Below are 69,826 nucleotides of genomic sequence, written 5' to 3' on the forward strand. Positions count from 1 at the left end.
TGTTGACAAGTACAACAGATTGGCAGATTGTCGACCCAGGTTCCGGTTCCAAAGCTAGCTAAACGTTTGGGTACGAACTACCAAGGAGATTAGGAGAAGGTGCTGACCTTCTGCAATGGTGGCGCCGCGCGCTGATGGGAGGGACCAAGGAGACAGCCGATCGACCGGCGTACTACGGCGTGGCCGCGTAGGAACGGGCGAGCTCTCGCCGGTGACGTGTGGAACAGCGGAGAGAAGTTGCAGAGCCGAGGCACCGCTACGGTACCACCAGCATGTCCGCCCATGCTGCTTGTTGCTGATTCGTCGTCGGCCATAACGTCCGCAAACACTCTGGCCATGAAATTTGGTACGCATATACTATACTGCAACAAAAATACTTGTGGCGTGCGTGTGTTTGGCAGAGCTGAGCCCCGGCCAGATGGATCGACTCGTCAGGGACGATCGGAAGCAACGCCAAACCATGGCCCGCTCATAAAAAATCCCGCCCTATCGTACTACGTAGGAGGAGGAGACCGCGTCCGGGGTCCGGACTCCGGACACGCGCGCTGGAGTCCTGTAGAGTGGAGACCGCACCGGCGATCCACGCACGCAAAAAAGATTCTGCCACGGTCCCGGCGGCTCCCGGCTCCCGTCCCGCACTCCCGCGCTAGCTAGGCGCTACGCGCCAGGGACCCGTCAGCCTCGGCACGGAGCGTATATGCAGGGAACAGCTGCGCGCCAAGCGCAAGGCGACGCATCGCAAAAGCTGGCCCGCCCCCGGACCCGGAGGCGTGCAGCGCGGGTCGCCGTCGCCCCGATGGGTGCCCGTCGCGCAGCACGGCTCACGCGTCTCAGCGCACGCCATTCCCGTCCAAACGATGCACACCCGGGGCCGTTAGCTTCTTCGTCGCCAGACCACATGATGAGTCCCCCCTCTCGCTCCCTGTAGGCTCTAGTGTAATGCATGGTACTACTGCTGCGTACGTGCGGCGTGTAGCGGGTACCGCCCGTCCTCTCGATCGGTCCCGGCCCCCGGAAGCAGATCATCCATCGTCGCTGCGCCTGCGCGGGTTGGATCGGAGGGGACACCGGACACTCGCTAGTCGCTGCCGAATGCACGCATGATTGCGCCCTGCCCACGGAGGTGATGATGCCTGACTCGTCGAGTGACGGTGCGATTCCTTGCTCTGCTCGGCCGGGAGATATATGCATGCCTCATCAGCGTCACCTTTTCCTGTGGAACAACAGCACGCTGTGCTTGGATATGGACATGCAGGTCGGCAGGGGATTTTCCTCCAGGCAAGCAACAAAGCCACACGGGGAATTTGTATCAATTTCGAGGCGAAGCATATTTTCTTGGAAGAAATTTGTGTGGTTGGCTGTCTCCGAGATTGATTAATTAAATAATGGGCATAACATAAGGGTCGTGGAGGTAGGTGTGTCCCGGTGACACGGGCGGGGGGACACCCCTTGCTCTGCCTCTGCATGCGTCGACGAACTAGTCTGTGACTCTGAAAACGAAGTGGGCCTGTTGGACACAGGGCAACAGCATGATGAGCGCAGTGGTACTGTTACGCTTACGCATCACCGATGGCCATCTCATCTGTATCGTCGTTTGGTTTATGCACCAAGATAAGGCTCAACATATCTTATAAACCGTATTTTTTCTGCCAGCCAACAATGTTTTTCACAATACTTTCAGACTTTATGTGTCTCCGGCTTCGTTTCATCCTCATCTTTGTCCTTGCCCCGCCGTTTGCCGCCGTCCTCCCTTAATCGCAAGGACAACGAGCTTCGCCGATGTCATCCTCATTCCAGTCTCCGCCTCGGCTTCCACCACTGGTGGCACCTAGTGGCTCCCGCCACCTCGCCATGCCACCCACCTTTGGCCCTTGCTCTCCCCTAATCACATGGACGGTGAGCTCCATCAACGTCATCCTTGCCCTATCCCCAGCTTCCCCCACCTATGGCCAGCGGCTCCTGCCGCCTCGCTGCGCCTTCCGCTTTCCGCCCTACCCCTTGACCTCACCCTCCCCTAATCATAGGGTAGCTCGCTGACAAGCTCTGCCACGTCGCCGTCTCACCCGCCTCTACTGCTGTGCCATGGCCGCTGCCCCAAAAATCGGTGGGGAATAGATCATAACAACAAAGAGGTCCTCGTCTCTGATACTAGCGGCAGGGTAGTGTGGGAAGGAGGGCGGTAGCGTGGACTGTCCACACTTCACGCAATGGTCCCACAGTAGATTTTGCGTTGGTTTATCACTCTCATAACCCTCAAGTAAATAAAAACTCATGTGTGAGGTTGTGACTTCTAAGGCATATTTTCCCCAAGGAAACTTTAGCAATGCATGGGATCCTATATGAGATCAGTAATGGCAAAGGAGTGACGCACCCATGCATATACATACACCCAATCGGGTGTTGCTTTGTAATATTCGTACGGTGCCATAGAAATGACGCATTATTTCATCCGAGAATTTCATTTCATGATCACCCCCACAGTACAACTAGTCTTGTTGTTTCAGGTAGTTTCGTTTCAATCAATCAACCAGGGTGGTACGATCAATGATAATGTCGATGAAACTAACGACCTGTGTTGAGCATCTTAGGCCTTGTTTAGTTTCTAAAATTTTTTAAGATTCTCTATCACATTAAATCTTGCGGCATATGTATGGAGCATTAAATATAGATAAAAATGATAACTAATAACATAGTTTACCTGTAATTTACGATACGAATCTTTTAAGCCTAGTTAGTCCATGATTAGATAATAATTGTCAAATAAAAACGAAAGTGCTACAGTAGCCAAATTAAAAAAATTTCGTGAACTAAACAAGGCCGTATCATCAGGACTTATTAAACCCGATCGCCTTGGGTTTGCTGTGTGCAACACATGCTACGCACGCAATCACCAGGACATCAACACGGGCTTCAACACACTGACCATGCACAGAGAATCGTTTGCGCTAGCTAGCTTGATCTGACTCTATGGATCAAATGCAATATCAAATCTGATTTATCCTCTATTACCTACCTAGCTAAGCTTAAGCTAGCTAGGTACACAAGCTAGTGAAGCGACTGAGCTGAGACACCAGCCACATGTATATATAAATTATATGATTGAATTTGGACACCTACGTGAGATTCGATCAGTCAATATAATCAACCCGGTCATCGATTACGACCTTGACAATTGTATTTTGTGTGGTTATATATGTTATACAAATAAAAAGGAATACCGATGGACGATGCATGGAGCCACCAGCAGCCACGACAAGATATATAATTGAGATGCATGGATCAGCAAGTTATGACATGACACGTCCCTTTCTGACAAACAGTGACGCAAACCTTCATTTGACAACGAAAAGGAGCAAGCCTGCCTAAACATCCACACATGCACACACATGTACGCCCGTGCCCACACGGCCAGAGCGCACGTAGTACAGGTTATTAGTGCTCTGGTAAAGTTAAACCAGCTAGTTTTGCAGTAGGAAACCGTAAGGGGTTGCTTTGATATGCTTACAGGTAGCACTGGCCAGAGATCATGCATAGTCTGTAGTGTTTGTTTTTTCCCATCTGGCTGTCTGGCATAACGTACATATGATGATTTGGGCCTACGACTCTTGCATGCATACTTGACCTCATTTTTAAAACACCGTACCATACATAGAATATATAATCAGGTTAAAGTGGTAAACCTACTCACCGAAAAGCCTCAACTTGCTCCAACAGTACAGTCGTCCAACTGTTCCGAGTAAAAAACAGAATCCATGAATCAGAGGCGGTAATGTTGTTTAAGCCAACCTTAACGCTTCATCTGGCTGGTCGATTGGTTGAAGCACTAACCCATGCTTCACCCGGACACTAGAAACCCCTGCAACCAAACAACAGAAAGCATCAAAGTGACTCTCAACCCCTACACGCCCCACCAAAACCCCCCGGGGTTAAACAAAGAACCGGAGTTGGAACGGTTCACCGCCTAGGGGTGCTCCTGTCCCAATCCATGACATCAAACAAGGCAAAGATAAACATTGAGGAACAAGGAGGGCTCGGACAAGGAGAGCCAGCAACCCCTTGAAAATTAAAAGAAAAGGTTTTCAAGGCCCCCACTGGCTTCCATGGCAAGAGTTAGATGACAAAGACCATCGCAAAATCCTATATGGCCATATTCCCATCCACGATCTCGCGCCAAGCGCTAGCCTCCACGCTGGTTTGTACTACCTCCCCGCCCTTACGCAGCCACCTTTTAAAAGTGGCGCCTCAGCCTTCACATCCAATCACCAAACCCCCTACTACACTGCACACCACTCCCGGCCTCCACCCTACCCCGCGAGGCCATTTCCCGCTTGGACTTTCCATGCCTCACCCTGATTCCCTTTCCTTCTCCACTGCAAATTGCTATGCCAATAAAGTGGCCCTGGATTGGATCCATTGGAGTTGGCACAGAAACACATGCAATCAGTGTGTGAGTGCGTAAGTGCAACAAGAGGACACCACGCCCTTCCCCCTTATATATACCCCCATCTCAGCTCAGATCACCCACACGCACTTCCTCGATCAGCCCTGCTTCGCGGTTACCTCTTACCTGCTTGCTAGCTCCAAACAGATAGATCGACACACCAACATACAACCCCCGGCTGGCCCTTCACATCAGTCTACCCAACAGGCTCAGGCAGGTGAAGAAGCTGCTAATAGCTAAGCTAGCCCCCCTGCTACTAGTAGTGTGCCTTGCACCAAACACTTGCTAACCTCTCCAGTCTCCAATGAGAAGGCACGGCGGCAGCGAGGCCTCCCCTTCCATCATCCACACGTCTTCCATAGCTCTCCTCCAAGAGAGGTTCAGAAACCTGCAGAAGGTGAAGGAGATGAGAGAAGGAAGGGCGTTGCAGAGGGTGCACACTACTGATACCGACCGCACCGGTTCGTCGTCGTCCCTGTCGTCGGCTCTCAGCCTTGGTCTCCAAGCCGCCAACAGCAACGAGCAGCCGAGGTGGTTCTTGCACCCGGACTTGATCCGTCCGTCTAGGCCGCTGCGCGGACCTGCGTACTACCATGGGCTTGGCGCCAACGGTGTCCAGACGTCGCCGCCACCGGCGAGCTCATGGGGAGGAATGCAGAATTCAGGCTATAGGGCTGATGTAGATGTCGATACCTCGCTTCATCTGTAATCTGCTATAAGCACGTATGGCCTTGCTGTTCTTTCGTTATTTTGTATGGCATGTCAGTTCCGGTCTTATTTGCAGTACTTCTGTCGGCCTTGTAACTTCTTGGGTATTTTGCTATATATGAGGCTTCCTAGATATATATCTGCATCATATCTGAAAGGTATTTAGCACTTAATTAATTAACTAACAGACATACACGAAGTACAGAGAAAAGGATATTGGTACTGCGTGGTATACTAATAAAGAAGTACAGTGAGCAAAAGTGAAATTAACATCGAAGGTACATCCAGTACTTTGAAGGCTACACTATACGTCTATACCTTTCGACAATAATGCTAACAAGATGTCGCATACTAAAAGTTGTTCAGTCAACCACGAAAAAGTACTGTAGTAGAAGTACTGCATTTTTTATGGGAACATGATTATTGCAAATTTTGCAATCATACACGATAGCATTGTGCAGTGATTAAATATAATTGTAATTCCAAACGTAATAATCATGTAATTAGGCAAACAAGTTCTGGCTTAAAATATGCTTAGACGCATGCTTAACTAGGTAAATACATGTGCCAAGAGGAAACATCACATGGGCTTACTAGAACTGACATGCCACTTTAAGAATGTACTGCCTCTTCATCAGAAACTGAAGTAGATCACGGACAGTACGTGAGTCACCAGTTCGGTGCTGTCCAATGTCCGCTCTATTTAAGAGGGTGTGCCCACATCAGCAATACGTGCTGAACAATGAAAAAGATCAAAGGTTTAATGCAACGTGATCAGGAAAGACAGGTCACGGATAGTGCATGAGCCGCCAGTTCTACTGGCCACGTATTTGATATTGTGTGCCCACTGCAAGCTGCCACATGTACGGTAACACAAAGTTCATCAACAATTTAATAAAGCAATGCAATGCATCCTACGTACGACCATTATTTGAGAGCACAGAGTCCTCAAATCAAGTAGTAGCTCTTCTCATCTTTTTTTGTGTCCTTTTGCAGACTTGATTGACCGAAAGAAAATTCAATTGATAGCTAGGCTCCAGATTCCAGAACAGCACTATGCGTCGTGTGCCTTCAGGGGCAATAGCCGCTAGTGGAAGCATTTATTAAAAGAAAACTAAGTTATAGAACACCGAAACCCTTTCTCCTAGCAAGTTGTTTCATTTAAATTTTGAGCCTCCTCACAAAGCATATGGGAAGTTCCATTCCATGGCATACTTGTAAAAAGAAAAGTTCTTGTTCAAATTATTCCTCTTCCTTGTCTGCCCCCTTTCCAAGAATGCAATGCATGCAGATGCAGTAAACTTTGTAAAAATTATGCCACAAATGTGCATGAAAGCACTTTTATCTGTCATAGTAGATCTTATTACATATTTTTATTAACTTTATTAAAATATACTATCCTGGTCTTAAAATAGAAGTCATAATTTGACTAAGGTGGTTTTCAAGATCATACTTTGGCCACTAATTTCTCTTATAATATATAATACAATTTTTATATATTAGAAATTTATTTCTAAATATGAAATGTAATGTAACCGCTTTTGTACTATAGACTTTTCATATAATTAGGCTAGATAATAAAACTTATTAAATTTTGAAATATATGTATGCCTTGTTCTTCGGGGCCGAGGGAGTAACCGTTTGGATCCCAAGACTAAAATTAGCCTATCTTATGACAATAGGTTTTAAACATGGGCTAATGTTTTAACCACCAATTAGCTCTATTAGCTATTATTAGCCAAAAAATAGCCCATGTTTAGTCATTCTCTTTTGGCATACAAAAATAGAGGCTAACTGTTAGCCCCTTGTATCAAACAGGCCCTAGCAAATGATATGAATGAATGAAGTTCATTAAAGACAATGACATGCTAAAAGACAATTAAAAGTGAACAAAGCTACAATGATACGCTAAAAGGCAAGTAAAAGAACAGATATAGGTACCTCCATTTACCCCAGGTACATATCTTGAGAAGCTGAGATTAGTCCAGTATAAGATCAGCCATTAGGTAAACTATAATTTCTTTTTCATGACCGTGTCTAAGTGAATTTTCCATATTAAGAGGAAAAGAGGGTTAGAACACACATGGACTTAGTAAGCCAAGGCTTACCAGGACCAACACGATCCCTGCAAGACTAGTCTAAGGGATCAAGCAAAGTTTACAATTAAGCAGTTACATACCAACAATTAGTGACCGAACAACTAATCGAATATTAACCACTCTAAGAGAAGCAGCAAACATAGAGACACAAATAGCTGCAAAATGCAGAGGCACTATAAACATTCATAAAAACAAAACCAACATAGGAGGAATTGGCACTATAATCCTTCGTTGACTTTAGTATCTTAATATCGGGCAGCAGTATATGGATAGCGTAGCCTCCAGTAGTATGTAATTAGCTTATGTAACAGTAGGGGTGGCACGGAGCCATTTTTGTGCTCTGGGCAATAGGGGTTGGGGCTGGCACAACCTGTGCCAGGAAAAGCCTCTTTCTTGTAATTACACTATCAAGCTCTTATTAATGAAAGCCGGGATTCCGGATCTTTCGAAAAAAAAAACTTTAGTATCTCAAAGCATCAGTACTCAGTAGTATTCACTAATTGACAGTTGCTCAAAATGCCATATTATTAATAAGTTCTGGTAGCATTTAACTAAGAAAAACAACAATTGGAATGATCAATATGGTTGGTCAAAACACATTGACACCTTGCCGATATCTGAAAATAAGTTGAAAGACAGAGCAAGGTACCTTTATTTAGAGCCTTTTATACTCCAGAATCCAGAGCACTAGTAGTGCCTGCTGAGCCACAGTCATTTCAATGAGGGTGTTTTATGTGAAATGGCTGAAAAGTCCTGCTTCAATGCGTTAGTAATCATTAACAGTGCCTTCCTGTCCTAACCAATAATGCAAAGTCCTTGATTACCTCATCCTGTATCCTCCTACGGTTCAGTGAAACATACCAGTATCCCCATTTCATCTTGATACCATAGACAAATGCAGATTCAACCATACTTTTTCGATCATTACGTCTGCTGAGCCATTGCATGTAAATGTATTATAATGAGCAGGCGATCCCTTGCCATCCTGTGGAACAGTCCAACACCAACCTAGAGCATCCCTGAAACGCAAATTCAGAGCAAACGAGAAGTGCTTGCTATATAAATTTGCTCAGGAGTCAGGAATCCCATAGTCCAGCTATTGTGACAGAGTGCAGATTGGCAGTACATCTGTATATGCACACACTTCTGTAAGATCAATGTGACCTTTCATCTGTATAATATAATATGCACACACTTCTGTTAGATAAATGTGACCTTTCATCTGTATAATAGGATCTTCCAAAGCCTCAACCTCCCACTTACGGCATAATCCATTGATTAGAACTGAGTATATTGCTATTTGGCTTACAAACAACCACCTCCCCCTACCATTAATCCATCATTCATCATTCAACAGATACCTCAGATGCTGAATCCAAGTCACTGTATAGAAAAATCACGAATGCGCCAGGTCTCACTCAATCAAAAACCTTCTTCATGATTGGGTCAGCATATCCGCATCCTTGTACGATGCACTGACCACTGACCGCCGGCATCGTAGAATGTAGATAACTGAAATTTTGGCCGGACACCATCGCTCAGCATCTGGTCGCACCAGTCCATGGCAGAGTTGAGTGCTGGCCAGTGGCCACTCGAAGCCTTGCCCAGATGTATCAACATCGACGTACACGCAGAAACACCAATCTCCAGTTCTCATTGGATGAGCACATACATGGAATTCACCTTCTTCGTGGTTGCACCTTACCCACCTTGCTATCGCAGGACTCGATCAAGTGGATTTCAGGTGCGTCCTAAACGGTGGCGTAGGTGTGGGACGCTCGAGACGGCGCGTGCAGGAGCACGGCGGATATGCCACGAAGGTGTTCGTGGGAATGCCTCCACGAGACGAAGCGAAGGAACCCGGAGGCGCGGTCCGCATGCCGGTAGGGACACTCAAAGGGAGGCGGGCTGCAACGGCGTGAAGCGGCCAGCAAAGGTGACGCACCGCCGCACCTGCCGCTGCCGCGCTAGTTTCCAGCTCACGCTGAGGCGATCGGGGCGGTATCCGGCTGTAGCTGCGACTATTCCATGGATTTTTTTGGGGCTTGTGGTTATCGCGAGAGGCGGAGCGGTGGAGGTGAGGCCGTGAGGGGGATGGATTTTGTGTTAGGCGCGCGGTGGCGGGTGGCCGGTGGGGAATTCCGTACGAGGCACCCGACGGCGGCGGGTGGGAGGTAGACGAACAAAGTGATGGGCTCATCAATTGCGCTCAAATTCTCGCGTAGTTTTCCGGCTGGACTGAGAGCCCAGAAGGCCACGGCCCGCGCGGCTAACCTAAACCCTCTGGGCAATGTCGACAATCCGCGGCCCACACGTCGGGCCGCCATGCCCAAATCAATGGCGGCCGCCGGCCGGGCGCCCGGGCGAGACCGCGAGAGCCGAGAACGCGGGCCTACGGCTCCCGTCGGCGGGGCGAGCAACCGCGCTGCTTCCTCCTGCCATACACTGGCGGCCGGGGCGACTGAGACTGACGGTCAGCATCTCGGCCAGGCTAGGCGGTTCCCGTCGGTCAGGTGAGCCTCGTGTCTCTCTGCTTCACTACCAGTTAACTCGGGCACCTCGTGTTCCTCTGCTTCACTACCAGTTAACTCAGGCCCGATGCATCTTACACATGCATGAATGCCGATGCCCAGTAGGAACGAAGAAAACTAGGTCAGGTCCGGTTCCTCTTGCTAAATTTTAGCGAGTAGCTAAAGTTCTAGACACATTGATTAAAGAAAACTAAAATAGTTTAGTTCTATTAGTCACCTGAGATTAGCTAAAATAATTTTAGCTAGCTAAAAACAGACTCTAAGGCCCTGTTTGGATTCCTTTATTAAATTTTAGCCAGCTAAACTTTAGTCACTTTAGTAGCTAAACTTCCAAACACAGTGACTAAAAAGAAACTAAAATAGTTTAGTCCCCCTAGTCATCCAAGAGTAGCTAAGATAGTTTTAGCTGGCTCAAATTTAGCAAAGGAACCAAACATACCCTAAGTCAGAATGCCCCTCTTCAACAAATTCCTCGCACCTCAGAATCACGTTTTTGCACCCATTCTTTTGGTTAGGGAACACTTACGAATGCATCAGCATGGCAGAATATACATATATAATATAAGCTGTAAAACCTCATAAAAAACCTGAAATTACAAGGAAAGGGGCTAAGTACTGTAAGATACAGACACAAAGCCTGGAATCCCAAATAGGTGGTACTCTCTCCATCTTTTTAACTATGAACATGGACAAACATTTGTCTAGGTTCGTAGCTAAAACAGTCTTTTTGGGGGCGAGGGAGTAACTCTTCTTTCACGATCAGTGATAATATGCATCCATATCTTCTGATCCATCAAACCTTCGATCGCCATCACCTAAGTGCTTGCCAACGCGGAACAGACTCCACAACCACAAGGACTGTCATAGACGCCCAACTACAACTAGGCCACCATCTGCTTTCTATCCAACCACATCTCGAAAAACGTGATGAACTCCAACTCCGGAACATCTTCTTTATTTACCATTCTGCAAACCATGTTATTTACTCCCGTTCTGTTCTGCTTCTGCTCTATAAATCCACACTGTCAGTGTCCACTGGACTTCGCTGAAGAATAGATAGACTTCTCCTTGCTCATGTACTGTACATGACTACGAAACTCCTTCAGACATTATCCACCACCTTGGGAGCAAATTTCTTCACAGCGTCGCCAACCGAGAGGAATATCTTGTCTTCACCAATCATGTCCATGAATTTAGCTGAGCGGAGCTTCTGGATCACGGCTGGCCCGGGATTGGCAAGAACCAGCTGTAAGTAAAAGGAACGGATTTTTACCTTAGTGAGGGGTTCTTCAGTTTTTTTTTTTGAAAGTAAGAGGGGAGGGGGGGTTCTTCAGTGAATTTTTGTGTTAGCAGTGTATCACTACCAGACTGCAAGTAGTTGTAAATGCTTGTTATGAGATGTGGCGTCTTACCTGAATTTTGCGTTTTTCAAGAGCTTTCAACAACTCCTCCAAAGCGTGGATTCCGCTTGTGTCGATATCAATTACAGCTGTTGAGAGTTAGAACAATGTTTTCAATCACTATATGGAACTTAAGTAAAAAGATAGCATAGAGTCAGATATGTTCTTGTGACTTACGAGACAGATCAACAATTAGAAACTCAGTTTTTGGTAACTTCTGGTCCTGTTGCTCCTCCTCCTCATCTCTTAGCCACCTCAGGATTCTGAAAATTAGATTCTAATTAAGCACTGCTTTCCTCTTTAGCTGATTTTAAATTGTAACATTCTCTACTAGAATACTGAACATGACTCAATAATGCATCTAATGCAATCTCATGCCACTAGAATACTAATCACATATCGTATTTGCACATGTAGCCAATCTTAGAAGAGCATCTGGTGTAGCCTTGCACTTTCAAGGAACTGTTAACTTTCTTGTTAACTTTCTTTTTCTGATCAGATAAAAGACTTTGCATTGAGGTTACCCTCCAAATTATGGATGAGTCAATTCGAATAGATATAAAAAGAATGCTACTAATCACATCCATCAAATTATATATCAAAATTTCAAGATCTATAAAACATTTAGCTACATCTGCCCTGCAGGCCAAATTCTAATGTGCAGTATATAGATATATAAAAGGTTTATGTGAAAAATTCTTCTAAGCACTACTAGCATCTTATGCTTTCTTTTTAATGCTTGTACATTCTGCTTGAACTACTAAAGTATAGTAGTTCACCTCTTTTTTTGTCAAAAAAGGCTGTATCCATGGTAATAACAAAAAGAAAGCCAAATATGCCACTCTGAAACCCTATAGTAGTAATCATTCCTGTGACAGAAGCTCATGTTGAATACAAACATTTTACCTCTCTTTAACATAGTTGGAGTTTGTGAAGTATATAGCTGAGTCCACTCTAACAATTAGCATCCCTGGAACCTTAGTAGCATCAGGATATTGTTCTACATTCCTGTATATAGTTGTCCTTGGAAGGTTTCCAAGTAAAACTGTTCTTGGCCGTGTTACTTGGAGAAGAATTTTAGCAAGAGATATCACAACCTATTCACAAAAGGTTTTACAGTCATCAGCTCTTTGTCTATAATATAAGAACTCAATTGTTGGTAGCATAAACGAAATAGAAGTGATTCACACCGCAATGAGCAAGCCATACTCCACTGATGAAAATATGACTCCAAAGAATGCTCCCATGCATGCTAGAAAGTCCAGTTTGTCAACTTTCCAGATAAGGTAAGCTGACTCGTAGTCAATTAAACCAAGCACTGCTGATATGATGATTGAGGAAAGGATTGCATTTGGTGTGTATTTGAACAGTGGGGTGATCAACAGCAACGTAAGCATTACGACAATTGACATAACAACATTTGACACTGCTGTTTTGCAGCCAGCCATGTAATTAACTGCTGACCGTGAGAAAGAACCTACAATGAACGACTTCTGTCAGAATTAAGTGTTACCTGTGGCTATGATTTTTTTTATTTCTGAATTGATTGTTACCTGTGGCTATGTAGCAAGAAGTCAATGAACCAACAATGTTCATGGTTCCTAGAGCCACCATTTCTTTATTCCCATCTATCTGGTAATCCTTGAGGGCAGCAAATGTTCTTCCAATTGCAATTGCTTCCTGATAAGTTTGCATCAGTTGATTAATCAGCACATTTTTTTTGTCATAGAAAAGTTTTCCACGTTATGATAATTTTGACACCAAAAGCTGAAGAAGTATGTTTCCGTATCAAAGGGTTTGTCTCACCGTTAGTCCTATCATTCCAGCTACTACCCCAATTTTGAATCCTGTTGCCAGGTATGGGCCAGTGAAGTATATGAGACTAGATGAAGGTGGGTTGATGCCTTTCCTTATGTCCTTGACCTGCAGTTATGCAGTGATGATCTTTATTGTTAGCTTCAACTAATAATGCACTTGCATATGCTAACATCAAGAACGGTCAAATATGACTTACAATTGCAACACCATGCTTATCTGCACGAGTGATGTACACAAAAAATGTGGATATGATCACCGAAGTGAGAGGTGCGATTGCAGACACCCAGAAGAGCTTTTTATTCCTTTTCCCCTGAATTATTCAAATAAAAGTGTGATCGCATAGTCAAAAGAAAACCAAGATGAGTTCTTGCCATTTTGGAGCATGTAATGTATTGTCTTACAATGTACTTGGCAACCAGAAGGAATGCCAGGAAGGACGCTCCTATCAGTATTGTCTGCCAATTCCACTGCAATAAATAGCACACACATATTGTGTCAAGCACTCAAAGTCTCAAATACCGTGGTTTCCATCAAAAGATCCACATGGTACAGTGTTTTACCCCATGGTGAACATTTCCCCAAACTGATTTCATGACAGATACAATATCAGATTTCTTGGTGAAGTTTGCAATTCCAAGAAATCCTTTCAGCTGCTGAAGAGCAATGGTGATGGCAGCACCGGACATGAATCCGACAATGGCAGCATGAGACAAGAACTCTATGATAAACCCTAGCCTGTGGCAGAGTTGAGTTTCAGACTAGATGAAATGATCACGCCAAAGGAGCTACGAACTGACAGGTTAACAATCACCAGGCATCACTTACCTGAAGAATCCGAGCGCTGCCTGAGTGACCCCTGCGAAAAAGGTCGCGGTGAACGCTAACCGCTTGTACTCAAGCGGGTGTGTCTTGGGGTCAATCTCATTCTGAAGGAGAGTACCGAGCAACAGCGACACCACGGCCACTGGGCCGATGGCTATATCCCTGGAGCTGCCCATCACGGCGTATATCAGAGGCGGCACAAAGCTACTGTCTGTAAAAATGGTGAGCACGTCTCTGATCAGCATAGTTGGAAAGGGTCGCAATTAGAACAAAGGGATGATGCATATGTGAATGAGAGCACTTACATAGTCCCACCTCTGCTGGCAAGTTAGCAAGCTTAGAATAGCCAATGTCCTGTGGTCCAAAGCACGGTTCGTTAGGCCACAGATTGTATCAGATAGCGTCAGTGCATGAACTGTGCTGCTGCTGATGAGCAAGGGCGCTCTGATGTATAACTCAACTGACCTGGGGTATGCAGAGGCTGGCAATGGTGAGCCCAGCGATGAAGTCACCCTTGAACTTGCTGAGAGAGTAGTATCTGCTCCAGTCGAGCACCGGGAAGACCTGCTGCAGGCCGAGCCAGATCTGCTTGGACTTGGGCTGATCCTTGTACTGCCGCAGTGGGTCGTCAGCGAAGAACGTCTCCTTCACCGCGTCAGAGAACTCGGTGAGGAAGTTCTTCTTCGGTGGGACACCGACCTTATACCCATGTCCGTGCTCCATGCGGCGGTGCGACGACGTCCTGCTAGCAACGTCGGCGCCATGGTCGTCTTCTCCCCCATCAGACACCGTTCGCGGCATCTGCGGTGCTCCCAGTGGGATGGACAGCTGGTTTCAGGAATATCTGCGATGTGGAGTAGGAAACCACAAAAGGAATCACATTGGCATCATGGTAATACAAGATATCATCAATACACTGGATCGTGCAAGGAAATAAAGCTATATATGTTCATAAACTCTTCAGGTTTCAGATGGAAAAAATCTAATACTTTCACGAAAGAACACGGACAGTATAGTCAGATGCATGCATATGCATGGTGCACCTAACGAAAGCCAGATCTGAAAATGAGATGATCAGATGAAGGTACACACGCACCCTTGTTTCTTAGAAAGCCAACTATTGATTGTTACTCCATCATGGTGTATAAAGTGTAAACATATATACAGCTAAGGATCGTCGAAACAAAACCTACACAGCGATGCGACGATGCCTGTTAGCAGAAGCACTTGTGAAGAAGGTCTGCTTTGCTTCGTCGTCGTGATGAAGCTAGGGACTGCCCATTATATATATGCATATGCAGATGCAAGAAGGCTCTCCAGCCAGAGATCATGGTCAAACCTCTATTTTCAATAGGGGCCAACTGCCAAAGAGCCCAAGATGGGGAGCAAGCTATACGAATCTGTATCGGAAAATGTTCCACATTCAACGTAGAGGCTGGAAATAGTGACTAACTAGTGAATAGGTTATGCACAGCTTATCGATTACTTGTTCATGCTCATGTCCAAAGTTATGTATGATTTTCCAATGACAGCAGCAGACCAGTGGTTGAAAGAATATGAGCTGCTATTTAGGGATAGGAATGAAAATCAAAGTTGATAACTGACAAGTCTGTATTTGATTTAAGAAAAATGCAGAGTCAACCTGACAACTTGCGACTATAATCTTTTCAAGTTGCAGCTAGACAGTCACGCTATCCAAATACAGCAGTTTCCTCTGGTGCAAGTGAACTCAGCGAATATTCAGGCAAACTCCGAAGTGAGGGAAAGGAACTGGACTTCTCAAAGTTTTTATGTTCAGGCCATCATAATATTGTGTTAGTGACTTCTGTTGGCAATTAGGTTGGAGGGTTCTCAAGTCCACTACTCAAGAGAGTCTAGGCACTCTTGGTGGCTCTAATTAACTTGTAAGTTGAATTCCCCCCCATATTTGTACTATATATATATATATATATATATATATATATATATATCAAATGATTTCTAACTACTAGCCAGTTTATACTTTATCGAGTAGAAGAACGGTAGCATGAAAACTAGCCGACTTATGAATAATTTCGGTTGATGATGGCATGTTTCTTATTTTCCAGGGGAAACCGGAGAGCCTACAATTTTCAGCTTTTCTGTAGTAGCATACGTGTAAAACGTGGCTGTTTCAAGTTTTCATGCATGAATGACAGGTACATTTTCAATTTTTTTTGGCTATAAACAGGTACATTTTCATTATAAATCGTTCAAAAGAACAAAAGCCATTCATGTTGTCAAATCAAATCCCTTTCAAGCTAACAACCACATCTTACAAAAGAAGCAACAAATTCAACTCTTTTTTAAAAGGAAGTCAATAACCTATATGTTCAATCCATTATTTCACACAGCTCAAAACCTATCAACCATCTAAAGAAGCAATGCTCAATAATGCAGTTTGTTAGATCTAGTTGCAACCATTATCTGAAGATGTATCAGAATTTCGACAAATAGTCATCACAGAAAAGGAAAACGATATACCCTTGTAAACTATATATTGGCTTCGAAATTCCTAGTCGTGATTAAATCATGGGCTCTCAGTTGCCGCATCAACATGGTCCAAGAACTCTAAGTCACGCGTCAAAAAAGTAGGCCGAGCTGTCTAGTTCTTCATGCATATGTGATGAGGCATTTAGGCAACGAGGTGGAATGTTCTAAAGTGCAGGCGCACTGCATTCGTGCCTAACGGATTCCAGGCACTCTTGATGGCTCTCATCACTCGCTTAGGAAAGCATACTAGCAAGCTCACGCTGGCCAATGAGCCAGTGCCTCGCATTGTACTGTACTATTCAGTACAGATCAGGGCATCAGGAGAACCTAGAATGTTTGGTCAACTGCTCTGTCAGGATCAAATTTCACACTCAATGAACGCGTCACTTACTCTATTCCTTTCCTCCAAAAAACGTCAGAAATCATAATTTTGTTAATACAACGTCGATCTCTAGCCATTAGAAGTCAGGCTGTCAGAGGATATATGCAACTAAAAATGGCGGCTTCTGAATTTCAGTGAGCTAAACCTTTTGAAAAAAGTTCAGTCTGTAAAACTCATCGAAAGAACAAAGCATATAAACTAGTTTCGCTGAACAAGCGACCAACACCTCCTTTATGGGTGATTGCATCTAGCCCAGTCGATCTAAATGATCACCAATCCTACCGCACAAAGAGGATTAGTTCTGATTAGAATTCGGTAAGCAGCTTCATTTAGCGCAAAGAACCAATCATCCAAGTCCAAGAACTTATTAACAATCGGAATAAACAAGGCAGGAACTCAAAGTTTACGACTACGGCATCCCAAAAAAAATTCTTCTCCCGGTAAAAGGAGCAGGTCAAAACAAAAGAAAAGCGAATGTATGTAAAAGAACAGAGATCTCTCTTTCTTACTGCAATACTCAGCGGCACTTGGTGTTGGTGGTCTGGTCGACCTCGAGAACTTTTCCTCCTTGCCTTTGCCCTTTGGAGTTCCCGGGCCCCACAAGTGGGATACTGCTATTATCTTTCAGATTGGATGGCAGAGGATTGTTTGGAATGTGGACGCAATTGTGGGTCAGGGGTGCAGCTCGGACTCAGGCAACGAAAGTTCCGCTGTTTTTTTTATTAAAGAAGAATGGTAAGGAGGACAAGTGCAGAGCCGGATGAAAGAGAAGGTCAAATCTGTCCAGGTTCAATGAATCCATGTTTAGGGAGCTGCAACGCGCTAAACAAAAGTATCTGTTGGTCAAGTTGGACTTTGCTGGAATTTAAACAGGAACTTATACTTAGATTAGGAAGTTTCGAGGGCCTTGTGTAATTATTAATCACAGCATTTTAGAGACAGTTAGATCCGTCTAAGTAAAAGTTTTATATAAGTTTAGATCCGTCTAATTATAAATAAAACTTTATATATCAATTGAGTCTAGCCTAATATTATGATCAATTGAAAAATGATTTGATGGTCAAAGGGTACATGAAATTCATTCTTGGATGGCACCATATGCAGCCTGTATTGTGGCTTTTCAGTTAATCCCTTCGACTATGCAGTTTGTATGCGGTAGTGTCTTAGAAGTATTCAGTTAATCCCTTTCCACTATGCAGTTTGTATGCGGTAGTGTCTTAGAAGTATTCAGTTAATCCCTTTCCACTATGCAGTTTGTATGCGGTAGTGTCTTAGAAGTATTCATAAAAGGTAAGGGTGCATGTGTATATGTAAACGTACGTGTGTCTCAAAGGTGGATCTACAGTAGTAGCATGGGGTACAGCTGTCCGTCCAAAATTTTTTAAAAAACATCTAATATATATACCATTTAATAATATGTATATGTATAATACATTGTTATATACAATTGTTAGTCTGCTCAGCCCAAACAACAACCTCAATACTCTACATTCACAACTATTTTATTATTATTTAGTAATCTAATTATGTTATGTCTATGTTGATGAACTATATCATTTTTATCCATACCCCATGATTAAAATCTTAAATCTGCCACTGATGTGTCTATATTTTTTTTAGAGAAAAGTATGTATTATTAGATCTTTGCTCTTGGAATAATTAAAAGATGGCGGTGGCAGCGATGGAACACCGTTGGTGCCTATGGGGCAAGATGAATATGTTATAGTTGTACTCAATCCATCTAATTTATAAGATGTTTGATTTTTTTAACATCAAGTTCGTCCACTCGTCTTATTCAGAAATTTATATAAAATATTATTTCTTATGTCGTGACTTAGTAATAAAAGTTCTTCATGAATGACTTTAAAATTAACTATGTTTGTATAGATTTTTGAATAAAACAAGTGGTCAAACTAGGATAAAAAAGCCAAACTCTTATATTAGGATGGAGGGAGTAGTTGCCAAAAAGTGGTTCATTTCTCATCGACGAAACCACTTTTTTCTAATACAATGGCAAAAACCTTTGGCCTTCACATAGAGCCAAACACTCGCAAATCCCCTATCACACCAGAGGTGTTTTCACTAGAACGAAACTACTCCCTCCGTTTTAAATTATAAGTCATTCCAAGAATCTTGGAGAGTCAAAGCATTTTTAAGTTTGACCAAAAATATAGAGAGAAATATAAAGATTTATGTCATAAAATAGATACACTATGAAAATATAACTAACAAAGAATCTAATGATACTTGGTTGGTACCAAAAATGTTATTATTTTGCTATATAAATTTGGTCAAACTTAAAAAAATTTGACTCTCTAAGATTCTTGGAATGACTTATAATTTGAGACAGAGGGAGTACCTAGATAATGTAGGAAAACTTTCATCTCATCATCATCCACCCAAAAATCCATCATTAATTGCACTAGAGGTGTTTTCACTAGAATGAAACCACATTGGGCTTGTGCTCATTAGGTTTTAGGTATGAAAAATAGGTTGAAGCTACTATTAGTTATTATCATCTTCCTAACCTCCTTTTAATATTCCCTTCCATAAAAATAAGCAAAGTTTTATAGCATGACTTATTCGTGATGGAGTAGCCATCAAAACTTTGTTATAAACATCATGAAGGCATATACACCAAATAGGTAGGGATAGTACCAAACTATGTGGGGATAGTACCAAATATTGTGAAGAGAAATTTTACAATGGTTAGAAAAAAGTGGGCCATCCTTCAGATGAAAATCAGACGACTGAAAATACCTAAAGGTACCAAATATGTGAGTACCAAATTAGATGGGGCTGGTACCAAAATAGGTGAGGCAAGATGGTGCTAATGTTAGGCATTTTAGTACCAAAATAGGTTAGGCATTATTTCTGTAAAAGGGTAAATCAGTCATTTTAGTGCTGTTATTCAAGAGCAAAAATAGGATTAGGCAAATAACTTGCAGTTAGATCCACAAAAAATCTACTAAAATATATGTGCATGGATCCGTATGAAGTGGATGTGCATACTTGGTGTAATTTTTTTATGTGACTGATCCGATGGTACTAATGTGCATAGTTAGTGTAATATTTTTTTAATATGACATAAATGATGGTGCTAATGTGTTAGTGTAACAGTTTTTTAATGTGACATATATGATGGTGCTACATACAATGTGGTACATAAGAGATTAATTTCATGAAGGGTCGTTGGACACGAAACGCAAACGGAGACACGTTGGTGGAAAACCGTGATGTACATACAGGAAATGAGGAACATACGTGACCCAATTATTAGTGATCGTTGGGTCTCTTGTAGCAAACAAATATGGTAGCCTCCATTTTATGCATGCACGCCGAGCTAGCTGATTTTGGAAGTCTTTGGTGGCGCATGCATTGATTTAGGCAGGGTGGCATGATTTTTGGATTTTTTCTCAAATACTAAAATATCCTCTATATTATATTTCTCAAATTATTTTTTTAAAGAAAAAGATGAAAGAACCTGTAGATACCAAGGTACTTCCCAACCATTGTAAAAGATTTCTATTGTGAAACCACTTTTTGATACAAACAAATCTATATATACTCCTGTTTTTTAAATACCCAAACACAACAAATGTGATTTAATACCAAATTAAAACTTAAAATGGTTATCTTTAGATAACGCAAAATGTTACTTCTATTTTACCAAAGAGATCACGCTCTTATCTCTCTCTCTCTCTTAGACTGATTGATTAAAGATTGTGGATGATCTATGCCGTGTGATCTTATAACATCACCAATAATTAGTATCCATGAAGACCATGATCAATGAAAATCATAGACCCTTTGCTAGTTATGTGGTGTCTAAACTCTAGGGAGTTGAGATATATCTAGAATGCCCCACCTCCTTTTTCGGTAAATTACAATTTTGAACCTCCAACTTGTATACTAGTCCGATTTTTAATCTTAAACTACAAAACCGTGTAATGGATGCCCTCGAACTATAAAAACCAAACAAATCTGGTCCTTCTTTGGGTTTCAAAGGTGGCTTTCTATTCTATAAAACTAGAAGAATACCCCGCGCGTTGCTGCGGGAATTTTAAATAATTTAAAAAGAAATTAGACTATTTATATTTATAGTTATATGAATAAAATTATCTTAAATTAATTTTGTTGAATGATTCGACACATCAATATAGACAGTTAAATGCATGTTAGTAGATGAAGAGATAACTATCATAATTACATGTCCTAGTTGGCTATAATTGCAAGTTTTAGTGGATGTTGATGTGAATAGCTTGCATGTTGAGAGAAATCTCTAGTGGGGTTTAGCTTTAAGAGCAACTCCAACAAATATGCTATCCATGTTATCTAGGCTATTTTTATATTTTTAAAGCAAAGCTTAAACTCCAACAGGTGTGCTATCTCGTTTGCTAAAATAGCAAGCTTGCTATTCCTAAACTTTCGCTTGTCATATATAGCATGTCGTCCTCACTAGCTATCCTATACAAAGGCTGTTGTAGAACTCTATGTTTTGGATGAGTTTTTTATTTTACAGAATGGCTAAATCTTATAGTTTAGAATATAATTTTACCTAGTCTAAGCTCTAAGAGTATAAGATAATAAAAATCTGGTTTATACTATCTAATAATTCATAAATAGTTTGTTTTAAGGAAACTCTTGGAAATGATTGTAGGTAGCCTAAAATGATGTAAAGATTATGTTGTTACACGGTATTAGAAAAAAAAACTTATATATAAGTTATACTCTCTCTCCGTCACTTAATATGTGTCGTTTTAGGTTGTGGCTCAGGAATCAAAGAAGTTGGCAAAAGTCTCGACACCTCTAAAACATTTAGTGCTCCATCTTGAATTGAAAGTAGGAGACGTGCCACAAAATAAATATATATTTTTTTACGAACATTTGCGGCCTGTGCGGTGGTGTGAGGGAGAATCATGAGATAAGGCTGTTGCGGGCGCCAACCCCTTCACGTGGCGAGAGTCCGCACCTATGCGTGGGACCCATGTCAGTAGATCAATGACATATACACCTTGTTTAGTTCGCAAAAATTTTCAAGATTCCCAATCACATCGAATCTTTGGTCGCATGCATGGAGCATTAAATAAAGATAAAAATAAAAACTAATTACACAATTTACCTGAAATTTGTGAGATGAATCTTTTGAGTCTAGTTACTCCGTGATTGGACAATGTTTGTCAAATAAAAACGAAAGTGCTACAGTAGCCAAAAAGCCAAAATTTTGCGAACTAAACAAGGCCATATTAAGAGACAACAACGTTATCATCCTAGAACAACACACATTAAGGGATGGAGGAAGTAATTTGGATTAGAGGGAGTATTTTTTTAAAAGTGGAAAAAGGAGTAAGGTCTTGTTTAGGCCTTGTTTAGTTTGAGAAAAATTTTGGATTTCGCTACTGTAGCACTTTCGTTTGTTTGTGGCAAATATTATCCAATCATAGACTAACTAGGATCAAAAGATTCGTCTCGCGATTTACAGGTAAACTGTGTAATTAGTTTTTGTTTTCGTCTATATTTAATGCTTCATGCATGTGCCGCAAGATTTCATGTGACGGGAAATCTTGAAAAATTTTGGGAACTAAACGAGGCCTTAGTTCACCCTAAAAACCAAAAACTTTTTAAGATTTCCCGTCACATCGAATCTTGCGGCACATACATAGAGCACTAAATACAGATAGAAACAAAAAAACTAATTGCACAATTTGTCTGTAAATCACGAGATGAATCTTTTGAGCCTAGTTACTCCATGATTAGACAATGTTTGTCAAATAAAAATGAAAATGCTACAGTACCCCAATCCAAAAATTTTTGGAAACTATCTTGTTTAGTTTCAAAATTTTTTGGAAAATCGACACTATAGCACTTTCGTTTGTATTTAACAAATATTGTTCAATCATGGGCTAACTAAGCTCAAAAGATTCGTCTCGTCAATTTTAACTAAACTGTGTAATTAGTTTTTATTTTCGTTTATATTTAATACTTCATGCATATGTCTAAAGATTTAATGTGATGAGGCTGAAAAATTTTGTAAATTTTTTTGAAACTAAACAGGCAAGAAAAGAGAGGAAGTCAATCCTTGTTCCATGAATAATGTGGGGGCAGTTCTATGAGTTGACACTGGCTGTCGTGTATGGCTGTATCTAATCCGGCGGTCAGCTTCTCGAGCGCGTTGGGGGGGGGCAAAGACGCGCGGCGGCCATGTCGCAGGCGTAGCGCCGCGCCGGGCCGGCCTCCACTGCAGCAGTCCTCCTCCGTCCGGTCGTCGTCCACCAGGCCACCACTGGACGCTTACCCGTCGTCGCCCGCCACGGAAATGTCGCCATCGCCACCGATCCCTTCCCCTACCTCTAGCGACAGCCGACCGAGAGGCCCTAGCACTAGCAGCGTGCGTGCCGTCCCTCGAGCTCTGACCGGTCACTTGGCACGGAAAAGAGCATCGTCTAGGATGGATAGGGGGCGTCGTAGGGGGAGGGCCTGACAGCGACAGGGCGGACGGGCACCGTGGGTGCCTGGACGCACGAACTGAGATCGAGGGCATGCGCATGGGATTCCGATCCATTCAGCGTGAACAGCGAGTGTGCTGTTCTGGAATGCCATCTCCAGATCTCCTCGATGCCACAGTACTACACTGACTGGATGCCGCGGCGGTGCGGCGTGGTCTGGATTCTTCAGACGAGCTATCTAATCTGCCGACCTCCACCTTCTCTTTTTCTTTATACGTTCTACTACTGTACTATAGACTGTAGTTATCATCATATCTAGATCGACTCTCATCGTCACTGACGCTTACATGCGTTTGAGCGTCTCGTGAAGACTGTTGGTTGGATGAAATCATTTGCATCACGTCTAAGGGCCTGTTTGGAACGGAGGAATAAAAAATGTAGGAATAGGAGAAAATACAGGAATAGAAAAGGAATGTGGTGGTAAAACAGAGGATTTGAAAAACACAGGAATTTTACAGTAATGAGTGTTTGGAATGCAGGAATAAGGTAGCACAAAAATATCATTTTATTTGGACTAATGATGTGCCTGTCTTGCTAAACTTGGTAGCTTGAGATTAGCTTTGGTAGGTCATTAACTTAACAATGGAGGTCTGAAGCGTAGATCGTAGATCAAAGTTCTGGAGTTGGTGCATGGCAAGAACACAAGTGACGTGAATAGATAAAAAAATGTAGACTGGATGTTTTGATAGGAAAGGATATACTTTTTTTTTCGCGAACAGGGCTGCCCCCCGTGTTTCATTGAGACGAAAGGAGTTTGAAATTACAAAGCTGTTAGGTCCGCTACCTTCACTCATTTGCGAGCGGCAAGCGAACAAAATAGCGGAACTAACAACCTAGAGAAACAGAAAAGTACTATACGGCGCTATTTGCGCGACACCGGCGTTATCAGAGAACGCCCAGACAGTAGCTAAGGGGGTGAAGCCGGCCTCGATCCAAAGACTTCCTTCATCGTGGATGCGCTTTGCAATGGTCGCCACCGTGGACACTTCATTTCGGAAGATCCTCGCGTTCCGTTCTTTCCAAACTTCCCATGAGACAAGCAGGACCAAGGCGTCAAAACCAGGAAAGGATATACTCAATCCTGTGTTCCAAACGCATGAACAGTGCATAAAATAGAGGAATCTTGATTCCTGTACTTTTCCTTCACAAATCCTACAATCCAAACAGGCCCTAAAAGTTCTAATCCCAATCTCTACTCGATCTCCTCTGTGGTTCTAAAGTTCTAATCCCAATCTCTACTCTCCTCTGTGGTAATGGGGTTGATGATGTAGTTCTGCGTGTACTAGAATCCGTTTGGTTATGTATGTGTATAGATCATATATATACTCCCTTCATCCCAAATTGTAAGTCATTTCAAGAATCTTGGAAAGTTAAACTTTTCTAAGTTTGACTAAATTTATATAATAAAATAATTATTATTATGATACCAACCAAGTATCATTAGATTCTTTTTTAATTATATTTTCATAATATATTCACTTTACGTTACAAATCTTAGTATTTTTCTCTACAAATTTGGTCAAACATAAAAATGCTTTGACTTTCCAAGCTTCTTGGAATGACTTACAATTTGGAATGGAGGGAGTATATCGGAGAGCCATGAGAGGATTGTTTTAGTTTCTATGAGAAATATTTATAGTATTTATCTTCTTTCCTAGCTCTTTCATGAGGATTAACATGAAGTCTCGTTTGGATCTTTTAATAATAAGTAATAATAGCATAAATGGAGCGTATGGCAAATAATATACAAGATGGACGTAGAGGCACTGCACAGTCTTATCTATGGTTGATTACTCCTTGGACGACTTTGCCACATTTGACTTGAATAGGCAATCGATGTACAATGATTGTTGATTTGTTTTCAGACAAGGAATGCTACTCAAATGTGTTCGAGGTTGCGGGAGACGTAACTCTACTAACATTTCGTTAGTATTCAGCTGAAATTATTGGCATACATGTAGGTGATGATTGGGTCAGTGCCTTAACAAAACATTTCGTTAGTATTCTGCTGAAATTATTGGCGTACATGTAGATATAGGTGATGACTGGACCAGTGCCTTTAACAACTGCCAAACTGGATAAGCTTTCAACGCTGTGACCGATAAGTGTCGATCGGTTCGTGACAGAATACATGATAGGTAATCATCGCTCATTTGATTCTCCAATAAAAATGTGCGGATCAGGTTGAGGAGAACTTTTCTACTAAGTATTAGGCCTTGTTTAGTTCCAAAAAAATTTACAAAATTTTTTAGATTTCCCGTCAGATTGAATCTTGCGGCACATGCATGGAGCATTAAATATAGATAAAAATAATAATTAATTACATATAAAGTTTATCTGTAATATGCGAGACGAATCTTTTAAGCCTAGTTAGTCTATGATTAGAAAATATTTATCAAATACAAACGAAAGTGCTACAGTGCTCATTTTGCTAAAATTTTTTAAACTAAACAAGGCCTTAATATAATTTAATTGACACAAATTGTTATTATCATTGGTACGTAAGAGTTATTATGGAAACATTGTTCTTGAAAACAAAATAATGGTATATATGCTCATCACTTGTGGCCCATTTGTATAGGTCTTTATGATGACATGCATTATCGCATATCAGTACAAATGTTGGTTCGTAAACAAGGAGTGTTAGTCAAATCCTCAAATGTGCTTGTTGTGAAACACGTAATTTTATCACCATTTTGTAAGTATTAGGCTGAAATTGCTGGCCTAAATAGATGTGATGATCCTGTCGGTGCCTTAACAATAATCAACACACTTGATAAGCTTTCAGCGTTGGCGATAGATAAGTGTCGACCGGTCGAGGTTTATCACTTGATCCTATAATAGAAATGTGCGAAGGTTAATTCTTGAATTCAATATAATTATTTCTTCACATATGAAGGGTTTCCTTAGTGGATTTGATCTTCATGGTTTTGAATTCTCAACGCCGGCCTTTTGATACTTTTTTTTTTGGCGAAATAGACACAAACATTTATGCTTATGCAGTTATGCTTGCACACCCATCCGAATACGCTCATGTACAGCTTATCTCTATAAGTACTTTTGAGAGAGAGACAATTATATGTCAATGGACTCATTGCTTACCACATATTAAAATATTCATAGCCCTTAAAATTTAATTGCCATGAAGCGTGAGAGAAATACAACAAGAGACGGACCTATAGGGGCACTCTCATCTACGATTGATAAGACTTTTGTGTATCTGATATTTGACTTGCAGAGTCAATCAATGCACAAATGATAGTTAGGAGTAACGAGGCCGTCTGATGACGTTGAGAGGACATGACTCTATCGCCATCTTGTTTGTGTGTCTATGCTAGAAGTAGGAGTAGCATTATTGTGCTTGCATTGCGAGTGACTCATGCATCTGTATTACTCGAAGACCCTGTTTAGTTTACGAAACTTTTTAAATTTGGATACTGTAGTATTTGTTTTATTTGGTAATTAGTATTCAATTATAGATTAATTAAGTTTAAAAGAGATTTGTCTCGTAAATTATATGTAAACTGTATAATTAGTTATTTTTTAATCTATATTTAATGCTCCATGCATGCGTCCAAAGATTCAATGTGATGCGATAATTTTTTTTAATACTAAACAGGGCCTAAATGCAGCTTGAATGGAGAATATAATAACTAGATAAATAGAGGGAGGCATTCTCAGATAAGGTCATAACTCATAACGCTTAATCAACAAGTCAATATCAATCCCTAGTAGCGTACTAACGTGAAAAACAAATTTGCACTCCCGTTCAGACGGCTGGTTAGTTGTCAATTTTCAGACCTCGCCACACTGATGAGACTAAATCTTGTATTGCATTGGGTCACATGTTCCTTAATCGTCTGTACTCCCTCCGTCCCAAAATAAGTGTCGTTTTCGTTTTTCGAGAAATAACTTTAACTAAATATATAATAAAAAATATTAATATTTATAGTACATAATTAATATCATTGGAAAGATATTTAAGTCTAGTTTTTTAACAAATTTATTTAAAGATATAAATATTGCATATATTTTCTACAAATCGAGTCAAACTTGTGCCACAAAAACCTAAAACGACACTCTTTCTGGGACGGAGGGAGTACTTCTCATAGTAATCCACACATTACACATACTTGCATCCAGTCCATCACAAGAAAAATACTTGAACAGGCAGACTGGCAGACAAATTATAGCAAGATGATGGTGACTGAATCAACCATGAAACCAGCAGCGCAAGGAAATGCCTGGCTGACAGCAGGATTTGGGGGAATGTCGGTGCTTCCTGGCGCGTGTGGTTCAGAAACGTGGTCGCCAAACTAGTTTATCGATATGTAATAATAGTTCGCTTCCGTGCTGTACCTGCTGCTTCATTCCGTTTGTAGCTTAGACTGCGCCTAAGGTACCTCACCATAGGTAGCTGTAGCACTGTGTACTGTTTTTCTGGACCTATTTGGATCATTAGAATTGAATTCATTCTAATAATTATAATGTAGACATAAATTAATTAAGTTAATATAGTTACATGTGGAATATATTTGTATATTTATTGTTAGGCATATAAGAGACATACTTATACGTTGTATTTCTACGTAGGAAAGTGAGTGGAAGAGTATGCTACAAGTTAGAGACTAAAATTATAACATAGTGATCAATAAAGTTGAGCAACGGGCCCGTGCTAGGCACGGCCCGATAGGGCACGGGCCCGTATAGCACACGTGCCATTGGACCGTGCCTCCACAGGCCATCGTGCCTGCCTGACGCCTCAATAGTCCTTCGGGCCGGTCCATGGCCCGCTATATGAAAAACACCAAATTTAATAAAGAATTCAATAAAGCATAAGTAAATCACATTTAGGTCACATACATTGATACTTCGCAATTCATATAACACAATATACTCACAGATCATATTTCACATGCCAAATGTCACAAGTTTCACAAGTCACAAAACTTGATACTTCAAGTTTCATAAGTTCTCTGATCGGGCCGACACCGTGTCTGCTGTTAAAAGCGGGCCACTTGGCGGGCCAAGGGGTCAGCCCAAGCACGGCCCGCTATATGTTTCGGGCTGGCACGGGCACGGTTGGGATCGAGCCGTGCCGTGCTCGGGCCAGGCCAAATCACTGTGCTTTGGGTCGTGCCTTTGGCCCGCGGGCTGCATGCTCAACTTTAGTGATCAATAGAATCCACTTCTATCTCTCATGCATCCTATGAATTTGAGATATGCTTTGTAAGCTTCGTAAAGTTATGGAATGGCAAATTCCAACCTAAAATAATCTAATCCATCAAGTAGATTTAAGTTTCACTAAAATGAAAGGATGTAAACGACCCCTTAATAAAATACATGCCACGGTGGTGACGGGATGATAACGATGCTGATATAAGCAATGATCAAGCCAGCAGTTGCTTTTAATCACAGTGGGTATCATCCTGAAAACTAGCATTAATTAAAAAAAGACAGTCAAGTCTAAGAAAGTTTGAATGCGGTTTTGATTCTGGCTAATGGTTAACGGTTAGTTATGGCCAGCAGCATCTTTCAGTAAACATAAAACAATGGCTGCTTGCTTGCTTTGAATTTTCGAACATTCGCCACTCTTTGGCAATGCGCGTGCTTGCATCTGATGAATGGTATCTTTGCTGCTGGCTAATGCATCTGCCTTCCTGCATCTATTGAACAGCAGAGATCGAACATGATTCCTTCATTCTCCAGATGAACAATGGAGGAACAGAAACAGAGCGAATCAAATAAGTTGAGCCGTGATTATTTAATCAATAAGCTAGGTGGCCCAACTATTCTCCCAAGGGACAGGCAGAATTCAGGAAAGATATATATGATCCATCTGACATCAGAGAACTGGACCTACATATCGCAGACCGGCCTAAATATATACGATATGCATGTCACGCTCAAAACAAACACTAATAAACGTTCAGTACTAATAGATGCGCAGGAGTTGCGTAGTTTCAATCTGTGTGAGCTGAAAATGGTTTTAGCATGACCATATAACCTAGCTACTCCCTCCGTTCTACAATAATTATTGTTCACATTTTTCGAAAAACAACTTTAACTAACTATATATTAAAAATATTAATATTTATGGTATATAATTAGTATCATCGGAAAAATCTTTAAATCTAATTTTTGAATATATTTATTTAAAAATACAAATATTATATATATATATATATATTTATAAATTTAGTCAATCTTGCAACACAAAATCCAAAACATCAGTTATTTTGAGATAAAGGAAGTACGTGGCTTGCCAGTCATGATGACCGCATATACCTCGTCATGCATGAACTAATGGTGATTTTTGTTTTCGACGTAACAACAACATCTATTTCAATTAGTAAACCAACTAACCAAGGGAAATTCTCTTATCTGGCTGAGCCGCTGAGGGAAATTCTGAATCCTATTCATATGCCACGAGTCGCAGAGCCAAGCTGTACGATCGCCGGCGGAACAGCCTTATCGTATATATGCATGATCCAATGCTTATCTGAACCAACATGTATGATGTATCCACAGCAAATAGCAACATTGGGTGCATCCACACTGGCCAATGCAAGTTGACATTCTTGAGGCTACAGATGATACCTAACGAAATTAATTACTCTCTTTCCCATATTCGAAATGTGCATCACAGTGCATATATGGGCCGGTCATATGTTCATAATATTCTTTTAGCATAATTGATGTTAGAATCTTTATACGAAATAATGCATTTCAAGATATGTGCTAACCGAATGTGAGCACATGGTCTCACGTGTACGTAGCATAAGAGTTGGCCAACATCACTAGGAATTATTAATAAGCAACCCAATGCAAACTGTGATGTGAATAATGACTAACTGAGACTAAATCAAAACATGCAATGCTTCTCTCAAAACACAATTAAACTTATGTGCTCCATCCAATAAAAAATAGTCAAGAGTAATCTTCATAGCAGTCCTACATTTGCTACCTACTGACTGACATGTATGCATGCATGCCACTAGTAGATCGAGGAACGAGGAGGAGCATGCAGGGCAGACCGAGGGATGAGGAGTCAAGGACGATCTAACAACACCACCGCACCAGCTATGCTGCTTGAATTCTATACACATGTTATTTTTTCTAAATCTCGAATAGATCGGGTATACCCAAACCCAAAGCTGAATTATCTGGAACTCAAATTTTAGGTAATGTTTTTCTAGACAAATATCATGTATTGATTTCTATTACCCGAATTTCAAATTACCCAACCCAAAAAATTTGGGTTACCTGGTTCCATGGCTAGTAGTGATCGAATCACACCGTCAAGCCAAACCCTCACTTGGATCTCATATAGGAGGTTAGAGGTGAGGAAAGTTAGGGGACATGAGAGAGTTACGAGGAAAGGATAGGTGGAGACCACTACCACCTCACCGCCTATCAACAACATTGTAATTGGTTGCCCTTGGTCATGGTAGAGGTAGTCGGAATTAATTTTTAGTCGCTCTTATGTTGTCTACATGTGGAGAACTCGAGGGATGGAGCTCTCTATGTATGAGATGTTATGAGTATGATTACTGTTTTGGATAAGATGTCAAATATTTGAATCAACCTAGCTACATCCTTTTCCCGATCCAAAGAAATGGATTATTTAGAGAATACATAACTAGAAAGATATACCCTAGACACTGTTGCAGGAATTTCTCAGAAATAAAAACAGTTGCATGCGTGAGTTAAACCTACATGTTCTTACATCTATTCTTATCAAAATTGGATAAGATATTGGAAGAATCCAATAAAAAAATAATAGAATTAGAACGATGGAATGTGTAAAACAAATAGCAATATATGGATGCCTTCTATATTTCTTAGCGCTTTGTGGAAATGATGTAGATAGCTTGTATTAAGCGGTCGGAAGTTAGTGGGATGACATAACTATTAGTGAGAGATGATGCAAATAGCTTGCATGTTGAAATATAACTTATAGTGGAGATTAGCTTTATAAAAGATATATAGATATGTATAATTATGTCCTTTTTTGTAGACACACTCTTATTTGCTTTTGGTCGTATCTGCTCCATATTGTTTTATTCCAATTGGTTCACCAACACCGTCCAATTTGTATATACAATAGTAGTATTCTCTCCATTCTAAATTATAAAATATATTACTTTTATTATGTATTTAGACATAATGTATATCACAGTACATAGTAAAAACTATGTATTTAGAAAAGTCAAATATCTTATATAATCTAAAATTTAAAATGAAAGTGAATGCTATTAAAGTATGTTTGGTCGGGGTATTTTCTTAGTCCGGCTCTGGCTTCTTAAAAAAAGTCGTTATTTATGAAAAATAGAGGAGCTAGACCCATTACTTCTCCGACGATCATCTCTAATGCACTGGCTGCAGCACATTCAATCATCGCGGGAGAAGGAAAAGGGCAAAAGGCACTCCGAAACGCTGCCCACCCCGGTGACCGATGATGCATGTGGCCTGCTTTGTGGCGTGGTCCATAGCAGTCCACTACCAGTCTACCACACCCAGCCGAGCAGGCCATATATAGCAACATGTCAACTTTGCTCCGGCATCCACACACCCCTGCAAGTGAGCATTTCCTCTCCCTCTCCGGGGCGGGGCTCATCCATGCACGGGGGCGGGATGGGTGTCTTCTTCCTCTAACCGGCCGGCCTCTTGCCAAGAGAATCATATCGCCGTCCATGCATATATGTGATATCCGTCTCCCAGGGCCGGTGATGTTTACACGAGAGGAGGAATTCTAGCCTGCCTCTTCCTCTGATCGTTGTCAGCAAGATTCTCCGTCCAACCGCCAGAACCAAAATCCCTTTTAAAGCAAGGGAGCTCCCAGCTCCCGAGTTTCCCCAAACACTTCATTTCAGCCTTCAGCTATGGAGGCATCATCGGCATCAGCGGTCGAGTCGACCGCCACCGTGTCCGTCTTCGATGTATCATCCAACAAGCAGCGCCCAGACACGGCGAAGCTCGTGCTGAACAGCCCCAGCCCGCCGAGCCTGCGCGAGGAGCTCGTCGGCGTGGTCGGCAAGGCGTTCCGGCCACGGCCCCCCGGCGGCGGTGGCCGGGCGCCGCGCTGCCCGTGGATCCTCACGGCGCTGCAGTGCGTGTTCCCGGTCCTGCAGTGGGGGAGGACCTACACCCTCAAGTCCTTCAGGAGTGACGTCATGGCCGGCCTCACTCTTGCCAGCCTTGGCATCCCTCAGGTAGGCGGCTCTGATGGTCATGTCACACGCTTGCTGCTTTGCTCAATTCACGCGTCAGTTTTTTCCTCTCAAAAACTATACAGTATACACAAGTCTTTACTTATTGATGAGTAGTGATCTCAGCAAGAAATAACAATCAAGCTAGGTAGGTAGCTAGACGACTGTTACTTGAATTCAGGACGTCTTCTGGTGAGACAATGCAACTGACAAGTGTTTCTTGCACTAAATCTCTACTAGACAAAAAATCAGTTACTACTTACTTGTGACTTTATGAGGAACCACCACATACTTCAAGGATCATATATATATATAGATTTCCCCTTAAATTTTTTCTGATGAGCATGCAGAGTTTTCCTCGTCCTTATCTGACATGTGACTCCTTTGGATCTCGGGTATGATATTGTAGAGCATTGGATATGCCAACCTAGCCAAACTGGACCCTCAGTACGGTCTTTGTAAGTATCAATCACAAGCCTCTTCTCTCCATGATTGTTCAAAACAATTTAGCTTGCGCCAAGGCGCACACTCCATGTTTCTTATTTCGATCTCTCACTCATTCTTTCGTACTACTACCTTTTTCTTCTTCTGAAAGACACAAGTGTCGTGCCACCGCTGATCTACGCTGTCATGGGGACATCGAGGGAGATCGCCATCGGCCCAGTCGCCGTCGTCTCGCTGCTGCTGTCGTCGATGATCCAGAAGGTCGTCGACCCGGCCGCCGACCCGGCAACCTACAGGTCGCTCGTCTTCACGGTGACTTTCCTCGCCGGCGTCTTCCAGGTCTCCTTCGGCCTCTTCAGGTACTGTCTGCCGCTTAGCAAGCACTCGCCTCTTCAGGTCGAGACGTCTGTGTGACCGTGTCTGTTCTTCACGTTCCCCTGCAGGCTGGGGTTTCTCGTGGATTTCCTGTCGCACGCTGCCATCGTGGGGTTCATGGGCGGGGCGGCCATCGTGATCGGACTGCAGCAGCTCAAGGGCCTGCTTGGGCTCAGCCATTTCACCAACAGCACCGATGTTGTTTCTGTCGTCAAGGCCGTCTGCTCTGCGCTACATGACCCGGTGAGTGTGCGTCGTCGTCTCTGTCTCTGTCTCTCTCGGCCACCAAGATACTGGGCATATTTTTTTTTCTTTTTGTAAATAAATATAATAAAAAGAGCACTATGTACCCTGATGCATGCCCCACACTCATAAAGAGAGAGTCAGAGGCACAATGATTAGTCACGGTCATTACTTGGAACAATAGTACTAGTACGTCTTCAACCTCACACTACGGCCACTTGCCTGCGCACTGTTTAGTGTTGGATTATTGGAATCCAATCCGCCCGCCTTCATGTCAAATTGTCAACACCGCCATCTTGTGCCTGGCTTTTTACTCATGTCCGATTCTTATGTGGCTCATGTTCTCCGTATCATGTGCGTTTGTCACATGTGGCTCATGTTCTCTGTGCATGTCATCCGAATTGCAGTGGCACCCGGGCAACTTCCTCATCGGATGCTCCTTCCTTATATTCATCCTCACCACACGCTTCATCGTAAGAAGATTCAACCATTCCTCTTTTTTACTGGCTCATGATATGCAGATCGGAAGGTAACTTTAGTAAAACCCACACGATGACAACTTAATTAATGGCAGGGGAGGAGGTACAAGAAGCTGTTCTGGCTGTCAGCGATTTCACCTCTGCTATCGGTCATCCTGTCCACCGCTGCAGTCTACGCAACAAGGGCCGACAAGCACGGCGTCAAGATCATCCAGAAGGTGCACGCAGGCTTAAACCCAAGTTCAGCCAAGCAGATACACCTGAACGGGCCGCACGCCACGGAATGTGCCAAGATCGCCGTCATCTGCGCAGTCATCGCCCTCACGGTACGTACTGCCTGACCTCAGTAAGCCGTTCATCTTGTGTTCCATGGTGAAATCTGAATCCGGATTGCTGAAAGAGAAAGCTTTGCATTGCCTCTCCTAGGAAGCTATCGCCGTTGGGCGATCTTTCGCCTCGGTAAGAGGGTACAAACTTGACGGCAACAAGGAGATGCTGGCGATGGGGTTCTCCAACGTTGCTGGATCTCTGTCCTCGTGTTATGTGGCAACAGGTGATCAATATGGCTACTGAGTGATGGCTGCTGCAGTCTTTCAGGAAGAAGGAAAATACCATTCCTGGGCATAATGTCTGAAAATGTTTTTGATTCATCAGGTTCATTCTCCAGAACGGCAGTGAACTTCAGCGCGGGCGCCAGGTCGACTGTTTCGAACATCGTCATGTCCATCACCGTGTTCGTTGCCTTGGAGTTGTTCATGAAGCTCCTCTACTACACACCCATGGCGGTGCTCGCCTCCATCATTCTATCAGCTCTTCCGGGGCTGATCGACATCAAAGAAGCTTGCAACATATGGAAAATAGACAAGATGGATTTCCTCATCTGCCTTGGTGCATTTGTTGGTGTCCTGTTTGGGTCGGTGGAGATTGGGCTTGCAGTTGCAGTAAGATGCATGCTTGATACACCTCCATTTGAAAATCACATTCGAAAAATTATCTTTCAGCTTTTCTGACTTGTGGTGGGCTGATTGGATTGCTGCAGCTTGCCATTTCCTTCGCAAAGATCATCATACAGTCAATTCGACCTCAGGTAGAGGTTCTTGGCAGGCTACAAGGGACAAACATCTTCTGCAGCGTCAGACAATACCCTGTAGCTTGCCAAACTCCGACTGTGCTACCGATACGCATGGACACATCCTTCCTCTGTTTCATCAATGCCACTTTCATCAAAGAAAGGTACTAGCAATCTCAATATATAAATATGGATTTATAAAATATTCAGTACAAGTTCTCCAACAAATGTTGTTCAATCAGGATCATAGAGTGGGTTCGGGAAGAAGTGGAGAACCCAAATGGAAAAGCGAGAGAGAGGATACAAGCAGTTGTCCTTGATATGTCAAGTAAGTGCCCCTAGAATCTCCAAGATTTTACAAAAGGAGATGCTTGACTTTTTCTAGTTAATTCAATTTATCATTAGGTGGAATATACACCAATGTAGCTGTGAAAACCCATGTTCAGTGCTAATCTGATACAAAAATATGTATGCGCATGATCCTGTTTTTGCAGGTGTGGTAAACATCGACACTTCAGGACTCACTGCTCTGGAAGAAATACACAAGGAGTTGGTGTCTCTTGGCATACAGGTGAAGTACTGAATTGATCACAGAGTACCTTTACGCTTGGGTAAAAATCAAAGAGATATAATGCCGAATTGCCCGGTTTATAATGCTGAAACAACTACCTGCAGATGGCTATAGCCAGTCCAGGATGGAAGGCAGTTCAGAAGATGAAAGTGTCGCGGGTGGTCGACAGAGTAGGAGAAGATTGGATCTTCATGACAGTAGGTGAAGCAGTGGAGGCCTGTCTAGCTGCTCATAAGGGCACAGCTCTCGAATGTTGAGCATGCGCTTAATTAGCACTCCACTATTAGTACTGCTAAGGATAATCCCATAAGCGATGCGGCTTTGCATCCTATGAAGGTGTTACTGCAAATGCTTACAAACAGAAATGCATGTTTGCACATGATGGTGACGAAGTACCTATGAGATATGACTGAAGTGGTCGTGGTGGGAAACAATCCTGCTGTGGGAAGAACAATCCTTGAGCTTCACAAGACATGTTTTGGTGCTATCTTCATGATCTGTACTTGTACTTAGTTTTTCTTTTACTGTTTCTTCCTAAACAAAGATGAAATCTTGACCTAATAAGAACTAAGTGAGATTAAAAAGATACAGTTGCGCGTTTGAAACCTAAGAAACAGAGTTGAAGCGCGAATAAGAAAAAAGAGGGGGAGCGGGGCGTACAGCATGCGGCTTTGCCGGTCCGCCGGCGGCGACCTCGAGGTCGGGGAGGAGGGCGCAAACTGAACCAACCGGCCGTTGCCCTCGGCCGTGCCGCCCGTGCGGGCCTTTTAGGTCTTGAACGGCCCAGCAATACAGAAGTGGGCCGCTCAACCATTCACACAGGCCCACTTCTTGGCCGCACCCCCAGTCTCGTCGACGACGACGACTCGACGAGTGCCGTGCCGCGTGACCTTTCGTGGTCTTCCCGGTCTCCGGTCCCGGTCCCGGTCCCGGCCTCGCGCCGCCGGACACGCGGCCGTCTAATCGTCTATGTGCTGTGCACGTCGCCCTCGCGTGCCGGCACGGCCGCGAAGATGATGGCTTGTAGGGAGCGATGCGTCGGACGAGAGGGAGGAGGAGCCGAGAAGGGGATGGATGGACGGTGAGGAAGGCAGCGATGGAGCGAAACGCAACGCAACGCCCGAGAATAGGGGAGCGAGAGCCCGTGTCTGCATTGGCTTCAGGTTCGCCCTCGATTTCCTGAGAAATGAGATTCTGACAGTGCTAGTTTAGAGCAGTTCCAAGAGCCCTTAAACCACGGCCCTTGCTGTTGATTCGTGGGCTGGGCTCCCTTCTGCTGCTGCTGTTGGGTTTTTTTTTTTTTAATACATCTGTTCCAACATAGCTCTCAAATTTAGATCCCTCAAATCCATTGTAGTTGACACTAGTATATAGGACTCTCGGCCAAAAAACTTTAGTTTCCTCGACTAAAGAAGCACCATTCATACACCTTGTTTCACTTTGGTAGAAACTGGACTGCAGTGGTACTTGTTGAGAGTTGAGTTTGGCCTTGTTTAGTTACACCCAAAATCCAAAAACTTTTCAAATTCCCCATCACATCGAATCTTGCGGCACATGCATGGATCATTAAGTATAGATAAAAAAATAACTAATTGCACAGTTTGTCTGTAATTTGTGAGACGAATCTTTTGAGCCTAGTTGTCTATGGTTGGACAATAATTGCCAAATACAAACGAAAGTGCTACAATGTCCAAATCCAAAAAGTTTTTGAATCTAAACAAGGCTATGGGGAAAAAAACCTAGACCAAACTAGGGGTAACCAGGTGGCATTCTATTAAGAAGAAAATAGGCACACAAAAATTCGGCTTGATGAGGACTTGAACCTAGATGGTCTGGGTATACATCCACACGCTGGACCAACTGAGCTAGCTCAGCTTCCTTTAGTTGTTTCCTCGAAGCTTGGAGGAGGCCAGGAGGGAGGAGAAGAGAGAGAGAGGGATTAATGGTAAACTATTCTAGAAAAGCTATATAGTTTGACAGCAAATGTTGCAGGAAGGTATGTAGTTGTTCTTTTTACAAGTGCAAGTATTATCAAATCGATTGCTTGTGTGTTTTTGGGGACAGAGTTTAGCTGCCTGGCAAGTTGTAATTTGGCTGTACAGTTTTTTGTTTGTTTTACCTTTATTTTTCTAATAAATATGGCAAAACTTTTGCCATTCATTAGGAAAAAGTAGTGTTATCAAATCAATTGGGTCATCTGTTTGCCATGAAAGAAACGGAAAGAAAAGAAAAACTTAGTTCCATCCATCCAGCCCTCGTCTATGCAGGCTTTTCTTGTGCAGTGTTGGAGATGACCCTTGATGCCTACTTCCATTCGATACTGAGAATCTTCATATCATAGTAAGTGCCCGGACCACTCAGACCACGTCCATATTTGCTGTGATCCAGATCTGGTCTGGAATTTTGGGTTGCAATGCCCCTTCTGGTCCATCTGGGGAAAGGGCAGGGAACAATGCCAAAATATGTGGTCACCACTCATGCCAGTCAGTCACTTACCACCACTCACCATTGTTGCAATGCCCCTTCTCAAGCATGTTTCATTACTAAGGTCAACTTCTATCAAAACAAAGGTTGAACCATTTAGTTTGCTAATCAGTGTCAGCGCACCTTGCAAGTTCCACCACACTGTGGAAGTGTGGAATCTTGAGATTCGAATCTCGCTTAAGGCAAAGTCATTTGGTCCATTGGCTGGGTAGGAATGGTGTAATTGATCTTTCAGAAAAAAACACTGGTGTAATCAATGCATGACAACTAGATTCAGCACTTATATCACACATATGATACACAGTGCACATAGAATATTATAGGCATTCTCCAAGATAAGCCTTTGTCTTATTTTTTTCTTGAACACTTAGGAGGATTGTGTATCATTTCATTAATAGGTAGAAAAGGTGGTCTAGTTACATTCTGATTCCACGGCTTGGGTTACTTCTGTCATTTCATTAATAGGTAGAAAAAACCTCCTGTCTTATATACTATGAATTACTTCTGTCATCATTTATCCTATGGTTACACTAATACATTTCAGTTTTGTTTGCTGAAAATTATATTGGTTAAAATTTGCAGTTAAATGAGTATCAGATGTGCATTAAAATGTATGGCAAATCTTGTTAAGCTCAATCGTTTACACTTTTTCTTTCAATCAACTATTTTTTGAAAATAAAGCTGCAATTGTGAATTTATGGCAAATCTCTTTAAGCTCAATCATTTACACCTTTTCTGTAGTGCCTTTAATTTCTTGGTTGGCAAAGATCACGTGGTTGGTGCAGACATATGAAATGCTATTCTTGAAATCCTCATAACAGGTAGTTGTAACTTCTAAGTGCTATTCTTTGTTTTCTCTTGCTATTTTTATGTTTTGGTTCTAGAGAACTCTTTTGTAATGGTTGGAACCACCTTTTTTAAGTGCTGATTGCTGCTCCTCTGCTGAAGCCTGACATGTTGCGCTCATATAAGTGATCAATAGTTTCAACCTTTGACATCCATGAATAATGTGTGTACGAGCACAAGCACCTACAGTGTAGTCCATTATAAACAATAATGCTCTAGAAAAATGTTCACACATTCACTCATACTAGTTTTCTCAATACAGTGTGGAAACGCCAAGGTTCCACTGAGATGGGAGCATGATGAAAGAACAAGTTTCTTTTTTGAGCACGTGCTGAGCACATATTTCATTAAGGAAACAGAGTTTTTACAATGACCATAAGAAAACAAAAGAAAGATAACCAACAGCTATTACAAGCGACCTACAACCTCAAAGATGACCAACGACACAAGACAAGGGACTAACCTTGCAACCTAGAAACATAGACAAGAGAAAGTGTGCCTCACAACCAACCATGAACCATGTCCCCTTACTGATTTTGTCTTCCCTTGTGGCTAAGCACAAAATTACCAACAGTGCCAGGGGCATATAGCATGGTTTTATGATTTGTTATGAAGCTCGTTGATTAGAAGTCTAACAGAACACATGTAATTAGTTGCATGACTACTGGAAAACACTATCACAGATAGACAGCAATCAAGGGTGGCAACTCTGGAAACATTTACATCAGAACAAAGCCTAGTGGAACAGCCATGATTAGAAATCTGGGTACAGTTGAAATCATTTTGTGGACGAAGCACACATGCGGAGATAAAGAGAACTCATCATTGTGGATTCAATTATCAGAATGCAATGGGCTTCCTGTACATACGAATGTGACTTAAGAATAGGAGAGCCAATCATGTAGACCAGGAACTAGTAGGCACAGGCCCTTCTAGGACATCCATTCCTTTCATGAATCGGACTCAGCATAATTCTATAGGACTATATATATGCCAGATTGTAAGGCCAACTTAGAGCAGTCAAATATATGTGAAACATCCAAGATCCATCCAGAATTGTGCTGCTTATCTAGATCTTGGAGCCTTGGAGGCACCAATATGATGTGATGGAATCTCAGCAATTCCCTCGAGGAGTTCACCCAAACACTTCAGAACCAGCCATAGAGCCCATGGCAAGACCCAAAAGGCCTGATATGATGGAATCTTGGCAGTTCCCTCAACAGCAAGGAGTTCACCCAAACACTTCAGAACCAGCCATGGAGTTCATGGCAAGTAAGTCATACATACCCAAAAGGGCAGATTTTGCAGAGCTGGTGCTGCAAGGTCCAGAGCCTCCAAGCCTGTGGTATGTTCTCATTGGCATGTTAAGAAAAACAGTTCATTACCAAAGCGCAGATAAGCATTTCGCACTCTCTGTGTGTGCAATGTCAATTCTGCATGGCCTGTTTCCAATACTTGAATGGTGGAAAAGCTACAGCCTGAAGTCCTTCCGTAGTGACCTCATGGCTGGTCTCACTCTCGCGAGCCTTAGCATTCCACAGGTGACACTTTTTTAATTATAAGTAATTGTGTTACTATGCAGTACATATATAGTACATATACAGAGATTTTGACTAACTTTATCAGATTGATATTTTCTAGAGCATTGGATATGCAAATCTTGCTAAACTGGATCCTCAGTATGGTCTTTGTAAGTAAAATCACATTTTTTGCTTTTCTTTCTCTTTTGACGTTCTTCTGACCTACCTCAACTTGCTTGGGACTAAAAGGATTTGTTGTTTTTTCTTTTGATGTTCTTCTGAATAAATGGTTTTGTTGTTTGTGGTAAGATACAAGTGTTGTGCCACCTCTTGTCTATGCTGTAATGGGGACCTCTAGGGAGATAGCCATTGGACCGGTTGCCATTGTGTCACTCTTGCTTTCATCAATGGCTCAAAAGATAGCTGACCCAGTCATCGATCCAGCTTTCTATCGAAAAACGGTTTTCACTGTGACATGCTTTACTGGTATCTTCCAGTTTGCATTTGGTCTTTTCAGGTAGGCCTTTTCGGTCTTGTGATTACAATGAGCCTACTTTCCTTACTTTCACTAATTAGTCTTTTGCATTGATCCTTTTTGAGGTTGGGATTCCTTGTTGATTTTCTCTCGCATGCCGCAATCACTGGATTTATGGGAGGAGCTGCCATTGTTATTGGACTGCAGCAGTTGAAGGGCCTACTGGGGCTTAGTCATTTCACAAGTAGCACTGACGTTGTATCTGTCATCAGAGCAGTCTGGGTTTCTGTTCATGAACCAGTAAGCATTTTGTGCATCTTTTAACTGTGAATGGAATAGAAACATTGCAATCAAACTTGTCGATGGTTATGCATATTGGCTAATCTATCTCTTTTATGCTATTTCATAGTTCCATTACCAGTGGGAGCAAATTAGCTCTTACTGTACACCGTGTACTGCAAATAAATTTATGTAGTTAAAAAAGTCCTGGTGATAAGTAAGAATAAGAGGAGAAAGCTGAAATTTCAGGGCTAGAAGTAAGAGAAGTTTCAATATACACTGCAGCGAAAGTAGCCTCACAGTGTCTCAGTAAAGAGCACACTTCATCTTCAGTTACTGAATAATTTAATTGCAGCAACTGTGATGTGTAAAGTAGTATTTAATTAATAAAAAAGTTACACTTAATCATATATATGCCTAATCAATCTCCCTGTGGAAATTTAAAATCTCTGTAACATGCACAAGAATATTTGTCTTGAATCTTGATATGGCTTTCAGTTACTTGTATGGTTGCTATGCACGTTTTAATATTTGTTTGACGTATTCATATTTCTTGATGCACATTTTTTACAAAATTTGTTGGTTTTGGAAAGCTCTTTTTTAATTAAAATATTCGTCTGGCATGTGATGGCAGTGGCATCCCGAGAACTTCTACATTGGATGTTCTTTCTTCTTGTTCATTCTCGGCATGAGGTTCATAGTAAGATTATCCAACTGTCCTCTTGCTTGTTTGTTTATATGTTCATTTGTATGTACATAAACTCTTATTCCCATCTTAATTGAGAGGCAGAGCCTGCCATGTTTTCAAATAAATAAATAAATTATGTTCATTTGTTTCTTTTCAATACATGATTAAAAGGTTTGGGGGACCATAATTTCAGGGTAGAAAGAATAAGAAGCTTTTCTGGGTTTCAGCGATTGCACCTGTGCTCTCAGTTGCATTGTCTACTCTCATGGTCTATATGACAAGAGCTGATAAGCATGGTGTAAAGATCATACAAAAAGTGGATGCCGGCATCAATGCGAGCTCAATCAAGCAGATAAATTTCAATGGATCCTATGTTTCTGAATGTGCAAAGATAGCTCTTATTTGTGCTGTTATTGCTCTAACGGTATGCATTGCTGTCTGAATATATTAAACTGCAGCATAGAACAATGTAAGAAATATCTCATAATATCGCAGTGGAGTAGATTATTGGTTCAAGTTCAGCTGTCTTATAAACAGACAAGTACACATTTGTAAAATTCCAAGTCCCAACATCAAATTCTTCTCTGTTGTTTCTTGTAGGAAGCTATCGCTGTTGGCCGCTCTTTTTCAGTCATAAATGGTTATAAATTGGATGGAAATAAGGAAATGCTTGCAATGGGCTTCATGAATGTAGCAGGATCCATGTCGTCTTGCTATGTGGCAACTGGTGAATAAAACTTCTGTGCTATATGTTCAGCTGTTAACTTTTGTTCGACAACTACATTACTATGGTCATTGTCTGCAGGGTCTTTCTCCCGCACAGCTGTGAACTTCACCGCTGGCTGTAAGACAACAATGTCAAATGTTGTCATGGCTGTCACTGTTATGGTTGCCTTGGAGCTGCTCACCAAGCTCCTGTACTATACGCCAGTGTCTATACTTGCATCAATCATTCTATCAGCCCTCCCAGGGCTAATCAATTTCCAGGAAGTCTGCATCCTTTGGAAAGTCGACAAATTAGATTTCCTCACATGCATGGGATCCTTCCTTGGTGTTATATTCGGATCAGTGGAGATTGGGCTTTCAGTTGCAGTATGATTACTCATTCAAGCTCATCTTTACTTTTTGTTTTGATTCATCAAAGAATGCATGCACTCATGGAGACTTTGCAGATTGTTATCTCCTTTGCGAAGATTGTTGTGCACTCAGTCTGGCCTCAAGTCGAGATCCTTGGTAGACTTCAGGGGACGAACATATTCTGCAACATGGAACAGTATCCAATGGTTTGTCAAACACCTGCTGTTCTGGCCATACGGATCAGCACCTCGTTCCTTTGCTTCATCAACGGCAATTCCATCAGAGAGAAGTATAGATATACCCTAACTTGCAAGGTTACACAGGGCATAGTTTGGATACACTTCTGATATTATCAATATTTCTTGTTTTCAGGATTACTGGGTGGGTAATCGATAAGCGTGACGCAATCTGCTTGGTCGTCCTTGACATGTCAAGTAAATGAATTTCCATGTTTGAGTTGAGAATATATTTTCACACTCGGTCATAAGCCCACATTTACCCTGTCTGGTATGTGTGTCCCCGGCAACTGGCGTGCAGATGTTGTGAACATCGACACAGCAGGACTTGCGGCGCTGGAAGAACTGCGCCAGGAGCTGGTGTCTTGTGGCATACAGGTGCATGCCCTGACACTCGCACACTTAAGTTTGCACAAGAGAGGGAATACAACCATTCGAAGTTTCTTGGTAAAATAATCCGCTTCTCTTGTTGAAATGAAATCAATTATTCACAGATGGCCATAGCTAGCCCTGGATGGCAGGTGATCCACAAGATGAAACTAGCACGGCTCATCAGCGGAATTGAAGACTGGATCTTTCTGACGGTTGGCGAAGCAGTAGAAGCCTGCCCGGCGAATAAGAAGGGTAGTGACCTAGAATGTTGAATTCGCCAAGAAAGGGACCTCATGTGGGCCCGTTTCTGAACTAGAGTATATGAGTGTGGTGTGGTATAGATTTCTATGTACTCTGTCCAGGGCAGTGCAGCTCTGCGACATCTGTCAAAGGCACCTGGAGCAGGCAGAACAGAAGCATGATGCGTTCTGCATAGAATAAGGCTATGTGTGCAATGATGTGTGTGCGAATTTTCGCATGTCATCATGATGCGAGATGCGTGCGTGCGTTTGTTTGTGATTACTGATTAGATGCGTGCGTTCTGCGACATCTGATCAGCGTGCGTTTGCGAACACATGCGAAGTGTCGCTTTGTGATTATATGCGTGTATGTATATGCAATATATATATATATATATATAATGATTGGAATTTGGAATTCAGTGTCCTTGGGAAGGGGATTTTTTAATCATTTTTTATTTAATATTTTAATAATAATCACTCCTAATTTTTTTATCTGACTCTATTGGTTGATGTCTGTTACATTAGACGGTGTTCATGACGTGAAAAATGTTGTCACGCTACTCTTGCTGACAACTGACATAACAGCATTGTTCTGTCGCGTCACTGGGAGTGGTGGCAAGACTGAAACTTTAAAAGTCATAACTCTTTTGATACAATGTTGGATGGATATAAAATGTATATAAAAATTGTAGCTTTTGATGAGATCTATAATTTTATAGTTTTAAGTTTTTTCATTTGAGGACATTAAGATGCTTAAAAAAATAAGATAAAGTTTTAGGAGCATAATAACCACGTACAAGTTAAGATGTTGTTAAATGAAAATACATTTTATATAAAAGTTGTAGCTATCAGTGAGATCTATAATTTTGTAGTTTTGATTTTTATATTTTAAAATTGTTAAGACGCTCAAAAAATAAAATAACATTTTAACAACATAATAATCGCGTAGTTGTGCTTGTCGCATTAAAAAAATAATACCGTTCTTGTATGGTGTCAGATTTGACAGTTCAATTTTGTAGTTTCTAACTGTTATCTGTCGAATCTACTAACCATTCACCAGTGTTTTTCTCTCATAATAAATCAACGAATAGTACTTTGAGCTATACCTTTTTAGCCAATAGAACATATATCAAAGTTACAGCTCTATTTACCCACTCGTCCACTCACGGAGAGTTTATATCATATCAAGTAGCCTAAACTATCGTAGAAAAGGTAATGCCACACAGCTGAAGCATAATAATGTGCTAAATAATGCTCACCAGTTGCCTCCTTGGCTCTACTAATCACGGTGATTCGCACGGAGAGGATAAATATAAATCAAGGATAATAATAAAAAGTAAAAAATGAAAGAAAGGAGAGAAAAAAGAAACTGTAGTTTTTTTTTTAGAAAAGAGTGAAACAGTAGATGGCCGTGCGGGTGGGCTCCCTGGGCCGAACAATTCCGCGGACTGGGCTACCGCCGTCCGCCGCAGGCAGCCACCTTCCAGGCTTCCACCCGCGTGCTCTCTCTCTCTCTCTTTCTCTCTCCCCCCGACTGGGCTACCGCCGCCGCCCTACGCCAGGTGCCGAGGTCTTCGTCGATCTCTTCGCCGGCGACGAGCACACAAAAGGTATTCCCGCCCCTTCTCTTCCCTTCCTGATGTGCGAAACGGAGCACCCAAATCATAACTTAAGCTATTTGGCTATTTGATTGATGCCTACTTACTTCAAAGCCGTCCAGGATGGGATACAACCGCCACAGGCGCGGCCGGGGATCCTCCTCATCGTCTTCACGCCGTACCAAGCAAGAAGTCTCGTGGTAGTTAGCCCTGTTTCAACTCTGAATTATATTTACCTTGGTGTTTAGGTAGTGTCAGTGAGATGAATCAATTAAATTTAACGCTTTGATTGGAACTTTTTATAGAGCCCGAGTCTGTTTTTGGTTAATTTTTTCATTTTCTGTTGCGATATTACAGTATGCACTCTGTTGAGTTTGCTTTGCCTTTTGGACAGAGGATATTGTGTGCTTCAATTTAAATTGCTATTTTAGATTATAATAATAGCCTTTTAACAGATGGTTGTTAAAATCACCCTTTTTATTTTACAGTTTCAGTGATGATGGCCCTGGGACATCACTTCCAAGGCAAGAAGGTACACATTTTCTTGTATTTATGCATGCTCTGTTAATTAAATGTGTACGGTTAAGTTATTGTATGATTTAGTTGTAAAGTTGCACTAAAAATATGCTGATTGTCTCAACTGTTAATTATGATTTTTGCAATTTTTTTTCTGGGATATGAGCTAAAAGGATAAACTGGACTAGGGTATTCATTGATTACAACTACAGGGAGCGAGCATACCAACTATCATTTCTTAATTATATTGTATCAGTTATTGACAAATCCATTTAGGGGTTTAGTGATCTTCAGCTTCGTGAAATCAGTTTACATCATTCCTCAGATTTCAAGACTCAGTGCGTATTAACAATAAAATATTTTTGGTTTTTAATCCAGAAGATACAGAAGACGAATTTAAAGGTTCAAGAATTCAGCTTGCAATGTGGGTAGGTGAATGTTTCACATATAGTTATTAAATTTTATCATCCTTATTCCACATTGTGTGTAAGCTCTTCTGTTTGTTTGCTGTATAGGACTTTGGTCAGTGTGATGTCAAAAGATGCACTGGTCGTAAGCTTTCGAGATTTGGGCTTTTGAAGGTAAGGCACCTCTTGCTTCACAGTATTTGAACATTTTTATCCTCTTGAGACCAATCAACATGCTAATGGTAAAACTGAAAAAAAAATACATGAATAATTCAGATGTGGCACAGGCATGGAGATCTGCATATCTGATGTATTGAAGCTTATTTTCTTCAAACTTTTAGTATCTTTTTTTCTCTTATTAGCAGAGTTTTGTCAAACATCACCACTAAAAACTACAACTGTTCTTGATAAATTGTTATTTGTCTGACAGGAGTTGAGAGTGACCAATGGTTTTGGTGGTGTTGTTCTCAGGTAAAATAAGCTATGGAGATAAACATTTTCGTAGTTAATTTAACTGTATGAGTTTGTAAGTAAAACTAATCTTATGTTAGTTCCACTACTTAATTGTTTAGCTTCCTTTCTTTCAGCCCTGTTGGAACACAATGTGTATCCAAGGAAGATCATCCTATTGTGCAAAGAAAAGGATTGGCTGTGGTTGATTGTTCCTGGGCACGTTTAAGTGATGTCCCTTTTGTGAAACTACGTTGCGGTGCTCCTCGTCTCTGTAAGATCATCATATCTTAATAATTTGAGTGAAACGTACTAGGGATCATTAAACATTTCCTGAACCGTGGACTCAGATTATCACTTGGAGTGAACCACTTTAAAACTTGACCCAGATCTTCAGAGTTTATGGACCTAGTTGAGAATTCAGGATAAACATAAGGACGCCCAATGCACTTCACTGTAATTTTAATAAGACAGTGATTCATATGTTCATTAATCATTTTTATTTTTGTATGTTGTTCTTTGGGATTACTCTGTCCTACCTGTTCTGCATGAATTCTAGCAGCATATTTGGTTGCCCGCATTATCCAGGCTTTTGGAATGCAAATGCAGGACACCTGTGTTTGGATGTCTGCATAGTCCCTTGTGCGGGTTTCACAGTCCTTAGCACGCTTTCGGCTGCATTGTGCAATTCGGCCATCTTGGGCTAATGCAGGTTTGGTCACTGCAGCTGTTGGAATCACCTTACCTCCGCCACACCTCCACGACAGCAACACCACATTCCCCATCAGTGACGAGCATGTCTTTTATGCTTGCTCCAGTCATAGTGCAACCCCACCTTGTCTGCCAGCACCCCTGCATCGCACTCGCTGCCTATCGAGCACCTCTTAAGGCATCGTCGGCCTTTCCATCCGGCACTGGCGGCGAGATGCAAACACGCCAAACCATGCACGCAATATCAGCTGGATTCGCAGGCCAGCTAGACATTGTCAATGAGGAGCTCAGCCACACATCTCTGCCCCTCTCCCTCACCGAGATGCCGGTGAAGCATGGCCATGAATCAGTGATGCGCAGCGGCTCCTTGGTGCACATAGCCATACTTCTGTGCAGCCCGACGGAGCAGCTCAACGATGGGTAGCCGGGCAAGCAGCTCGGCATCGATGATGAACTGCTCTATCTCCTCATCTGTGCTCACCTCCACTTGCACATGTCTTACCGACACCTTCCCTTGTCCCTGGTGGCACTCGCGTGGGATTACGGGTGAGTCCAAGTCTGACGAGGACGGCAGCATGGCTTCGGTGGAGGCCAGTGGCTTGAGGTCGCTCCCTAGCCGGTGTGCCGCCGCCTTCCCCGGCATTCCCCGTGTTGGCCTCCTTGTGCAGCCTGTTCACCTGCATCTCCCGCACCCCGTATATGCCCCCAGAGGCAATGTCAACTTCTTGGCTTAGATTTTGGGTGGTAGGAGTTAGATTTAGAATGGATGATGTCGATTCGATGGGGACAGACTTCGATTGAGTGGATGAAAGGTTGATTTGAGAGGCTGTGAGCCTGCAGCAATGGCCGCACATCATTGACCATCCTGTCTAGCAGAATGGTGCACCAGCAGCATATGGAGAAGGACAGGAGAACGAGGGGAGGTGATAAGATTTTAATCTTATCACTGAAAAATCTTATCATAGAACAATGAGAATTGAGAAGCAGGTTACCATATGCAATCAACCAACACAGTCTTGTCAAATGCGACCTGGCTATGCAGAGCAACCAAACATCAGCTAACCGCATAGGATTGTCCTGGCTTGGGTTGGCCTGCATAAGCCCTCATGCAGGCTTAAGCTTATCCAAGCTACCAACCACACACTATTGTAAAATGATTTTATATATAATGTAAAACTTATTTGTTTTGAGTCCCCATGTTAAAAAGAATAATAGAAAGGTTGTAGGCTCTGCTATTGCAATTCAGATTGTGCTTTTGTTTTGTTTTGTTACAAAGATAAATTTTCATGTTTTTCTTGTACCAAATATGTTTGCTCACTATGTGCCCTACAAGAGAGAACCTATGTAACGAAGTAGGTCCTTTTTTATGGCTTCATATATATATAAACCAGAGTTGGATTTGTTAAAGATATTTGTGCTTTTATTTTAATAATTGCAGTACCATGGTTAGTAGCGGCAAATCCTGTGAACTATGGTCGGCCATGTGAACTGTCTTGTGTGGAAGCTTTATCAGCAGCCCTCATAATATGGTAAATTTTTGAAGCCTTGCCTAACAATAATGTTTGGAATATGTAGCTCATATAATTCTGTAGCTTGATTTATAATTAGTTACTGTCAGGCATCAGCTTATGTTATGTACATATTTGCAGTGGGGAGGAAGATACAGCACATTTGCTGCTTGGGAAATTCAAGTGGGGTCACGCATTCTTGTCTCTAAACAGGTCAGTTCAGTGGAAATTTTTGTGTTTCATACCTAGACTAACAGTGATCTTATTAGGCGATGATACACCAATCAACTAGTTTATTGTGATGAAATTGTTTTTCTGGTTCCAAATGATGAGTTCTTACCTAACTCGAGGATGGTGCAAGGGCAATCCACTCTGCCCTATTTGCACGATTATACCATACTATTATCGTTAGGATTAAGTCCACTTTTAGCCCCTCAACTATTGACCGAGTTTAATTTTAGCCCTCAACTACAAAACCGTCTGTTTTTCACCCTCAACTATCAAAACCTGTCACTTTTAGCACCCGGAGAGAGGACAGGGCGGTTTTGAGCCACTTTAAGCGGTTTTTCCTTTTTCTTTTCTATGGTTAAACCTGTGAATTTCATAGTGAATTGTTTGAGCATGGTAAATTCATCAAATTTTTTGGGTAGCCTTGTCATGATGTTCTCTATGCAGAAAAAAATGTGAAACTATGGAAGTAAGTATTTTTTGGATGCTAAAAAAATAGCTCTTTTAATTAATAAATACATGTTTTATGATTTTTGTAGGATAATATATATATATATCCTATGATCATGAAACTCTCTGGGTGCTAAAAGTGACCGGTTTTGATAGCTGAGGGTGAAAAACAGACGGTTTTGTAGTTGAAGGCTAAAATTAAACTCGGCCAATAGTTGAGGGGCTAAAAGTGGACTTAATCCTTATCGTTATTCAACACAAGGAAGTTTGTATGTACTCATTATCCAGCAATGCTAAGGATAGAGACATTCAGTTATCTATATGACTAATATTCCAGTTTATTTACTCATGTTTAATTGTTTATCCTTAGCAGTAAATGCAGTTAAATTGTCAAGCCTGTATCCATCCTACTTGATATGCCCTGTTCACATTATGTATTTAGGTCAGGTTTTCATACATTGTAAAACATGCAGAGATCTCCTGAAAGCGTACTCCCAATGTGAAAATGGATCTGAGATTATCAATGTGCAGAACTCATGGTTATCGAGTAACTCAAGTGTTCCAAAGCCACCCGTAAACGGTAATATGGTTTCACAAAGTTTATCTGTCTTTAGAGTACAAAAATTATTCGTTGGGTATTGATGGTAGATTGACAGGGACAGAGGAAGCACGGCAAAGCACGGAGGAGGGATCTGAAGGTGATTCAGACGATGACTTGCCCCCTCTCGAGAAGAATCTGAACCACCTGAACCTTGATGAAGATGAAGAAAGCGAGGAAGAGAGTGAAAGCGAATAAAATTATGGGCTGCCAACTTTACGGCAGTTTTACAAGTGAACTTCAGCTGCCTTTGGGTTCTATACCCTTTTCTTCTTAATATATTTTGATGCGCAGATCTCGTGTGTATTCGAGAAAAAAAACAGTTGCCTAGCTACTACTGTAGGGTTCCTTCAGTGTCTAATCAGAATAAACTTCAGTGGTCTTTTCGTCCTGATGTTGAATGCATGGTTCGAAAAGAAATCCTTGTACACCTGTAGTACTGTGTACCTATAGCACCGCTTTGAAGATAAATGATGAGTTGAACACATTGAGATCATCTTTTTCCTAGGAGAATACACATACCACTAGCTGTGGCTGGCTGGGTCATGAATTGGGCTGGGGTGTTGCCTGTACTTGTTGGTTTTTTCATGGATCCGTCATCAGTCCATGTTGTGTATGATTTTGTTGTTTTGAGAAATACAAATAGAGAAATGGATGAGCCGATACCGTCGAAGGGGAAATCTTAATAATCATCATCGAAGTTAAACAATGAACATGCATACATAGGCAATTTATGTGTGCCATGTCTGCTACGTGTGCTCTGTTGTGGGCTGATCAGTACCCAGCACAACTAGCATGCGTGTCAGCGCATGACAATGTTATTATTATTAGTACGGGGGTCCGTAAGTATATCATCAGCAGTGTAGTTGCAGGATCTGTGGAGCTTTAGCGCGGGAACAGTGCTGCTGCGTACGCCGGCGCTCGATCAGGCCAGGAACTTCTTGAGCCTAGCTGCGGCCTCCAGCACCCTGTCCCTGCTGTTGAACGCGCTGACACGGATGAAGCCCTCGCCGCCGGGGCCGAAGCCGCTGCCCGGCACGGTGATGACGTGCGTCTTTTCGAGGATCTCGGCGAACACGTCCCAGGAGCGGCGGCCCGGGAAGCGCACCCAGACGTAGGGCGAGTCGGTGCCGCCGTACACCTCCTTGCCGAGCGACGCGAAGGTGTCCACCAGCACCCGCGCGTTGTCCTTGTAGACGCCCACGACGCGGCGCACGGCGTCCCGGCCTTCCTCCGTGGAGAGGCAGGCGAGTCCGCCGGCCTGCGCGACGCTGGACGCGCCGTTGAAGCAGGTGCAGACGATGCGGTCGAAGTCGCGCGCGACGCGGGAGCCGTCGGCGTAGCGGAGCTCGTCGGGCACCACCGCCCAGCCGAGGCGGACGCCCGTGAAGCCGGCGAACTTGGAGAAGGAGGAGATCTCGATGGCCACCTCCCTGGCGCCGGGCACCTCGTAGATGGACCGCGGCTTGCCCTGCCCCTGCCCCTCCGACACGTACCACGCGTACGCCGTGTCGAAGACGATGATGGAGCCGTTGCGGCGCGCGAAGTCCACCAGGTCGCGCAGCTGCGCCGCCGACGCCGCGTGGCCCGTCGGGTTGTTGGGCGAGCAGAAGAAGATGACGTCGGTGCGCGGCACGCGGGAGAGGTCCGGGAAGAAGTGGTTCTCCGGCGCGCAACGCATGTAGGCGATGCCGGCGTACTTGCCGGCCTCGTCCGCGCTGCCGGTCTGCCCCACGATCACGCCGTTGTCCACGTAACCCTGCACACGTACGCGCGCATATGCATGTGAGCCGATAGGTGACCTGGTCGAGCAGCTGAGCGAGACGGCATGCACGGCCGGCAGAGCACGGTGAAGTGAAATGCTGCATGGGCTGTGATGAGACCACACTTACGTACCGGGAAGGTGGGATCTTGGACGGCTATGGTCACGTTGGGCCCGAACAGCGTCTGCGTGCACAAAAGAGCCGGGAGGAGGAAGAAGATGAGATTCTGTAGCAAACTGCAGGAATTGAATGGCTTTGTATGTGTAGTACGTTACGTACCTGGAGGCGAGCAATGTCACACTGCGCTCCGTCCGAGATGAACACCTCGGACTCTTTAATCCCCATGTCTTGGTACACTTTCTCAGCTATGACCTTGCGCAGATTCTGCACATGCATGTTCGCCAAGCAAAGCAGGTTCAGACTAACTACAGTTTTAGAAGAGTTCAGTGTAGATGTTTCTGCAGGATCTGCTGCACATTACCATTTGACCCTGCTCCGGTCCATAACCCTGGTATCCTTCTGGAGTGGATAACGCAAGCACATACTGCAAAAACAGGACAAGTAATTTGGTAAATAAATCTTGGCCAAAATAAAGAGAAAATTCGTTGGGCTGGGCGTGGCTGCAGCAGACGTGCATGAACCCGCACCAAATTGAGAAAGCAGCAGGGTCCAAATTTGTTCAGGGGTCGCTCTCATCGAATCTTTTTTTGTCCTCCGCAGTCAATATACGGCATGTCGTCATGATCTGAAGACATCCTGTTGACTGAAGAATGCTATATTTGTAAATGCTCTCTTGGAGTCTTATTGGGTCGGTGTATTTTTTTTTTTTTAAGGATCGGCCAGCTGGTGCTGTACACGTAATAAATTGAGAAACAAACGTAGTGATGGCTCTACGTGTGGAAAATGGCGAGAACAAGGAGGGCCATGACGTGGCAGCAGTGACGTACGCTAATATAAGTAAGAGTCTCAAACGAGAAAACCTTGACAAAGGAAGAAGGGAACTTTCTCGGTAGAAAAAGTGCAGCATGTAAAACAAAATGACATTATTTACTACTGTAGATTCAGAACCTGACGGGACGGGTGCATGCATTTAGCTATTTTTCCGACTGATGATGGAGCAGTGGGACTGATATTGGCACTTACCGAATACACTACAACGTGTCGTTCTTCTCAGTCTAGGCGAAACTTCCTTTATGTAAGCGAAACGTGTGAGAATCTCTGATAGTACGACGTGGTATTGAGAACAAGTAATTCGGTGCTGACAGATAACCGTAGCTTGGGCACAGTGATTTTTTTTTTTCTGAATGTCGGCAGTGGTCATTTTGACTGTTTCGAGTGAGAATATACTAAGGCCTTACAGGTATGGTTTGGTGTGGAATTTAAACTGAATTCCACATCAAACAACTCTAACGACAAATATAGATTGAAGTGTATAAGTATCCAAACGACGCCTAATAAGTTTAGAAAGCTAAGCATATATATAGCCCAAACAAGTAACTACAGTTCACTTCTTATTTAAGAGCAGGGTGGCAAGTAAGACTGCCTTAACAGCCATATGACTTCCAAATTAGTTTCAGTGGCAAAATTAGAAAGGTCACCCTGACTCCACATCTAAACCGTTAATAATATCCAGCAAAACTTTGTTTCAAAAAAAAAATCCAGCAAAACTTTATATCGGTATAGGTGTGGTCGTTGCAGGTTCCAAAGTTGTAAATGAATTGAATCATCACGGTCAGACCCTCCAGTGTCTTGCTCAATATTTTAGCATTCATCTTTGACATAAGATCTCACTATAATATTATGGTACGATCTTATTAATTTATCCAATTAATCTTTTTTGCTATCTGATCAGAATAATTGACCAGCCACGCATTTTCCAGTATACTTCGGTGATCGTGCGGTACCCCTGCATGGAAGGTTCTGCCTTGGATGTAGCCAGTTCTCTTGTTTATGTATATGATGAAAAATCATAATAAGTACGTATCACCAGTAATTGGGTATATACTCTTTCTCAAAATATATAATATAGTCAGAGTGCCAAAAATTAGCTACTTCAGAATGGAACTATTTTAATCTTTCAATGGATTTCTTCTTTTTTGCCTTAAACGCCACCTCATGTTAGTTTTACATTGCATTCATGTTCAACAGAAAAGGATCGGAGCCAATAAGAAGAGGTGATGAGAACTTCACAGAAAGAAAGAATACCTCGGCCATAGCTGATGTTATGACGCTTGGGATGGGTTCAGTTGTGTCGCCGATGCCCAAGCTGATGACCTTGGCATCAGGGTACTTCTTCAGGTGAGCTTCATGCTTAATGCTAATCTGATATTTAAGGAGGATCAAACACGTTAATAAGGTGGAAGGACATGGTGAGTTAGGCTTGTCAAAGGTCAAGTCGGCACCTCCGGGAACAGGTAGCCCTTCTGAAGCTTCTCCATGTTCGGATTGCGCAGCACACTGGTCCGAGGACCTGAATTGCAGTGGTAGTATTATAGTAACATGGGGAAGAAGTCGTTAAACCTGATGAACCGCGAAGAATAATGCAACGAGGAGCAAGGAAACAGAGAGCCATGCCATGATCTTTAATTCATATTTGTACATGTAGCATGCAGTATATAGAGGTATGTACCTCCTCCGGTAGTCTTCACATGGATAGGTGCAGCATCCAGCGGAAGGACGACAGACTTCTCAAGGAACCTGGATGGAGGATCATCAGACAAAAAGGGAGAGAATTACTGTTAAATTGATTTGAAATCCTTAACTATATATATGCATGTATCATATATATATATATATATATATCTTGCGTAAATAAACTAGCTGAAAACTAATTAAGTAGATGCAGTACTTGGAGATCATGTTCGTCGGCATGAATGGAGCTTGGCCTAGGTAAGCTACTAGCAAGAGGCCGGGCCAGCTGGGGGCTAGGCTAGAATGTGATTTTATTTGCTCGCACTTGGAGGCAAAAGGATGAGCCCCTGATGAACGTGTTTGCAGTGTTGTTTCAGTAAAAGGCTATCATCCAAAGGTGGCAAGAGCAGAATGTGAGCAAATGCTGGATTTATAGAATCCAGAGCGAGCCCTGCCTCTCGCTCTATCGGGCAGCTGGGTCGAAAAGCTAAGCGTTGAAAAGTAGCCCGGTCCTTTTCTTTTAAAGGAAGTTAGCATATACTGTACTCCACAAAAGAATAAAAGGAAATTAAGGGCAGACTACTCTGGTCTCTGGTGCCCCCGAATGGTCCACCTTGAAAATGTTTTCCATGGTCTTGAGTTTCAAACAGCGGACTCCTCTGCATGCTGTCGATCGATCGAGGCGGCAGTCTTGAGTTAGCTAGGAAAAGGTTGGTCCATTTTCACAAGCTAGCCAATGCCAGGCCTTGGTCTATCATGTTCACACTGTGCCTGCATGCCACATAAACAGTCCAAATGTCCTATATGTGACTATGTCTATGCACGTACGTAACCGGAAGTGACCAACAACCTTTGTTCCTCATCACCGACCGGCATTCCCATAGCCATTAAACAAGTTGTGAACTCCATGATATAACTAGCTAGTTAGCTACCCACCCTCACAGCTACCTCACATGAAATGGATCGATCGATGTTGAAATCTTCTAATCGATATGCATGCTAGTAATGCGCAACTTTCCAGACAACTGTTCTAACTTGGGTTTTCCTTTGCATTCCGCAATCCTCTGTTTGTGCTGGATCATCGATTTTGCATATGTTTTGCTGGATCATTTCCCCGAACAGTTCCCGGAGGAATTTTCAACGCCGGCCTCCGACTCCGAGAGAGACCCTGACCAGAAGGCCTATGCGCCTAGCTTTTCTCAATCACTTGTGTAAGGGATAGATTGTCTACAGCTCCTAGACTCATCGTAGCATGCAAGGGATAGATTGTCTACAGCGCTAACTGTTTCTTTCTTTCTTTTCTCTATTTGTTGTAAGTAAAGTTACTGAACCATTATGAGTAGTCAGTCAATTACTCCATATGGATGTTTCAATAAGACTATTCACATTGCATTATATCATGTCACTGGTGTTTCCAAATATCACGAGGGTAGAGAGCCCTTGATTGGCACCTCCAGATGACCCACACAACCCATAGATACATAGTTGTGTTGTGATCTCCTACTCACAGCCGATCCCCAATTCACGGGGCACAAGCAACAACAAAGATCCTCATCTCTACACTGGACGCGGGTATACTATATCTAAGCCAGTATAAATATGTGTTTGTGTGCTACCGTCTCTAAACTACTACCGTGACACATGAATTAAAAAAAAACAACAGATCAGGTAGCGGACTACCACATATATATTCCTCTATATGGATCAGATAATGTGTTTCCCACCAACATCATCATCCGCGACTGGGTAGCCAGTTGTGGCCTTGTCTTCCCACGACGGCACTCGGCAGCCTGCTATAGCCCTCGTTTGTCATTTCTTTTAGAAAAAAAAAGGAAGGTAGCTCCATTTGCACTCTAGGACACCAGTCGGAATTATAATTCAATGGTTGGACGATTGTTAATTAATCTTATATATGTATATTATATTGCTAGGTCGTGACCTAACCTTGAAAACAAGAATATCTCTAACGTGTAAATAGTCCAGCTGATTGATTTGACCCAAATTCCCGTTATTGTTTTCAGGTTGACTTCTCAATATCTAGATTAGTCAAGTCACAAGTGCAAGATCGAGTTTCAGCTCCTTCGCAGGGTCAAAAATACTTTAGGCCTTGTTTAGTTGGGAAAAAAATTGGTTCTCAAAAGATTCATCTCGCAAATTACAAAAAAAATTATGTAATTAATTATTTTTTTATCTATATTTAATACTCTATGCATGCAAAGATTTGATGACAAGAAATCTTAAAATTTTTTGGGAACTAAACAAGCCCTTAATGGTACTCCAGTAGCTATGAGTTGTTGACAAGTGCACGCAGGCTCCTTGTCCTTGTTCAACTTTCCTACAGATTAGATTTTCTATGTGTGCTTGTCTGGTGACGTACGCGGTAGCTAGCATGCATATGCATATATGTGTGTGTCTGACTGTGTGATCATTTTCTACGTGGATCTTCTCAAAATTTGTCCAAGCAGGAATATCTTATAGGAGGCATCCAAACCTGAAGAAACATCATCATGCATGTGTCGTCAGGGAACTGATATCCGAGAGCATGCATGTGCAGCATAGCATCTGCATATGGGAAAAATAAAGTTACATTTTTTTCTAAGAAAGTATAAAAAGTTGCTAGCTAGTAGTACTTTTTATCTGTAGTTCATATGTACTGCTTCAAAAGTGGCGGTGCTTTTGATTTGGATCGGAGTATACAGTGACGGTGTGACCAGGATGATGGAACAATCAACAAAGATAATTAACGGCAGCACTGATAGTGAACATAGATCCCCAATCCAGTCAGGCAACTTATGGAACCCACATGTTTGGCTAACAATTTAGGTGATGAATCTCTACAGCACACTCTCTTACATGAGCGTTGGCTCTCACAACCCCTGCTCCCACAGTAGCAGCAGTGACTCAGGAGCAAACAATAGAGGTAGATGATCCGAAGGAAAATTCTAATAGTGATACAACAAAGACCCCATCAGTCGATGATTTCTTAGAATCATTGGAGACACCTTAATTTACAACAGCCAGTAATCCAGAAAGGGTTCCAAACGCCACACACATCTAGGAGAGACTGGCATCTTAGCCCTCCACATACCTCAACTCAAAGAAAAAGTACTAGGCTGAAAAAAAGGCAGAATTAAATGTAGGCAGAGACACAATCTAAGTGGCACAAGATTGACTAGTCAAAAAAATAGGCGAAATATTGGGTGAGGATACCAACCAGGATGAAGCTGATTTTGATTTCTATGCACAACATTTCGAGAGGCCGATCGAGAAGAGCAAGATGGAGGCCATCCATATCATCGAGCAAGGCAACAAGAAGCCGAAGAAGAGCACCGGATGGCTCCTCAGGTGGGGTCTGGAAGCCTAGATGGGCTTCCAGCACAAGTAGCTTCGGTAAACTATGTTAGTCCCTCCATCCAATGGGGGTTGGGCCGAGTGCCCGGCATCGTAGTGCCTAGAGAGGCGGTAGGGGTGCAATTAGTTTTTTCTAGATGCCTTTAGTTGGAGTTGTTCTTAATTGTGTCCTAGTGATTTCATAGTCGAGTTGTTAGGTGGGTGGTTGTTTTGACCTATAAGTTGGCTCAAGGTTGAATATGTAGTCGAGTGGTGCTCTTTTCCATTGGCGTGGGTCGGATGTTGTACCAAAATTGTATGGTTTTTGGGCTCAGTTTTCATTCAAAAAACAAAAGATACTTGCCCTTTTTTTCTTTCTTCATCTAATACAAATCGCCAGAAAGCATTTGCCGTCCTTTCTAAAAAACTAACAACAATGATGGTTAAATGGGCATATTGTATCATATCATACACATTAAACGAGCACTACTGCGTTGCGTCTGAATTATCGATGATATTGGCACAGATATAAAGTATATATTCGTAGTGGTAGAGCTAGCTGCTTGGCCCTTGGGCATGTGTTTTGCATGCTGCGATGTGTGCCTAATAGGGTGCTTATGTGATGTGCCATGTGCGTGAGGTTCATGCACGGTGGTGCATGCAAAGCGCGCGTGAGATGTATGCACGTTGGAGGGCCAATGGCCAGTATGGTGTGTCCAGTGTGGATTATGTTTTGCATTGGTATTGTGTGCAACTGGATAAAACGGAGTCTGGCCTCACTACTACAAATCTAAACTATAGAGGCAGCTGAAATGGGCCTCTAAAATTGTGATTTGTGGAGGCGACTAGAGACAATAGCTCAGCCGCCTCTACACAACCATTTGCAGAGGGGACTATAAACATCAGCTGCCTTTGAAAATTTTCTCACCAATTCTTTGAAATTCCTGCCAAAATTCAAACTGAATTTGTGATTCTAGCGCCAAAACTTTTGTAAGGTAAGGTACCCTCTCAGAAATAAAGTTACTTGTAGTGATGATCATTACCTAGAAATGCATTGTTCATTGGCCGTGTTCTGAGAGAAGGACAAAAATAGCCATTAGTAATAATAGATGTCGTCATACTACATTATTACCCATTTTCTTTAGAATGCATTTTTGTTTTTTTTTTCAACTGCGGCAAACATTTGCATTACTTTATATATTACTCTGTAGCTGGCTACAAAATAACTTATTTTATAGCCACTTTGAGTTACGATAATTACTATATTAATTTACAAGATTATAGTAACTCCTTATTAAGTGGTTTACTATAACATTACGGTAAATATTCCCATGTGTTATAGTAACCCAACTATCGTAAATATATATGCATATTATCGTAAATTAGTATATAAAATTATCGTAAATGGAGATGGCTACAAAATAACATATTTTGTAGGCTAGCTACAGAGTATATCTGGCTGCCTGCATGTTCTTGGAAATGTGTATGAATATCCATGCTCCGTACACACTAGCTTCCTGGCAATGAGCGACATAACTAACTGCATTATACGCGTGTGGCAGCAAATGGTGGAGTGGTGGTCCAATCCAAGATATGTGAAGCTAGCATCATTCAGAGATGCATGCATGTTCAGCTCTTGGCATGCGGCTCCGGCTAGCATCATTCAGAGATGCATGCATGAATCATGAAGCATGCATGTTCATGCTCTTGGCAATGCGTGCGTAGTGCGTACGTGTGTTGCGCTGGCGCTGTCCATCTATCCGCGAAGTCAAAACGATGATACGAATATGTCGATTCTGTGCAAACGAAGGTGCAGGTGTGTTTTCTGATTGACTGTTTTGCTTCCTGTTTGTGGTGTTGCATCCTGCTAGCTATCTCGTCATATGTTCAGCCGGCCGGAATACAGGTGAGATACATGTCGGTTCTCATAAGAATTTTCCACATGTTCCGTTCACGTGAAGAAGGTACCATGGATACATTAGCGTGTTTGGTTGTCTGTTACTGAGGGAAGCCTGGGAACGACCAGAGACGCAAAACAAAACTAGCAGATGAGAGAGCGCTTGCTTGGTTGCCTGCACTAGAATCACTATGCCACCCAGGATTTATAGGGGCGACTTCACGTGATTTGTAGAAGCGGTTTCGCCAGCTATCCCTACCTGGCCCCTCCAGTTTCATCTAAAAAAAAGTGTGTTGCTACAAACCGATGATTTACAGGGGTGATTCGCCGATCGCTCCTGCAGATCCGATTTGTAAGGGCGGTTCATAATTTGTAGGGGCGACTATTTTCCAAAAATCACGAATTCAGGCAAAAAAGTGAATTTTCCTCCTCGCGCGCCCCCTTTACCACTGCACCTTATACTCATTTTTGTTTATAATAGACTTTGGACCTCCTCACATTATCTTCAGCCGAGTTTAGGTTGAGTATTTGAGGCCCTAAATGAATTGAAATTAACAAGTTGTCAACTATAAAGTTGTATAAAATTTTGAAATCTACAGCTTTCGTTTTTATTGTTTGTCCTCCGAATCCATTTGGAAAATTTGAATTTCAAATGTGAACAATTCAAGTATAGTTTCTTTGACAAGATGATTTCAAATCAAAAATTTATCAACTAATAGTTATATAACTTTTTGAGATCTACAACTCTCATTTTCGTTGTTTGTCCATTCGAGGTAGTTTAAAAAATTTAAATTTTAAATTTAATAAATTCAAACATAGTTTTTGTTGACTGCCACTTTTCCATTTGAAAAGTAGTAACTTTATTGTTTACTACTTTTCAAATGGAAAAGTGGTAAACAATAAAGTTCTATAACTTTTTGATATCTATAACTTTCATTTTAGTTGTTTCTCCATCCATGAGGTCATTTAAAAAATTCAAATTTCAAAATTGATAAATTCAAACATAGTTTTTCTTGATAAAATGAATTCAAATGAAAAGGTTGTCAACTACAAAGTTCTATGTTTCAAAAAAAACTACAAAGTTCTGTAACTTTTTGAGATCTACAACTTTTATTTTAATCGTTTGTTCATCCAGCAAAGCGGTAGTAACATTGTTCATAAATTTTACATCTCTTAAGAAATTACCAAAATAAAAATTGTAGATCTTCATCAGTTCTATAGCTTTTGTGTTAATGACTTTTCAGCTGAAATTATTTAGTCTTTCAAAATATCATTAAAAGTTATCATTTCTTTAAATTCAATTTTTTTCAATTGATAAAACACGGTCACATGAAAATATGACCAAAATAATAGTGGTAAGAATACAATAAATTGATAGAGTATAATTTTAGAAAAAATTAGAAAAAAAATCATCAAATTTGAAGTTAGTATGAGAAAGATAGACCAGTTACAAGTTTTAGCCAGAGATTAAAAAGAGCAATTAGAGTTCTTCAACAATTTTAAAACTAAAGTTTGGATAACATTTTGAACTTATAAATGAATTCAAATGGAAAAGTTGTAAACAACACAGTTGTATAACCTTTTGAGATCTACAGCTTTTGTTTTGTCCATTTCTCCATCTGAGGTCATTTGAAAATTTTGAAATTTAGTACTTTATTTTTATTATTCGGCGGCTGGTAACACCATCGGCCCCTACAAATAGATTTGTAAGAGCGACTTATTTAAGAATCATTTGTAGGGCGGCCCTATATAGTCGTCCCTATAAAAATAAGAAATGTTGCTACAATCTTTTTTTAGTAATGAATATGCTACGTTGAATTGAAATAAAAATAAGTATTATGATAATATTTATTTCGCTTGGATTGGTTGTGTAGCATTTATCTTTCTCACTAAACCTTAATTAATTTACTTAAATATATTAATATATCTTAAATTATGCTAACCACCGTTGACCTCTTAAATTTTTTCGTGGGCCAGGCTGGCTAGGCACTTTTACATCCACAGAGTCAGGTTTAAGTTTTCACGACACTTTATCCCCCAGAGCCTGGCCTGCATGGATACAGGCAACCAGTCAGGCTAAAAATGCAGTGTGGTTGTGGGAGCTAGAGGCGACTGCCTGATCGAGGTTGTTGTTGATGGATTGAACTGCCATTTTCGACTGTGTGCAGGGCCTCGTCGTTACTATAATTATTGATCATGCATGTCTCCCTTGTGGAATGTAATCCGAGATACCAGTGGGTTGAATTTTTTATGTAACTAGAACAATTAAGGCCTTGTTTAGTTTCAGAAATTTTTAAGATTCTCCATCAAATTTTTGGGCGCATACGTGGAGCATTAAATATAGATAAAAAAATAACTAATTTTACAGTTCACTTATAATTTACGAGATGAATCTTTTAAACCTAATTAATCTATGATTGAATAATAATTACTAAATACAACCAAAAGTACTACGGTAGTCAAACTAAAAAAAATTCGCAAATTCGCGAGCTAAACAAGACCTAAAACAACACCGTACCGTCCCATTTTAGCACGCAGTACAGTAGCCCTTCTAATTTTCACCAAGGAAGATCCCGCGCCATTCCTTTTATTACCAAAAATGCAATGGCCTCACCTCCTTTTTTTTTTTTTACCAAGACTAAAGTTGGAAAAGGTGGAGTTGGCAGGTAGCAAGGATTCCATAGAACTTCCAAAGGTAACTGTGGTAGCTACAGACGACAACAGCGAGTGCAACAGAGGCGGATAACGAGGTACACTCAGTGTGTGATAGTCTATCATCGACGGGAAGAGATCTAGCAAGTTCGGCCATCGAGAGTGTCTCGATCGCGCGCGGCGTGTCTGCGTCGTCCGTTTGTTACAATACAGGACGCTACTGCATACAGTGATACAGGGTACAGCCTGCTCAGTTATTCGGCTGCATCTGCTGCCAGTGCTCTCGTACGTACACACCCAGCGGACGGCGACGACGACGCCACTAGCTAGCGTCCGAGCTGGCGAGATTTCTGCTTGACCAGCGCGAGCCGTGGCCAAAGTTTCCTAGCGCATATTTCCTCCGAATTTCCAGGCCGGCCGTGTCCCTTTCGTTGTAGCTCGATCCATATCGATCTCGACCGCCCGGCCAGGTCTCCTGATCTCCGATCCATGCATATATTGCGTGAACAATATAGTTCCCATGCCCGTACGTGCACGCATCGATCGGCACTCCGATCCGCTCGGCGGTGCCGCGTGGGGGGACCTGACCTGACCAAATAGCAAATATATGCGTGAAAACCACGTGCACCGCCGCCATGATGGATCATCGATCGGCCGCCTGCGCCCGGTGACACGAAATCGATCGATCGCTACGTGGGTTGCCCTTTGACGTCTAGTTCGTGGCAGAACTGGAATCCAGAAATCTCGCCCTGCCTGTGCTGTGCCTGTCCCTGCTTCAATTCCCGTCGTCCGCGCGCGTCCTCATCTGGAATTCTAGAATGAAGCCGTGGCGACGACCGTTTCTTCTCTTCGGTGAGTGAGACCAGCACGTACGATGATCGATCGAGCACGCGGCAGCATCGATCGGACCTGCCGATCGAAATGGACCGCGATCGATATATGTACGATCCAATGCAATGCAATGCGTGTAGCTATGTCGAACTAACGAGTGGCAAGCGGCAGTAGTTCTTGTAGATACGGAGAAGTGAACGAGAAAACCGTCTGAAGTTTCTCGATCTCGCGTCGACGACGACGGACTTGAATTTTTGAACGCGCGTGCGTGCTACTGCTACTGCTCTTCGTCCGTTTGGAATTCATCATCTCTACTGCCGTCTTCAGGGGAGTTTGCTGAATTTTGACCTCTTCGTCATATCATGCATGCACATGAGAGTTGATCAGAGCGTGGTTATAGTAGTAGTTAGACTTATTATTACACTTACACCAGACGACACGTTACTCTCAGTGAGTCAGTGTGTTGCCGGAGTTGTCGTCAGTCGTCAGACGCTGACGCTGTCAAATCTGATGGATGCCATCATCTTGTGTTTTCCAGTCTTGGAAGGCCGGACCCGGGCGGAACACCAACTCCTTCCGGTAAGGACCTTCGTGATAAGGCCCAACCAGTGATGCCCGTTTGAAGCCACTAGCAGGCCCGCACGCCTCCTCCGGTGGTGCCGCTAGTAAGGCCCATGTCCGAGAACCACTAGGAGGCCCGTGTAACACTTTAGCCCAATTTCGGGAGCATAACTGGGTCCTTGTGCCGCGAACAACCCAGTTCCGGTCCGGTTCGTGCTCGGTCACGTGGTTCCTCGTTCGGCTGAAAGTGTTAAGTAACGACGTTATTCTGGATCTCTGATCCGATTCCCTTCTCTCCCGCAGCAGATGAGACGTGAGGAAGTTGTAGATGATCTCCCGTATCCTTTCCCAATAGCACACCAGACGAACACAAAGGAGAGCAAATATTGTGGAACTCGTATCTCTTATTCATTATAGATAGGTACATGTTCCTTTATATAGTCTTAGCCCTTCAGGGGTATATTTGGTATGAGCCCACAATTATGTTAGGGTTATTGTTTCCTAACACTCCCCCTTGGGCGAATACCGCGATCAACTCACGTCTCATTAAAACTCCTAAAAACCCAGTGGGAAAAATACGGAGAAAGAGTACATTGTGCCGCTAGATGTATTACACTTGTTGCCTCATTAAAAACCATTATGAGAAAACTTCTGAAAAACTCATTTATGGAAAAAAGAGTACAACAGTTGTCTTCAGGACATTTTATAATCTTCGAGATTATAAATTTTAGGATCTTCTAGACCCGGTAAATAAGGGCAATTTAAGGGCGATCTCCCCCTGAACTCTGTAGGTCTCTCAGTCGTCTTAGACCAATATCATGGATACATTTTCTGAATGTAGTAGATGGTAAAGACTTAGTAAACAAATCTGCTACATGACTGGACTTTCAAGATATTCACCTCACCCTGCTTCTGGAGTTCGTGAGTATAGAAAAATTTTGGAGATATATGCTTAGTCATATTATTCTTAATATAGCCCGTTTCAATTTGTGCAACACATGCTGCATTATCCTCATAGATAATAGTGGGGGTATCAATGGTACTAAGACCACATGACTTCTGGATATAGTTAGTCATCCGTCGTAGCCAAGCACATTCACGTGCGGCTTCATATAGCGCAATAATCTCTGAGTGGTTTGTAGACGTTGCTACCAAGGTTTGTTTGCAAGACGTCCAGGATATAGCCGTACCACCACAGAGAAACATGAAACCAGTTTGAGATCTTGCATTATGCGGATCAGACAGATATCCAGCATCTGCATAGCCAACCAATCTTAGGTCATTATTCTTCGGGAAATATAGGCCAAGATCTTGGGTGCCATTCAAGTATCTAAGTATTGTCTTAACGCCTACCCAATGTCTTCTGGTTGGGTTTGCACTATGGCGAGCTAGCAAATTCACTGCGAATGCAATATCAGGCCTAGTGCAATTCGCGAGGTACATCAGTGCTCCAACAGCACTTAAATAGGGAACTTCAGTTCCTAAAGGTTTCTCATCATCACTTCTCGGTCTAAATGGGTCTTTGTCCACCTCAAGTGATCTGACAACCATCGGGGTGTTTACAGGATGAGCCTTTGACATATTAAATCTTTGTAAAACCTTTTTCGCGTAGGTAGATTGGTGTACAAAAATTCCTCCAGGAAGATGCTCGATCTGCAGGCCCAAGCAAAACTTAGTTCTACCTAAGTCTTTCATTTCAAACTCCGCCTTGAGGTAGGCGCTTGCCTCCTTGATATCATCTTCATAGCCTATGATATTTAAGTCATCAACATAGACTGAGATAATACAAAAACCCTTCTGAGATTTTCTAATAAAGACACAGGGAGAATCGGTGTCATTAACATATCCCTTCTTCAGGAGGAAATCACTTAGCCGATTGTACCACATCCGGCCAGACTGTTTAAGTCCATACAGTGCCCTCTGCAACTTAACACTGTACATGTTGCGATTTGTTTTAGAATCCGGAATTTTCAATCCATCTGGGACTTTCATATATATATATCCGAATCTAGTGACCCATACAGATATGCAGTCACCACGTCCATCATCTGCATTTTCAAGTTTAAGCCTGCTACCATAGATATTAAATATCGGAACGTTATGCCACTCATAACTGGAGAATATGTTTCATCATAATCTATGCCGGGTCTCTGCGTGAACCCTTGTGCTACAAGCCTCGCTTTATATCTCACCACCACATTGTTCTCATCTCTCTTTCGAACAAACACCCATTTGTATCCTACGGGGAATACTTTGGGGGGCGTGCGGGCGACAGGCCCGAATACTTGCCTCTTAGAAAGCGAGCGCAATTCCGTCTCTATTGCTTCTTTCCATTTGACCCAATCTGAGCGCTTCCGGCACTCTGCCATGGACTTTGGTTCAGGATCCTCATTAATCACTTCTGCGATCTTAGAGACGAAATTAATGTCGACATCTGTATTCTTTCTGTTATATAATTCTCCAGATTCAACATAATTTATGGCAATTTCTTCAATTGAATCATCTAGCTCGTCATGATTTTCCAAATTACTCGAGCTTATTTGTTCCGTTGTCCTCGTGCTATTATTTTTATTTATGCGCACATTTGCACTTGGACTTTCATCTTCAGGATGTGTCGCTGCTGGGACGACTGAGAGGGAGTGTAATGCATTCTCTCTAGCAACTTGCCTTTGCGGGCGTCCCCGCTTGCCTCGTGCTGAGTCATCCGGATCTCTCCCCCTTTTCCTAGGATTGGGGATTTGGGTAGAGTTCATGCCCTCCAGGGGTATCTCCACTCTCTCCGGTGCATTAGCCGCTGGAATATACGATTTTGACACTCCTCTTATATCAGTAAATGCATCTGGTAGATTATTCGCTAATTGTTGTAGGTTTATTATTCTTTGAACTTCAAGTTCAGTATCTTTAGTGCGTGGATCAAGTGATTGAATGCTGCTGGCCGTCCAATCTATTTCTCGGCATTCTTTATTATTAAGATATAATCCTCCCCCTAATGCCGGGAAATGCTCTTCATCGAAGATGCTATCAGCGTACCGAGCCGTAAACAAATCTCCAGTTTTAGGCTCTAAATACTTGATTATGGACGGAGAGTCATAACCTACATATATCCCCAACTTCCGGTGAGGTCCCATAGTCGTACGCTGGGGTGGTGATATCGGCACATATACAGCACAGCCGAATTTTCGCAGATGAGAAATCATTGGTTGTTGACCACACGCTAATTGATGGGGAGAAGCAGAGTGAGATGCAGATGGTCTATACAGGATTAAGGCAGCAGCGTGCAGCACTGCGTGTCCCCAACAACTGGTGGGAAGTCTGCTATCTTGTAGAAGTGGTCTGGCAATTAATTTTATTCTTTTTATTAAAGATTCAGCAAGCCCGTTTTGTGTATGCACATGGGGCACAGAATGCTCTATGTTTATGCCCAAAGCAAGACAATAATCATTAAATGCTTTTGAGGTGAACTCTCCAGCATTATCCATCCTGATTGATTTTATGCGGTTCTCCGGGAAGCTAGCACGCAGTCGGATGATTTGGGCAATAAGTTTTGCAAAAGCATGGTTCCGCGTAGACAACAGGCATACGTGGCTCCACCGAGTAGAAGCATCTATAAGCACCATAAAGTATCTAAAGGGACCCTGAAAGCCCAAGTTTGGTTTTGGTAATTAATGACACCAAGTTGCTAATGCCTTGTGTTGAAGTGATTTGAGTTAGACATAGCAACACATGTGATGAAGGTGCATGGTGGCATGGAAAGGTGGCTACATGAATACAAAGAGATGAAGCATGATGTAGAGATCATGATGACAGACAAGGGAGAAAGTGAACAAGGCAAAGGTATAAACATAGGATTTTACTTTTGCCGGTCTAGGATGAGTAGAGAAGTGATTGACCGGGTTTAGGATAGATAGCCGACTATCAAGAGGGGAAATCACGGTCATCTCTCGAATCAAGTGCTACTAGGTCCATATCTTAAGCATATGCATTAGGATCTAGTAAAGTGCTAACTTAACTCCTTTGGTGAAAATATTTGTGAAAAGCTAACACACGTGCACTTTGGTGGTGGACACTTGTTGGTGTTAGCACATTTACAAAGGAGGTAGAGTTCCTAGGGTTGAGAGGGGTGTGGGTTCCTCTCTCCCTCCCGCCGAGCTTGCGAGGCGGGATTCGGCGCTTTTGAGAAAAATAAGAGTATATTTTCTATTGCGCCGGTGGGAAATTTGGTGAAGTCGCGGGAGTGTTGTTCTCTTTGAGAAACACTCACCGGACGCTGAGTGCGGAGGCACCGGACGCTGGCCTCAGCGTCCGGTGTGCTTGACCCTGCTAGGGTTGAGCACCGGACGCACTCTGGTAGCGTCCGGTGGTTAGCGTCCGGTGTGAGGGGTTTTTGCAACCCTCTCTGCGCACGAGTCCGGTGAGCACCGGACCGTCCGGTGCCCAGCGTCCGGTGAGGTCGCGAGTTTGTCACCCTCTCTGCGCACGAGTCCGGTGAGCACCGGACCGTCCGGTGTGGACTTGCAGAGCGTCCGGTGTGTTGCAGGTGGCCGTTAGAAACTGACGCGCGAGATTCAAAGAGGACACGTGGCCAACTCCAGTGCACCGGACGCAGGGGGTCGAGCGTCCGGTGCTCACTTAGTAGCGTCCGGTGCCCCCGTTTTCAGCCCAGTGAAAACAGCCAACGGCTAGTTTCTTTGAGGGGCTTATAAATAGTTGGTGGCCGGCTTTGGGAGGTTCTCTCTTGCACATTTGATTACTTGAGACATACATTGAGCTAGAGAACACTCCCTCCACTCATCTCCTTGCTTGATTGCTCATCCTAGTGAGATTGAGTGAGATTCAAGTGCTTTGAGAGTTGCATTTAGTGGCACTTGATTCTTGAGTTTGCTGCGGATTTCTTGTTACTCTTGGGTGTTTCCCGACGCCCTAGACGGCTTGGAGCAGCGGTGGTGTTGAGCTCGTGATTGGAGATTGTTTCGAGCCTCGCCAAGTGATTTGTGAGGGGTTCTTGAGCCTTCCCCGCGGGAGATCGCAATTGGCTACTCTAGTGGATTGCTCGTGGCTTGGAGGATCCCCATCTTGTGAGTGGATGTGCGGCACCCGCTGAGGGTTTGGCTTTGGATTGCCAATTAGCTCGTGATCCATCAAGTGGGTGTATCGCCACAACGAGGAGTAGCTTGCCGGGAAGCAAGTGAACCTCGGTAAAAAATCTTGTGTCATCCCTTGCCGAGGTCTCTCTTGTGATTGTGTACGTGATTGATTGGATATATCTCATCCCTACAACGTCGGTATAACAATCATTCTCCTCTCTCTACTTACTTGCCTACCTTGTTAGTTTAGCTTGTGTAGCTTAGTTCTTGCTAGTATAGAGTTGTTGTGTTGCCTTCTCTAGTTGTTGTGTTTTAGTGTTTAGTCTTCTTGTTAGACTTGTATAGGTGGCTTGCATAGCTTAGTTGTGCTAGTGCTAGAATAGCTTCGCCTTTTGTTTTACTAATCAACTTGTCTAGTTGAAGTTTGTAGAAAATCTAAATAGGCTATTCACCCCCCCCTCTAGCCATTTGGACCTTTCAGACCCGACAAGGGGTGAATCGGACCACATATGTCACCTTGGATTCTCTCTAGAAAGCCTAGGGACTCGACACTTAACTTCAGATAAGAGGGCTTAGTTATTAATTTTTCTTTAGCACAAGACACACATAGAAATTCTTTAGGAATTTGTGTGGTTTTAATGCCATGACCAGCAGATCCTTTTATGATGTTCCGCATCATTCTTAATCCAGGGTGTCCGAGTCTTTCATGCCAGATCGTAAAAGACTCAGGATTCTTAAATATAGTGGACATCGCAACATATTCTCGAGGTGGTTTAATTTT

At 42.5% G+C, this 69,826-nt stretch overlaps 6 protein-coding genes across 13 annotated transcripts; 4 read left to right on the forward strand and 2 right to left on the reverse strand.

The window, feature by feature from the left end:
* LOC8054253 lies at positions 4,274 to 5,286 on the forward strand. Its single transcript, XM_002465657.2, has one exon. The coding sequence runs from the start codon at positions 4,746 to 4,748 to the stop codon at positions 5,148 to 5,150; it is 405 nt and encodes a 134-aa protein (XP_002465702.1). The 5' UTR covers positions 4,274 to 4,745; the 3' UTR covers positions 5,151 to 5,286.
* Positions 10,239 to 17,373, reverse strand: LOC8081890 (sulfate transporter 1.2). 4 transcript variants are annotated; one of them, XM_021445858.1, is made up of 14 exons: positions 17,222 to 17,373; positions 14,285 to 14,663; positions 14,125 to 14,173; positions 13,823 to 14,030; positions 13,558 to 13,732; positions 13,399 to 13,464; positions 13,194 to 13,307; positions 12,986 to 13,102; positions 12,733 to 12,859; positions 12,370 to 12,656; positions 12,086 to 12,276; positions 11,357 to 11,442; positions 11,192 to 11,268; positions 10,239 to 11,025 (listed from the first exon to the last, which is right to left on the reverse strand). In XM_021445858.1, exons 2-14 carry the CDS (start codon positions 14,618 to 14,620, stop codon positions 10,882 to 10,884), a joined length of 1,977 nt encoding a protein of 658 aa, XP_021301533.1. In that variant the 5' UTR covers positions 14,621 to 14,663; positions 17,222 to 17,373; the 3' UTR covers positions 10,239 to 10,881. The 4 variants fall into 4 exon arrangements, with proteins under 4 accessions (XP_021301533.1, XP_002468339.1, XP_021301544.1 ...); XM_002468294.2 differs by lacking the exon at positions 17,222 to 17,373 and adding an exon at positions 15,013 to 15,337; XM_021445869.1 differs by lacking the exon at positions 17,222 to 17,373 and adding an exon at positions 15,009 to 15,091.
* Positions 31,778 to 36,134, forward strand: LOC8054254 (low affinity sulfate transporter 3). The gene is made up of 12 exons (XM_002465658.2): positions 31,778 to 32,433; positions 32,840 to 32,888; positions 33,026 to 33,233; positions 33,318 to 33,492; positions 33,900 to 33,965; positions 34,067 to 34,297; positions 34,398 to 34,524; positions 34,626 to 34,912; positions 35,011 to 35,204; positions 35,283 to 35,368; positions 35,535 to 35,611; positions 35,716 to 36,134. The coding sequence occupies exons 1-12, from the start codon at positions 32,104 to 32,106 to the stop codon at positions 35,866 to 35,868; spliced, it is 1,983 nt and encodes a 660-aa protein (XP_002465703.1). The 5' UTR covers positions 31,778 to 32,103; the 3' UTR covers positions 35,869 to 36,134.
* LOC8081891 (low affinity sulfate transporter 3) lies at positions 37,255 to 44,245 on the forward strand. The gene is made up of 12 exons (XM_002465659.2): positions 37,255 to 40,482; positions 40,583 to 40,631; positions 40,771 to 40,978; positions 41,062 to 41,236; positions 41,850 to 41,915; positions 42,097 to 42,327; positions 42,504 to 42,630; positions 42,709 to 42,995; positions 43,076 to 43,269; positions 43,353 to 43,414; positions 43,518 to 43,594; positions 43,711 to 44,245. The coding sequence occupies exons 1-12, from the start codon at positions 40,048 to 40,050 to the stop codon at positions 43,858 to 43,860; spliced, it is 2,061 nt and encodes a 686-aa protein (XP_002465704.2). The 5' UTR covers positions 37,255 to 40,047; the 3' UTR covers positions 43,861 to 44,245.
* LOC8081892 (ribosome biogenesis protein TSR3 homolog) lies at positions 45,281 to 50,792 on the forward strand. Of its 5 annotated transcripts, none has more exons than XM_021451761.1 (11): positions 45,281 to 45,440; positions 45,551 to 45,628; positions 45,917 to 45,960; positions 46,323 to 46,372; positions 46,460 to 46,525; positions 46,782 to 46,822; positions 46,939 to 47,075; positions 48,951 to 49,041; positions 49,162 to 49,233; positions 50,172 to 50,278; positions 50,361 to 50,792. In XM_021451761.1, the coding sequence occupies exons 2-11, from the start codon at positions 45,552 to 45,554 to the stop codon at positions 50,492 to 50,494; spliced, it is 819 nt and encodes a 272-aa protein (XP_021307436.1). In that variant the 5' UTR covers positions 45,281 to 45,440; position 45,551; the 3' UTR covers positions 50,495 to 50,792. The 5 variants fall into 5 exon arrangements, with proteins under 5 accessions (XP_021307436.1, XP_002465705.1, XP_021307434.1 ...); XM_002465660.2 differs by having other exon boundaries at positions 45,282 to 45,440; positions 50,355 to 50,792; XM_021451759.1 differs by having other exon boundaries at positions 45,282 to 45,440; positions 46,326 to 46,372; positions 50,355 to 50,792.
* Positions 50,906 to 55,072, reverse strand: LOC8081893 (aminotransferase ALD1 homolog). Its single transcript, XM_002468295.2, has 8 exons — positions 54,908 to 55,072; positions 54,689 to 54,756; positions 54,462 to 54,529; positions 54,265 to 54,381; positions 52,541 to 52,603; positions 52,339 to 52,443; positions 52,193 to 52,243; positions 50,906 to 52,055 (listed from the first exon to the last, which is right to left on the reverse strand). The coding sequence occupies exons 1-8, from the start codon at positions 54,928 to 54,930 to the stop codon at positions 51,222 to 51,224; spliced, it is 1,329 nt and encodes a 442-aa protein (XP_002468340.2). The 5' UTR covers positions 54,931 to 55,072; the 3' UTR covers positions 50,906 to 51,221.

The sequence above is a fragment of the Sorghum bicolor genome, chromosome 1 (assembly GCF_000003195.3).
Source record: "Sorghum bicolor cultivar BTx623 chromosome 1, Sorghum_bicolor_NCBIv3, whole genome shotgun sequence".
NCBI classification, from domain to species: domain Eukaryota; kingdom Viridiplantae; phylum Streptophyta; class Magnoliopsida; order Poales; family Poaceae; genus Sorghum; species Sorghum bicolor.

What these genes read in the sequence shown, in the direction of transcription:
- LOC8081892 (XM_002465660.2), top strand. Translation starts at nt 45,552, where the DNA reads ATGGGATACAACCGCCACAGGCGCGGCCGGGGATCCTCCTCATCGTCT. An exon ending in ACCAAGCAAGAAGTCTCGTG is followed by an intron (nt 45,629 to 45,916) that starts GTAGTTAGCCCT and finishes TTTATTTTACAG; the next exon opens with TTTCAGTGATGATGGCCCTG. An exon ending in TCCAAAGCCACCCGTAAACG is followed by an intron (nt 50,279 to 50,354) that starts GTAATATGGTTT and finishes GTAGATTGACAG; the next exon opens with GGACAGAGGAAGCACGGCAA.
- LOC8081890 (XM_021445858.1), bottom strand. Translation starts at nt 14,620, where the DNA reads ATGCCGCGAACGGTGTCTGATGGGGGAGAAGACGACCATGGCGCCGAC. An exon ending in CCAGCCTCTGCATACCCCAG is followed by an intron (nt 14,174 to 14,284) that starts GTCAGTTGAGTT and finishes TTTGGACCACAG; the next exon opens with GACATTGGCTATTCTAAGCT. An exon ending in TTCTTGCTACATAGCCACAG is followed by an intron (nt 12,657 to 12,732) that starts GTAACAATCAAT and finishes CGTTCATTGTAG; the next exon opens with GTTCTTTCTCACGGTCAGCA.
- LOC8081893 (XM_002468295.2), bottom strand. Translation starts at nt 54,930, where the DNA reads ATGCCGACGAACATGATCTCCAA. An exon ending in CCGACGAACATGATCTCCAA is followed by an intron (nt 54,757 to 54,907) that starts GTACTGCATCTA and finishes TCCTCCATCCAG; the next exon opens with GTTCCTTGAGAAGTCTGTCG. An exon ending in TAACATCAGCTATGGCCGAG is followed by an intron (nt 52,604 to 54,264) that starts GTATTCTTTCTT and finishes CTGTTTTTGCAG; the next exon opens with TATGTGCTTGCGTTATCCAC.
- LOC8054253 (XM_002465657.2), top strand. Translation starts at nt 4,746, where the DNA reads ATGAGAAGGCACGGCGGCAGCGAGGCCTCCCCTTCCATCATCCACACG.
- LOC8081891 (XM_002465659.2), top strand. Translation starts at nt 40,048, where the DNA reads ATGGAATCTCAGCAATTCCCTCGAGGAGTTCACCCAAACACTTCAGAA. An exon ending in TTTGCATTTGGTCTTTTCAG is followed by an intron (nt 40,979 to 41,061) that starts GTAGGCCTTTTC and finishes ATCCTTTTTGAG; the next exon opens with GTTGGGATTCCTTGTTGATT. An exon ending in TGGTGTCTTGTGGCATACAG is followed by an intron (nt 43,595 to 43,710) that starts GTGCATGCCCTG and finishes AATTATTCACAG; the next exon opens with ATGGCCATAGCTAGCCCTGG.
- LOC8054254 (XM_002465658.2), top strand. Translation starts at nt 32,104, where the DNA reads ATGGAGGCATCATCGGCATCAGCGGTCGAGTCGACCGCCACCGTGTCC. An exon ending in GCTCTGCGCTACATGACCCG is followed by an intron (nt 33,493 to 33,899) that starts GTGAGTGTGCGT and finishes TCCGAATTGCAG; the next exon opens with TGGCACCCGGGCAACTTCCT. An exon ending in TGGTGTCTCTTGGCATACAG is followed by an intron (nt 35,612 to 35,715) that starts GTGAAGTACTGA and finishes AACTACCTGCAG; the next exon opens with ATGGCTATAGCCAGTCCAGG.